General features: G+C 36.1%; 1 protein-coding gene and 2 pseudogenes across 1 annotated transcript; 1 reads left to right on the forward strand and 2 right to left on the reverse strand.

Moving 5' to 3' along the window:
- Positions 1-2,790: 2,790 nt before the first annotated feature.
- LOC110943015 lies at positions 2,791-18,896 on the reverse strand (annotated as a pseudogene).
- A 506-nt stretch (positions 18,897-19,402) lies between these two features.
- On the reverse strand, positions 19,403-38,740 carry LOC110943014 (MATH and LRR domain-containing protein PFE0570w-like). The gene is made up of 3 exons (XM_022184774.1): positions 38,689-38,740; positions 36,870-38,085; positions 19,403-19,634 (listed from the first exon to the last, which is right to left on the reverse strand). The coding sequence occupies exons 1-3, from the start codon at positions 38,738-38,740 to the stop codon at positions 19,403-19,405; spliced, it is 1,500 nt and encodes a 499-aa protein (XP_022040466.1).
- Positions 38,741-69,155: 30,415 nt separating this feature from the next.
- LOC110943013 overlaps positions 69,156-72,089 on the forward strand; it is a 6,661-nt pseudogene continuing 3,727 nt past the window's right edge.

Here is a 72,089-nt window from a genome sequence, read left to right on the forward strand (position 1 = left end):
ATTTTTGTAGTTTTCTGGTGGAATAAATCCAAGACCTTTCTTTTTGAAATTACCATTATGGTTTGGTTTCTTTTAAAATCCGAACCATAATTGTAACCTTTTTTCTTGTTTAACCGTTGTTGAATTCTTGAAGTGTATTTTTTAGGTTTTTCAGTAAGATTTAAATCTTTTATTTCAGAAATATTAATTTATGTCATTTTGAAAACCGTTTTAATCATTTCAAAACGAACACTTCTTATTGAAAACTCTTTATCAAAATATAATTTGTCAGAATCATTCAAAGTATATGCAACTTCAAATGTTTCGTCATTCAAATTAGATTTTGACAACAAAAATTCTTTACTATAAACCCATTTTCCCGACGATTTTGAACTCTTTTCGGACGAACTCGAACTCCCGACTGACAAACACGAACTTTCGGACTCGGACTTTGACTCTGACTCCTCATCCTTATCCAACACCTGATCGACCACTCTTTTTATTAATTCTGACTCGTGATCTATGTAGGACGCTGTGAACGTGATGTCAATATTGTCTGGTAATACGTCGGTTAACTCGGACTCTAACTTTAAATTGACTGCCTTTTTAACTTGTTCCTCATTCGGTTTTCTAGGCGAGTACCCTTCCCAGATCGGAGGCGGACACTTGTTATAACAGACACTCTGTTTCTTACCAGTATCCTTTTTCTTCTTTTGCTTCATTTCTTCATCTTTAAACACGTCAAAACCTGCAACAGTAGGATAAATTCTGTCAATTAAGTAATCAGAACTTGTATAACTTCTTAGTAATCGTCTGATTCTTTCGTTTTCAACTTTTTCACCATCCAACACTTGTTTCCATTTTGCACATTCTTCGATGTAAAAGTTTATTACTTTCTGTTTCGACATCATTGTTGCATTCATCATATTCAAAGCATTTTCTCTTTCAGTGTTTGTTTTCTGTAAACTATTCACAGTTCTGTTTAATACATCATACGATTCTTTCAAATTCTTCACATCAAACAACAACTTTTCTTTTAACTTCTCTGATTCACTAAACCTCTCGTATTTTTCTTCACATTGTTTGCAAGATACTGAACATGTAAGACATGGTTTTGTGACTTCCACAATCTTTTCGACCTCCACAACCTTCTCTACTTCCACTACCTTTTCAACTTCAACTATCTTCTCAACAATCTTAACTTCTTTCATTTCTTTTGCAGTTTTTCTGTCTTTGAGTTTCTTCAGTTTATCTGCAAAATAAAATTCAAAACTGTCAGAAGGTAAGTGAGTTTTTCCAACATTTATCTGTTCAAGCTCTTCATCATCATCACTGCTTTCTGAAAAAACAGATTCTTCATCTTGACTTTTCTCGTCCTCAGACAACACAGCTATCCATTCCTTCATCAGCTCTGGTTTTTGAACAATCTAAGCAATGAATGCTTTAACATTTGGATCAGCTGAAATGTATTTGTCCCAGCTAAAACCTTCAGCCATTTTCTCATCATCTTGATCAATGATGCCATAATAAGCTTTCTTATTAGCATCTTCAATCATTTTTCGATGTGCAGTTTGTGAATCCTTTTGTTGATGTGGTTGATAAGAGACCTGTTGATATATAGCCTTCCGATAGTAATCATGCCCACCAAAAGGATTCTTTGCTCCACTTGCTTCCTGATTTTTGCACTCTCTCTTAAAATGACCTTTCTCCCTGCATTTAAAACAAGTAACCTTAGATTTATCAAAACCTAAAGCTGAAAGATGAGCATCCAAAAAGTCATTTCTTCCTGTAATCATTTTGAACTTTTCGGCTCTTCTCAGAACACTAGCTAAAGCCCATTTTATATCCATATGCTTCAATTCTTCTGCATCAATCTGGTCGTAATCTTCCTTTGTGAGCATCGGATTACCAATTTTTCCGGCAATCAATCCTTCATAAGATTCCAAAGCAGTAATCAGTAATCCCATATGACGTTTTACAACTTCTTCAGAAAAATTTTGTCCATTTTGAAGATGCAATGCCACATTACACTGAATCATATGCCCACTACCAACAGTTGCACTTTGAAAACTTGGAGGATTAACATTTGAAAATCCACTAGTGTTGACTAAACTTTGACTGCCTGTTCCAGATGAGTTTCCTGCACTAAACGCGGTTTGAATCTTTGGACTTGCTTCAACTGTTTGAACATTTCCTTTGTAGTACAGTTTGATATCCTGTTGATGACTCGAGCTGTTCATTCTGGCAATTTTCTGCTGTTCAAGATCCTGTGCCTCCAGCTTTTCAATAAACTGTCCAATCGATAATCTGCTAAACTATCCAGAATTCTTCAGAATCATGAGGTATGTACCCCATTCCTTTTGTGGTAACGCGTCAGCAAGCTTTTCAACCCATTCTGCTGGAGTTTTAGTAATCTTCAACTGAGACATGGTGTGCACAAGATGGCAGTATCTCTCAATGAGAGTCTTTGTAGTCTCACCAGGCATTCTAGTAAACAACTCAAACTCCTTTTTCAGCAACGCTGCTTTAATCTGAAGCATTTCTGTTCTTCCTTCAAATTTCTTCTCAAGTGCTTTTGTTGGTGCAGTTGTATGTCGACTTCATCTTCGTTCGAGTCTTAGATTAGACAGAGTCAATGAATTCCGCCTCTGATTCTGTCTGAGCACTCGTCTGTTCGACTCGTTAGGTCGTTTCACGATCCTACAAGTGGTATCAGAGCAGGTGGTGGTGATGGTGGTTTACTCGGTTCTTGGGACGGTTTCTTCTTTAGAATAATCTTTGTAGGCTTCTTGATCTTGGGAGTAACCTTTTTTATTTTAGGAGAAACAATCCTCTTTCTCGCACCCGCTTTCTTCCTTTGCTTAGCTTTCGAATTACGGTTCCCAGTGTTAGTAGGCTGTGGTTTATGTGCATCCCTCTTTTAACCGTGTACCCGCGGTTAGTGACTGGGATGCGCGTTCACTTCCAACAAGATCAACTAAGTTCACAGTTGAAACAAGCGTACTTGCGCTGTCCCTGCCTAGATAGTTGTTGGGTGAACTTTCGATTGTCAGTCTAATGATTTGATGTGATCTGGAGCTTGTTTCATTTAGTGATGTTTCTCCGATTTGTCTCTGAGCTTCACAGACGGAAAGCAGCTCCATTACATGGTCCCATTCCCTAACACTTTTCTCGGTGAGATTTTCAACAATCGTTCCTCTCTCTGGATCATCTAAAAGTCTGAGCGGATAACCATCGGTGCTAAGAAGATCTCAGACAGATTCATTATATATCTCCATGGCTGAGAATTTCAAATGGAAGTCCCGATCAGGGTGCTTTTGTACATAATCATATATATCTGCTAAAGTGTACTCAGTGATTCCAGTGATTGTAAATGTCATCCCACTGCTCGTTTGCCCATACACAAAAATACTCGCATTGATACCACCGACAACCGATAGCACGACATCTTTCGCGCCATCCTGGTACACCTGTCTTGTAGAGCAATCACAACCAAAAACCCTATCAAATGTATAGCAGATGGATACATGGATCTCTCAAGCACACTAAGGTTCCCATTCTTGTAAACAATAGTATTATTATCAAAACACTCAAAATCAGACACATCATTTGTAACAATCTCCCTCCCATTCAACGGCCGAAGCTGAACCGACACGAAAATCTTCTCACCGCCACCGTCCGTCCTGATTCCGCTCAAGTTAGTTTGTTATGATTCCGCTCAAAGTAAATGTTGAGATTCCGCTTGAGACATGTTCAAGCGGAATTAGAAGGTCTATAAATCGGACAGTCCGAGCGGAATCAAGTTGTAGTTCAGTTGTGATTTCCGACGGCGAAGCTCCGTCGAAGTGTCTCTGCGTCTGTAACGGCTTTCTGATCAATACAAGAGACAATTAATAGTGAAATCAAGCTAAACAAAGAGAGAATCAATGAATTCCGCCTCTGATTCTGTCTGAGCACTCTTCTGATTGACTCATTAGGTCGTTTCACGATCCTACAAGTGGTATCAGAGCTCAGGAGGAAGAGTTCTTACCGTTTAGCTCGTTTTCGCTGGAAAATTCAGATTTCTACACCTTCTTTTCACAATTAATCAAGTTTTCACAGTGAAAATGGTCTGAGTTTTTGATATATTGTGTAAAATAGTATTTTAACAAACCCTTGAAAGTTTGAGATAAAAATTCGGCCTAAAACAGACAAAAATCAACCAAAAACCTTATTCCGCTTGAACGAGTCATTTGTGATTCCGCTTGAAATTTCAAGCGAAATTAGGTATTCTGCTTGAAAAATTCTGATTCCGTTTGAAAACTGAAGTCATTTCAAGCGAAATAGGTGATTCCGCTTGAGTGTAATCTGATTCCGCTTGAGCTGGTGATTCCGCTTGAATCATCATTTTGATTCCGCCTGAAATTCACTGTTTTCGCTTGAAAACATATTTCAGCTGATTTCGCTTGAAATCTAATATATGTGATTCCGCTTCAAAACGATTATCTCGCTTGAAAACTAATCTTGCTTGAAACATTTCAAGCGAAATTAGTTTATTCAGTTTCAAGTTGTTATTTCGGTTGAAGTGTGTTTGTGATCTTTTGTGTAAAAATTTGTTGAGATTGGTATGAAAAATAGCAATCATGTTTGATGAAAAGGAAAATGATTTTATTGAAAGTTTAAATCATGGTTATGGTTGGCATAGAGGGAGTTATATATGAACAAGATGATAAACATATTTGGACGTTGAGACTTAAAAGTTTTACGTGTCATAAGAATGAAACAATTGAAGAAATGAAAAAAAGATTTGATTACTTAATAGACAAATTAAAAACGTATGAGATAAAGTTGACAGATGCTGAAAAGGTAGCAAAGCTTGCAAATGCATTACCTGCTGAATGGGATGATGTATTGAGAAATATAAAACAAAAGTCCAAATTTTCAAAATTACATCCATCTGATTTTATCAATAAACTTCAAAAGCATTGTTATGAAAATTTTGATAAGAAGAAAAAGTTGATAGATAAAATCAAAGGGAATCTAAATGAATTGAATTTGGGGAATCTAGATAAAGTAAATTTGGATGTAATTACTGAAATAGATAGAAGAATTTTTGATATGCTTTGCTGCACAAAGGATCATGAGATATGACTATAAGAGGGGATGTTACATTAATAACAATTTGAATCCTCTTGACTTTGTTAAAACTCTTTGTGCAGGCATATTTTTGACAAGGACAGAGACAAAGCAAGTTCAAAAGAATGAAGAATCTGTGAAGATTGGATCTTCAAGTTCTGAATCAGTGTGCTCTAAATATGATAAACTTGAAGCTGACCATGACAAACTCTTGAAGGATGCGGAAAGTTTGACATTGGAAATCAATAGGTTGAAAGATGAGAAGCAATCTGATGATAAACAGATTCTTGTTTTGCAGGAAATGTGTGAAAAGCTTAAATCTGGAAATGTTAAACTGTTAAGTGATTTGAACAGTTTGACATTAGAAAACAAGGTGTTGAAAGAGAAAGAAAAAGTTTTTGAAAGCAAAAAGAAATCTTCAGAAAATGAAGATTTCTGGATAAAGCTTGAATACAAAAATTTGAAAGCAAATGAAACAAAATTTCAAGAACAGATAAAAGTTTTGGAAAATGAAAAATCTGTTCTTGAAAACATTAAAATAGAAAATGAAAAGACATTCAAGTCTCATCTTGAAAGAGTTATCTCAGCTTGAAAATGAAGCTGAGAATTCAAGAGCTAAAATTGATGAGCTTGAAAAGAAATTGAAAGGTTTTGTGACTTCATCAGAGTTTTTGAATCATCCTTGTCCAAAACCGATCAATTCTGTTCCAATAAGTGACAATGTCACAAACTATGATAAAGTCATAGTTGAAGATTACGATGAAAAATCTGATGATTAAAATGAAAAAATTGAAAAAAAGAAATTATTTTTGAAATTAAAAGAAAAATTTCAGAAAACTGTTTTACAATCGACTGAAAAGGGAGAATGCTCTAAGCAAAAACCTTTGAAGAAGAAAGTGGAACAAAAACAAAAAGAGAAAAATTTGAAAAATGTTCAAAAAGAAAATAAAATTTCATCAGATCAATCATCCAATCGCAATCAAAAACCACAAAAAATGAAAAATCAAAACTCAAAAATAGTTGGTGATGAGTGGTGCAGGTTTGACCACAGTGCTTCAAAGCCAAATCCAGTTTTCAGGAGGAGTGATGACTACCACAAAGCCAGACAATGCTATGATCTGAGCGTTTGGTGTGAAAGTTGTGAACGGTACGATAACAGAGTGTGTTACACTTGTGGTGTAAAAGGACACATTGCTGTTAACTGCCAGAGTTGGAGTTATGAGATGAAAAGATGCTTTGAATGCCATATCAAAGGTCACATTGCCAGAGATTACCCAATGAGATCAAAGAGAATATCGAGGGTTGAATCTCAGAAAATGGCAAAGAAACCCGTCAGTGTTAAGCCCAAAGAACAGAAAGTTCAAGAACCAAAAGTTCAAGAACAGAAAGTTCAAGAACAGAAAGTTCAAGAACAGAAAGTTTAAGAAAAGAAAGTTAAGCTTTCACAAGGGCAGAAAGACAGACTGGGGAAGAAGAGGAAGAAGGCAAGAGAATATCTGGAAAGGATTTTGTCCTCGGGTTTAAAACCGGAAATGATTAATCTTTCATGTGTTTGAGGAAAGCAAAGTGATGAAGTGACCCCGAACCTACTAAGTGGTTGGTAAACAAACTAATTTTCTGGAAAAACTATTTTGATTAAAACAAACTTAAGTGTTTTGAAATCACAATGGGAGAATAGTTTGTTATAAGGGGGAGTTCTGATTGTTTATGCCATATGGATGGAGAATTGAAGTGATTCTCATCAAGTTGTCAAGTTTGTACAGGTTATTTCAAATTTTCCCAGAAAATCAAAATTGAAATATATTTTGATTTTAGGGGGAGTAAAAATTTAAAAAATTTGAAAATTTGAAAAAGTTAAAAACATTGAAAAATTAAAAAATGAGTTTTGTTGATACAAGAGGAAATGATAGAAAATCAGTGGACTATCACAGCATGCTAAATAAATGTAATGCCAAAAGCGATAAATGATCTCACTAAAGATGTGACGATAGGCTCAGCTAGATTAGTAGATTTGCGATAACGATACAAACATAAATGAAAAAGCCTGGTTCTAGTGGAAAACATGATTGAAAGCATAGTACTTAGTTTTGTCCTTCTTGATTGTGTGCCTGCTCAGTAATCGTTGAATGCCAAAAAGCATAAAAACTGGTTAAGTTTGAGAGCTTTCACAACTTTGCTGAAAATGACACTGTGATTGTGTATTTCTTTTGCAAAGACTTAAACTTGTTTTTTTTTCTTTATTTTGTTTAAGCATTGGACATCCTTTGCGTATACGTGAGTATCGACCTGGATGTTAGTGCCTAAACGTTCTGCTTTATTTTCTTTGGTGTTTCGTTTAAGCTTTGGATCACCTCTACATATACGGGGGTATCGAACTGGTGGTTAAAGCCTAAACAACTTCAACTGTTTTGTTTTTCTTGTTTTGTTTAAACATTGGACTTTCTCTGCGTATACGAAAGTATCAACCTGATTGTTAATGTTTAAACATTCTGAGTTGTTTTTGCACAAATCACAGTTGATTAAAGTTTAAAGGCATTACTTGAGTTAGTGTATTACATGATGAGGGGATATGCTAAGATTGTGGGGTCCATAAGAACTTAGTGCATAATTAATATACCTTAATGTATCGGTAAGCATTTCGAAAGTTTTAGATTGAGTTTAGGTGGACAACAATATCGTCAATCTATGTGAATTGTTTAGAATTGAAAATGTTTAAAGCTTAACGGTGCTAGTGATATGTCTCAAAACTGATATGATCCTTTTTCGCAAACTCACAAAAAATAATGTTTGTACATATATCATTTTTGCATTTAAATTTCTGTTCAGTTTACATATTTTGAAAAATCCAAAATGATTTTCGACAGCTGATGATGAAGAGCTGATTTTTAAAATTCAAAGGCTAAACATGATGAACTAATGGTTTAGATAAGAGTGTTTGAATTGAAAATTTTGAAATGTTTAGATGATTCATTAAATTGAATCAGAATTTAGAATGTTTCAAATTTTTAATAAACTTTCAAATGAGAAAATTTGTTTATAAGTGTTTGAGATGTGTGTAGGTGATAGAAAGGTTTCTGATCCTGTTGCTACGGAAAGCCAGAATGTAATTCAGAACCTGTGGAGAGCTTAATCAAGAGATAAAGCCAGGAATTGATCTCGAGGTGATAGCTAATTCCAGACAGCGATCCCAGCATGGTGAAAGGGGGAGTCTGACGAGAGTTAGAGCCAGAGAAAGATCCGGGTACATGATTCCAAGAAAAATTCCTGAAGAAGACCGATCAAGATTGAGATGTCGTAATGTTGAAGACTCTCACTGAAGATTCCGTCAACATTCAAGGGGGAGTCTGTTGGTGCAGTTGTCTGTCGACTTCATCTTCGTTCGAGTCTTAGATTAGATCTGATAAATCAATGAACGAAAATCGAGATAGTGGAAATTAGGAGTGATTTCGCTCGAAATGACATAGTGTCATTTCAAGCGAAATCTCGATTGTCCTGATTCCGCTCGAGTTAGTTTGTTATGATTCCGCTCAAAGTAAATGTTGAGATTCCGCTTGAGACATGTTCAAGCGGAATCAGAAGGTCTATAAATAGGACAGTCCGAGCGGAATCAAGTTGTAGTTCAGTTGTGATTTCCGACGGCGAAGCTCCGTCGAAGTGTCTCCGCGTCTGTAACAGCTTTCTGATCAATACAAGAGACAATTAATAGTGAAATCAAGCTAGACAAAGATAGAATCAATGAATTCCGCCTCTGATTCTGTCTGAGCACTCTTCTGATCGACTCGTTAGGTCGTTTCACGATCCTACAGCTTTCCAAATCGAAAACGCATTTCCATCATGCTGAAGCAAAACAAATATATCCTCTTTGATAGCTTGCTGCAACAGACTTATCATCATTTTCTCTCCTTTATAACTCTCTCTCTCAGTATCTGAAAACTCCGAGATAATTTTATCAACTTTCATAGCAGTCTGTGGTCTGGTGTATTCTGCTTCAATGCTTTCCCAAGCTCTTAGATGGTTTGCCTGAACCCAATTCTCAAAACGATTCTTCCATCCATGATACTCTTCCATTCCCATAAGTTTCGGGGTTTTTGCAAAGTTCCCGTTTCGTTTTCCATGTTCATATTCTTAGCAATGTCCGCAGGAGTAGTCGGGGTTGTAGCAAACGCATTATAGAATTCAGAATCCATGTTTCGGCAACACGTTTTCCAAACACAACACTGTTCAAGCGAAATAAGATTTTTAAAGGGTACACACTTTGGAGCGGAATCATACGCTGCTTTCAAGCGGAATACCAATTGAACAATTTCAAGCGAAATCCCAAACGACTTTTTCAAACGGAATACTCAGCAATCAATTTGGAGCGGAAGCACGATGATTTGGAGCGGAATCGGCACTTACTTTGAAGCGGAACCACTATTTCAAGCGGAATCACAGATTTGGAGCGGAATCACAACACCTTTGAAGCGAAATCACAGGTTTCGCTTGAAAATCTTCAAGCGAAATAAGCTATATTCGAGTGAAATCACCAATGTCCGTCCAAGCGGAATAAGAACGAAGGTCTATTTTAGTACTTTTAAGCTGAATTTTGTTGTGAAACTTTCAAGGGTTTGATAATATGCACTTTTACACAAACTGTGAAAACTTGAACTGATTTTAACCGTGAAATTTAGGTGTAGAAGAGAGAAAACACAAAGATATCCAGCTGAATCGGCAGAACTCCTCCTCTTGAGCTCTGATACCACTTGTAGGATCGTGTACGGACCCGAACGAGTTGTTAAGAGGAGTTTTGATCAGTTTCAGAGGCGGAAACTAAGAAACTGACCTAGAAACAACTAGCAATTCACTTTAAACACACTTCTGATTGATATATAACAGATTACACGCAAAAGGAAAACCAGCAGCACCTCGGTATCCAAATTCCAAATCGATCTAACTGATTTCGCTCGAACTACCTATGTCCTATATATAGTGTTCTGATTCCGCTTGAACATGCTCAAGCGGAATCAGCATTCAAGCGAAATCTCTACATTTGCTCACTCAAGCGGAATTAACATCTTCTGATTTCGCTTGAACACTCTCAAGCGAAATCACATACAATTGCACTTTCAAGCGAAATCATCTATAAATCCTCCTATTTTCTCGATCTACGTGCCCTGATGTAATCACTCTAGAATAAGACTCGATACAAGACGGAGTCGACAGATGCATGCACTAACAAACCTTTTGTAAAAACCCATCAAGCCTTGATCAATCAGTAGCAAAACAACCTACCCATTCAATTAGGGGCCTATAAAAGGTATGTCGATCTTGAACAATCAATGAAGATAAGCCAGAACCACCCGATAAGGTAGGTCTAGCCAAGGACCCTTATAAACGTGGCGCACCACAGAGGCATTCTGCGAAACTATCCGTAGTTTTTAGTTCAGTGTAACTTTTATATATTTTCTAGTTTAGCTTTACTTTTCAGGAATAAAACACACTCGAAAAGGTGCAGGTTACCAAGGGAACGTTAAAACCACACCCCATGCACGAAAACAGAGCTTCCTGACAACTTTTCCAGCCTTATAGCAAGTTCAGCACGGTGCCGTGCTCAGCCCAACACGCCCCGTGCCCAGGCTTTGCAGAAATTTGCCCAGTTCAGGTAACTGGCCACAGGGCCGTGCTCGTTGAACACGCCCCGTGGCCAGCCTTCTGTTAAAATCTGTTACTTGCAATCTGACTAGTTGGCCGTGCCCGGACCAACACGGGGTTATGACCAAACGCCCAGTAACATGAAAATTTGTTTTTCAACACCCTTTTACACATTCAATCAACCTAAAAACTTATTTTTGGGACACATTGAGGACAAAGTGTAATTTAAGTGTGTGTGTGTGGGGGGGGATGCTAAAACCTTGAATTTTGCAAGTCCTAATAATAAGCCTTACACAAAACTCTATTGGAAAGGCTAATCACCCCAAATTTTTTCAAACATTTTCATTTTTTACTTGTCTTGGTTTAATTTAGGAATAACAAATTCTAAAAAGGTTATATTTTTTACAAATTTACAACCGATAGCGTCGTGATAAAAGGAACCAAATAAGAAAATTATGAAAAGGCATGACAAATCTAATTAAAATTTGATTATATATACTTGATCACATTATAAACGCAATCCCACAAAAAGTGAGTTTTGAGCCTTTATTGAGCATACAATCATATATCTTTAAACTAAATGCTCATTTTTTGTTTCTTGTCTGAATAGCCGCTTGGTTCTTACGACTCTAGAACTTGCCACGACGATATATTCCCGGTCCTTACCAACTTAAACCCAAGTAAGTAAATGATGGAGGCATTAGGACTAACCCATTTTCCTTTCAACACCATTATTTTTCATTTTTTTATCACCTACCCAAAATCCCCCTAGTTAACCCCTTTGAGCCTAAACCTTTTCATTTCAAAACCCACAAAACAAACACCCATTACCCACCAAAACCCTTTTTCTTTTCAATCCCTTGTTTTAGTAAAAAGCTCAGTTATTGTCACACCCCGACCGCGTAAAACAACAAATAGTGGTGGAATCGTCGGGGAGTGTTGTAACAGAATCATTGTTTCACAAGCATGGATTCAAAAAGTTTCGTTTTTATTAAATATTAAACATTTACATTGTCTTGAAATTTAAATAAACAAGCTAAACATAGTCTATCATTGTTATTAAGTCGCTAAGGCCTCGTCCAGTCCTATATGAGCATGCATCCTAGCAATCAACATCATGCAACAACACCTGAAACATATGTAAAAACAAAGTCAGCAAAGAAATGCTAGCGGGCACATAGGTTTATGAGAGTGTCGGATTCATGGCTAGTTTACATGTTGTAATACCTAATTAAAAACCTTGTTTTGAAAAGTATAGTATTGAGACATAATTAACCAACTCAAATCAAGTTGGTTATAATTTATAAAATCTCGTAGCCATGATTCTTAACCCAAAACATTTATTTTGTTAAATCAAATTGTAAAACATCTCGTAAAAACTCGTTAATAAAACTCGTATGGTTTGTATTATTCAGAAAACATCATTGTGTGACTTAGTTTCAAAATCGTTTACCCAAGTGAACTAAATAACACCACGGTATGTAATATGATGAAAACACTTATATATAAGAAGTACCAGCGGTGTATCTACCATGTTTTCATCACATTACACCCGTCCCGTTATCTAAACACTAACCAAAAACCAATTGTTTACCCAAATCGTTTAACTCGTTAAAATCGCTTCAGTCGTTTAAATCATTCTCATTTTAATTGTGAAAACTACTTTTGGTCGTCTTGCTGATAACATTCAAACCTTCGCAACTCGTCCCTCGGTCAACTCGAATTAACAAACCACCAATGGGTAAGTTAACAATCACAGATTTAGTCATTACCCACACAACCCCACACATAACCATGGGTGCAGTCTGATAACGGGATTTGTCAGATCCTATGGTACCATAACCTAATACTGGTCGGTTCGGCCAAAACTAATTAATGTTATTCGTTATGTAATTATAACCAACAAGTTTATCCACATTATCGAAATCGTTATTAATTTAATATAAACCATTTTAATCATTTTCGAAACCATCGTTAAAAACATCGAAATCATTTAACACATATGAATCACCCCAAAACAATCGAAAACAGTAAAATAGGGGAACTATGTACTCACATGAGAATGCTTAGAAGTCTTGAACAACAACCAAGCAAAGCTAGAGGGATCATGTAAATCAATCGGCACCATATATAAGTAACTATGTAAATAAACCGGACCTAAATCGGAAGATCGGATAGGATGAGATTTCGTAAAACAAATGAGTATTGGAACTCATATAACATGGTTTAACAAAGCATACATACTAAATCGAAACCTAACCTAAGTGCTTACGACCCATTACGACTCATTTAGGTAGCTTACGCTACTTTAACGCGTCGTTCGTGCAAACGCGCATTCGAGACGTCTAACTAGTCCTATGACAAGTATTATATGCCTATGCATGTTTAAATATGTTGCATAATCAGTTAAGTGACAAAAGTTTTATGTTACATATGCTTAAAATCCAATTATGCATAAAAAGGCATTTTGGTCATTTTTCCTAAGGCATATAAACTACCTATCATACAACTACTTAAACGAAGTGACCATAAGGTATAACCTCGGAAGGTTACTCCCTATACAACTATGGTCACAAAATATGTTTGGTCGGATCCTAATGATCGACCAAATGGGTCTAGTTCGAAAGTCTAAGTGGTTGTTTAGACCGCTTATCTTACGACCTTATATAAGCACTAATCTAAAAGTGACGAGCTAAACATGTTAAAACATGTTTAGTTCAGTTAGAAAACAGGTTTTGATATCAAAACAAAGGGTTTTGATACCCAAGAATAGTTTGGTTGCAAAATACGCATGAACGCGCATTTTGAGCGAAACTATGACTCGTCACTACACCTAATCAACGTGGTAATTAGTAGGTATAGTCACTAAGGACTATAACCATCGTGATTACGCTCAAGTTGCAAAGTTCAAACGAACTTTGTGTTGACCAAAGACTGGTTAAAGCAGAAAGTCAAACACTATTTGACTTTCGTGCTAAAACGCATAAAAGCACGAAAGAATACTTACAAGGGGTCCAAGCAAGGAAATCTTGATTCAAATTGCTCAGGTATGAAGTGCTAGACCCCAACTTAGAGCTATTTGAATCAGATTGTGAGGAAAAATTGAAAATGAGTTGGGTATTTATAGAAAACCCACAACCGTTAGGATTGTTCCTTGCAAAACGTGCTGCGATCTTGACCCTCCATGTGGGCACATGGTATTGTAATACAAGGGGCACACTAAAAACCATCAAAACTAGCCCAAAGTATCCTAAATCAGCTGCTAAAACCATCAAAAACAGGCTGGAAAGCCAGATTCAATGTTTTTGTCTGATGGGCTCTCGCGTTCCGCGTAAGAAATAAGCTTGGCTTACGCGGGCTGCCTAAGCAAGTTTGGCAGATTTACACTTTTAGTCCCTGCAGCCCAGAAACTTGTATTTTGATGCATATTTGATACTTTTAAGCCCCGTTAACCTCATTTCAAAGCTCTAAAATGAAGTTAAAGTATAGGGAACTTAAAATATGCTCAAAAACATCTCAGATGTCGGTTCGTTTGGTCATACGGTTGCGTTGTTCGGGTAATTACGACGGAAGTCTTAACGAACGCAAAAACGATCCAAATTGAGCGACGAATGGAATTTTATCATGACAATCACTAAAATATAATATTTTAATGATTACATAAATTTTTGGATTTACGGATATATTCAGAACGTAAGACATGCGCCAAAATGCAAACTTATGCACTTTTTGACGCTTTTAGTCCCTGTTGATCAAATAAGTTTATTTTTGCCTACCAAGCACCTCAAAATCTATTTATAAGCTATGTGAAGGATATTTAGGGCATGTTTAACTTATAATCATATTCCGGAATGTTCGTTACAGTACAAATCGACATACTTTCGCAGTTTTTCAAAATTAGTCCCTATAAGCGAAAAAACTTGATTTTGACACACCAAACCCTCCAAAAACTTATTTCTAAGTTATGTAAAGGTTATTTATGGTATGTTAAGTCTATGTCACTGTCCCGGAGTGTTTTTTGCATTAAACTGATTACGTTTGCGCATCAGTTTGCTTATAACTTTCCAGAAAGCGATTTAGAGCTCGAAATCGAACAAGAGTTGATATGTGCAAATGATACAGATATTTATACAAATCCCAAGTATGAAATACAATATTTCATTGATTTGGTATTTGTTTGATGGCCGTGGAGGCACAGATGTCACAGTTATCTTGTGACGTCTCCTATCAAAAAAAAATGAAAGTCTTGCAATAAACAAACAAGTTCCTCAAAGAAACATTGTTTGAATATGCTTAGTTTGAGTAAAAGTCACAAAAACAAAAAGTTTTACGACAACCGACGCTTTTTACGCTTTTCGCCATTTTTTTCTAGCCACTAACCAAAGCCACCTACCCTTAGCCCAAGACTAACCCTTTCCCAAAGTCCTCTTGATATTTACGAAGGTTTATAGTTAAACAGGAGGAGGTTTGATTTCTTGGCAAGCATATGGTGGAAGTAAATTCCATGCCGGTCTAGAGTGTTTCACAAAAATACATCTTCAGTCGAGTATTGAGTGATCTTCCGTATGGTATGTGACTTGTATATAAATGGAATTTTAAAAAGACATGTTATGCCCAATTAAGTAATTTTTCTTATAAATTGTTCTAAATAAATCATGACGAATAGGATTGTAAATAAAATGAAAATAAAACCCAATAAAGATCCTGGATTCTCGACACTCAAGACAAGCCCAAAACTTCTCTTCTACCTCTTCCATTTGGGTGTGAAGCCACATATTAAGGAGTTTTACTTGAGGACAAGCAAAGATTCAAGTGTAGGGGTATTTGATGTGTGCAAAATGTAGCATATAAATTACATCGAATGAGGCATAAAACTAACCGTTTTTTAGTACTAATGTTGGAAAAAGTGTGTTTTTGTCTTCCTTTTGAATTTATAGGACCAAATGAGCTTAAACGAATAAAAGGAACAAATATACAGCCAAAACCAACATAAATACAGAAAAAAGGAATAAACGTGACATGCCCGACCCCTCGGCAGCATCCCCAAAGCAAAAACAAGACAACAGAAGACTGACCATGGGGTTGTGCCCAGTCGGACACGGAGGCGTGGTCAGGTGCCTGCAGAAAAGACAAACCTGTAGAAGCTTCTACGCCTACCACGGGGGCGTGCCCATCTCAAAACGGGGCGTGGTCAACGCAAAGATATGCAGAGTCTTGCAAAATTTTGATAGTACAGATACGATGCTGACCATGGGGCCGTGTGGGACCCTTTGCTGACACTTGTAATTAATGATGGAAGAGAAAAGGCTGGCCACGGGGGCGTGCCCACTGGACACGGGGCCGTGGCCAGAGCTCTGTGCAGACTATAAATAGGAGTGTTTGGTTCACTTCGAAGGCATCCCTTGGCAAACCACTACTCTCCCACTTTGCCACCAATCCACCACCACTACAACACCAACACCCACCACCATCATCCATCATCCATCTTTAGAGTGTGTAGTAGTCTCGAGATCCAAGATTGATAGTAATAGTTCTTACCAATCAAAGGTCATGTTTGGTTAAGCCTCTTGCATCACTTGGTGAAGACAAGTCTTTTATGTATTACTTTTGATTTTTAATATTTCGGCACTTTTTATTTGGTTTTGTATTAATAACTTTAATAACTAGTTTCTTATGACAAAGGTGAATTTTCTTTATCATTTGTCCGTGGTGTCTTGGCGTTACTTTACTGTCTATATAAAGTAAAAGATTGCATCATTCATGTCTCTACAGTCTATATAGAGGCATGTTGGCTTCCTGGTCGGGGGTTAAGGGAATGGTTTAGTAAGGTTCTTGCCTTGTTCAGTGTATAGATCCTGCAAGGACCTGGTTCAAGCTTACTAGAACCTCCTTCAATACCCACTGGTATTGGATGGCGGGGGTGCGAATAGCTTGAACCCCCCATATGTAAACTACTATTAATATATTAAACCGGCTACTTGGGATTGTATCCCTGCTGACTCAAACCACTTAGCCGAGGGTAACGTCACCTTTAAAAGAGGGGCCTACCACTTTTCGCAATAATAACTTAATTAATCATCTTTCAATATTCCCACCCTTTGGGATTGTATCCTTGCTGACTCATAACGTCACCTTCAAAAGAGGGGCCTACTACTTTAACTAAGATAATCTCTTAAAAAGTCCGAAAGTGCGAAAATCATCAAAGGATACATTAAAGGCGAGTCGGATCCAAGTGATTCATCTTGCCAATGTGTTTTTATTTTATTTTATTTCTGCATTTTTAGTTTTTATTTTCATATTTCAAATCTTTTCTCAAAAATTTAGATTGATTAGACGTTGAGGATAAACCGGTACTAAAAGCTCTTGTGTCCTTGGACGACCTCGATATCTTACCAACGCTATACTATGCTCACGATCGGTTCACTTGCCTATGTGTGTGTTTAAGTGTTAGTAGAATACAGTGTTTTATAAATTTAAAACTTGATTAATGCGTAAAATCGGCTCAAAATATTAATAAAATCATATCACACCTAACGCACACCAACGGCGGTGGGACTTCTCACTCCGGTAAGCACACGAGTTCTTTTTTTTCTTTTCTTTCCTCAGGATCATTAAAGATCTATGTTTCTTTTTTGGCCGATACTGCTCGTTTCAGGCAGAGGGGGTGTGGTTTCCGATAACGATGATGTTTTCAGATGATGACTGATGAGATAATGAAGATGGTGATGGCACGGCAGTGGTGGTGTCGTTTTGGTTCGAGTTTTAGTTTGGTTCACGACGAGTCATGGTTCCAGTTCGAGTAGTTCGGTTCGGGTCAAGATTCAAGTTTAGTCAACGAAAGTCAACTCAGTGTTCGGGTCAACCCGGGTTAGACCCGGTCAACTCAGTTAGTCAAATGAGTCAAACTCGGTCCACGAAAGTCGACTTGGTCAACAAAAGACCCGGTAACAAATTTAACGTAGTGAGTATTTCACGTTATTTTTTTAGAATATTAGACTTACGTGAACCGAGCTCGAACCATTGAATCGTATTTTATAACTAGTGATTAGTTTATGCTTTGACATTTTGACGAAAACTATATATTGTTGATTATATTGATTGACTTGTAGGATCGATATTCGACCTAAATGAGTCGGTCTGAGTCAAATCTAAGTCACTAGAGAGGCGGAAACAATCTAGTAACTGACAATCGGTGTTAGAATGTGAGCAGAAGCAGAGAAATACACTTTAAACTGGTTTTCCATTGATTTTAGACGTTAATACACGCAGAGAATTTGACAGCACTCCGTGACAATTTTCACCGAACCGTATCAAATGGAAAACCCAACACCCCTATTTATAGGGTTTCCATTTCGCACGAGATGGCATGTTCCATTTCGCATGAAATGGCAAAGTCCATTTCGTGCGATATGGCCATTACACATCCATTTCGTACGAAATGGTACAAACACAAATAAAATTAAACTTTTACATTTTTAACCCCTATTACAAGCTACTGACAAGACCTAGACTGATGACGTAGGCGATAGACATTGTGTACCAACAAACTCCCCCTTGGATATTGCCGTAGTCTTCAGTCAGCCTGTCTTCAAAACTTCCTTTCACAGAGACTTGAACTTTTCCTCTCTCTACTTCGGCTTTCTCTTCAACAAACTCTTCAGTCTTTCATTTTCTTTAGCAGCTTTCAGTTTTTCTTCAACTTGCATCTTCATCCATTTACCTCTAAGCTCTTCACGTTCCTTTCTCTCTTTTTCAGCTTTTAGAGCTTCCTCTTTTTCAATCTTTCTCCACTTAGACGACCATGCATTTTCAGAATTGATTCCTTTCTGAAAACATATTGTTGCCACTTTCTGAAACTGTAAAGCCTGATCTTTGTCTTCAGCTTTATAACCAATCTTGTTTACGAACAAACACTCAATATCTTTTGCTGAGTAGTCGACTATCCACATAGGATCATACAAGTGAATGTATATGAATTCATTCTCCACTTTGTATGTGATCACAGCTTCAGTAGACATACAGCTGTATACCCAACATAAGAATCCTTTGTAAAAACCCTGTTCCATTTTCGGCAACGGAATATTCTTTATCACCCTGGGCTTCTTTATCTGCAAAATTGTCTCTTCAACACCTGTTACTGGATCTATCCTCTTCACTTTCTGAAGGATCATTTTCAGACCTGAACGAGTTGATCAGAAAAGTTTTTCGCAAATACAAGTGGTGGAAACAAGTGTATTGATGTTATTTCAGCTGTATTCACTTTAACTTGTCGATTTGATTGATATAAAAGCCTTTTACAATCACGACGACACTTTGGCAACACTTTGTTGCAAACCGGAAGACAACGCTACTAATTTCACTCCAAGCTGACCTATTTATAGCCAATGTGATTTCGCTTGAACATGTTTCAAGCGAAATCAACATGTTACATCTCGAGCAGAATCAGCCTATTATCATTCGAGCAAAATCAGAAATAATATGGTATTTCGCTTGAAATGACAAGAGGTCATTTCAAGCGGAATCACTTACAATTACCAATTTCTTGATTCCCGAGCCCTAATCTACCTATATCTATACAAGACTCGATACAAGACGAAGTCGACAGACGGATGCACCAACAAACTCCGCCTCGGATGTTGATGGAGTCTTCAGTGTCGAGTCTTCGGTTGTCAAACTTTCAGTCTTTATCAGTCTTTGTGCTATTCTTCGAAGTATTCTTCAATTTAAGCATCCTTAAACAATCTCTATCTTTTTCTTCTAGAAACTCAAACTGAATTTCTGCATCTTCAAAATTCTCTCTTGATGCCTTCAGACTCCCCCTCTCAATGTACTGGGATCGTAGTCTGGAAATCACCATCTGCTCAGATATCGGAATCTGGCTTTGGTCAATCTTCATACCTGCATATTCTCTACCACACACATAAGTTTCTTAAAGATTAAAGATTTAAAATTTAGAAACCATTTGCAAAAAAACATTCAAAATGATTTATTCTCTGAAAATCACTTGTAAAATACAATCATTTTCACACACTCTTTATCCAAACCTGTTCTTCATGTTTAGCACTTGGGATTTTGAAAATAACCTTTTCATCATCAGTTGTCAAATTTTTTTTTATTTTTCAAAAGTTTATGCTAAAATACACTAAAATCTTTTTGAATTTTTTAATGAATATAAATGCAGTAAAGAAATATTTCCATACAATATTTTTGTGAGTTTGTGCATGAGGATCATATCTGTTTTTGAGACAAATCACTAACACCGTTAAGCTTGATTTCATTTTAAGTTCTAAACAATTTACCTAGATTGTCAGTATACTGATCCACTTAAATTTTTACACAGATTTCAATTGTTCCGAGATACGAGATTAATGTCTTAAGAACTTAAACTTATTCGCGTGTCCCACCACTTGAATATACTCCCGTATCCATATCCCAATATTCAGTCTTACAGGTGAGTATACCACAGATGATATCTGTAAAGGGGTTAGATGCGAAACCGTGAGAGCTCAGGTCAGAACTTCCGTTCAGCAGAGAGATGACGACTCGACTTTAGGTGTGTCCCCTTTAGAGGATCTTTTCTTCAACAGCTCATGATTAGCATTTTCCATGTTTCATCATTTTTTAAGCTGGGGGCTATGCTATGTTTCAAGCATTTGTAGAAAGTATTATACAAGGACTAGGTTAGAATTTCCATTCAGCAGAAGTCCCGGGATAATACCCCAGATATCACTGAGTATAAAGACCTAGTATCTCAGAAAAAGGGACCTTTCAAACAAAATTTCGGGGGTTACCCATATATCCAAGAAATGTTACCCACCGATATAAGCAAGTTTTAAATTTAAGTTTATATCTCGTCACAATCTACTAAATGTGCAACAACTTACTGGCACATCCATAGTGAGATTGTTTATCACATTTTTTACTATACATTTCTTTAGCATGTTGTGATAGTCCACTGATGTACTATCATTTCCTCTTTTATGCAACAAAACTCATTTTTCATTTTATCATGTTTTTGGCTTTTCCAAATTTTCTAATGTTTTTGGATTTTCTGAAAATTTTTGCTCCCCCTAAAATTCAAACACATTTAAAGAGATTTGAAAAACAAACTATACAGAAATATGACAACATGATGTCGAATTGCCTCAATTCTCCATCCACTTGGCACAAACAATCAGAACTCCCCCTCACAACAAACTATTTTCCCATTATGATTTCAAAACACTTAAGTTTGTTTTAACCAAAATGGTTTTTCCGAAAAATAAGTTTTGTTGATTTTACCATTTGTAGGAAATGGGGTAATATCATCACATTGTTTGCCAATATTTTGAAGGATAGTTAACTCAAGTTCAAATTAATGACCTTGATTAACCTCTTGTAAGATCAAAAATCAAATACTTGTAACAAAGCTTTTCAACCAATTACCACTTGTTGGTTGAAATCCCAAGATACCGATTCCTACTCCACGCTTACCAACCTGGGAGTTCCGGCAATTCACATTTCTCAATTAAAATTTTCAAAAATATTTTCAAGAATGATGCCGATTCATGCTCCGCGATTACCAACTTGGGAGCTCCGGTAAGTCAGGTTTCTATTCAACAAAGAATATATCCACCCAAGCCTGACCAGCCTTGGGTGTAACTTGTTTAGTCTCACTTGGGGTTCCATCTTTTCTTTTTGATTGATAGAAATCCTTTACCCCTTTAGCCTTCCCCTCAATCATTTTTCCAAAAATATTTTTTACTGCAGGGTTAAAAGCTCTTTCAACATCCAAATCTTTCTTTTTAGAAAAGAATTGATTTGAAATTTCAATTTTCCCAATTTTAGATTTCAAATTTTTAGCTGTCAGTGGTGGAAAATTCACATCATCCACTGGCGGAACTTTCTTCTCTTCTTTGACAACAACATGCGGCTCCTCTGATTTTATGGAATCAGATTCATCACCAGAACTGTCTCTTGATTTCTTAACAACCCATTGTTGGTTGTTAAGTTTTTCCTTCTTTTTGAAAACATTTTTCGAACATTCACCAACCTCAAAAGTTGAATTTTCAAAAACTTTAAGTTTGTTCGTTGGTGGTTCATTTTTCTCAACAATCTATTCCTTTAGTTTCTCAGAAACTTCCTGTTTTGGTTGGAATGTTTTCGAACAATTCCTAGCAATGTGTCCAGCAGTTTTGCACTGAACAACATTCTTCTTCAATTCTTCTTGCTTCTTGGCAAGGAATTCTTGATTTGTCTGCTTCCTGAATGCTTGCTCTTTCTCAGCTTCTGAAGATTTTCCTGAAACAAACATAGTTTTTGGTTTATAAACTTTTTCATTTTTATGATTTTTCGGTTGATTAAATCCAAGACCTTTCTTTTTGAAATTACCATTATGGTTTGGTTTCTTTTGGAAACTATAACCACAATTGTAACCCATTTTCTTGTTAATTCTTTGTCGATCTCTTGAAGTGTATTGTTTAGGTTTTCCAGTGAGATTTAAATCTTTTATTTCAGAAATATTAATTTCTGTGATTTTGAAAACCTTTTGAATCATTTCAATTTTAACACTCCTTATTGGAAAAATCTCATCAGAATATAATTTGTCAGAATCTTTCAAAGTATATGCTACTTTGACCGGTTCGTCATTCAAATTGGATTTTGATAACAAAAATTCTTTATCATAAACATGTTTGTCCTGTTTGATTGTTGATTTTGATATGTCGGACTCAGAATTTGATTTGGATTTGGACTCCGTTTTTGACTCCTTAATGTCATCTTTATCCAACACCTGATCGACTACACTTTTTATCAACTTGGACTCATGATCAATGACGGACGATGTGAACGTAACATCAATATTTTCTGGCAAATTATCCGACGACCCTGACTCCCACTGTAAGTTTGTTGCCTTTTTGACTATTTCGGAATTTGGATTTCGAGGAGAATATCCATTTTCGACCGGGGGCGGACATCTATTGTAGACAACACTTGGTCTCTTACCAGAAATTTCCACTTCATCATCTTCTTTTGTCTCGGACTTCTTTTCTTCCGAAGTCTTCTCTTCTTCAAAAGTCTTCATTCTTTCCACAATAGGATAAATCCTGTCAACAACAAAAGTAGAACATGAGTAACTTTTCAATAAATTGTTAACTCTTTCAGTTTCGATTCTTTGTGTTGCCAGCTTTAATTCAAGCTCAGCACACTTCTCTGTGTAGTAGTTGACATTGTCAAGCTGTCACATGTATGCTCCTTTGAGTGTATTCATTGCTACAGCTTGTTCACTACTTGACTCGTTATACTTGTTCATTTCTCTGTTCAGTGTATCATATGATTCTTTCAGCCTTTTTATGTTGTAGATGTTAGGATCTGAGTTTGGATTGATTGTGATTTGTGTTTGAATTAAGATGAACAATGAAAGAGTAGTGCAGCGGAAATTAAATGGAAGCAAACTTTTCACAATCAAACAGAAGAAATGCTTTCAATCATACATTTTCAACAAAAAACCAAATGCTTAAATTTATTTCAAACTTTGATTACAATTGCATGTATGATTCGCAAACTCCCCCTCAGCCCGAGCTCAGTAATTTGTTCGTGCAGGAAGAAGATGGTGAAGAGCTCAACAGAACAGTACAGAGCACTGTTCTATTTATAGGCACTAGCAAACCACTGAGCATCTAAGCTGATGTCACCATGAAAGTGACATCTAACCTCCTAACAAACTCTTAACAACTGACCTATACAAACACTGCTATGCTAACTACTGATGTTATAATTCATTACATAAAGTAAACATAAACAGCTGCTGCATCCTTCCACTGCTGTGAACCCAGCAGTACTTGTCATGATCAGTAGTGCTTGAAACAAGGCAGTTGATTGAGCAGCAGAGCTTTAGTTCTTCAACAGTCTTTGACTTGATCAGCAGTTGTAAGTCAACAGTTTGCATGATCAGCAGATAGGAGGTCAGCAGATGTTGAAACCATTTTCAAGGGGAGAGATTTGCATGCATAACATCTGCTTATTCTGGATCCACTGCTCTGATCCAGTTTTGGCTTTTATTATCTGTTCCTTTGGCAGGGTTCAATCCCAACAATCTCCCCCTGGAACAGATAATGCCAAAACTCTCCATTATTGTAGATCTTTATTGCCTCATCAGCAGTTCCCTTATTTGCCCTTTGAGTTGTAATTCAAAGGTTAAGGCATCTGTGTCATCATCATCCCTGCTAAGTGGAAGATCAAGGAGATCCTGCAAATCTTCAAGACTCTGGCCAAGAGCTTGTTCCCTTGTTAATTTCTTCACTTCTCAACTAAACTTGAACACTGTTAGTACGTGGGTCTGTTTATCAGTTTTCCACTTTAGTACTTTTGAGCCTGGTGGGTTTCTTGGGAGATTTTTATTGGTAGAGGTATTTGGTGAAGCAGGCCTATTTATGACTGGCTGAGCAGTACTTGCAGATTGTTCCAATTCAGGATCTTCTTTCATCATAATTTAATGCCCTCTTTTACAAGGTCATTTCCAGCAATTAGATCTTGAACTGTTTCAGCACCCAACTGGTTTTGACTCCTTTTGTAGATGGCCGCACCAGCGGGAGCAGTGGTTCTTTTGGCTTGCAGCTTTGGTGGTCTTTTTGAGACCTCTTCTTTGGAGTAGTCAGGCTTTTGTGGAGCTGTTGGATCTTTCTTCCTAAGTTCCTCCAACCTTTTATAGGTGGCCCTGACCCTAGCTTCTCCCCACTTTGACACAGAATTCTTTGACCCATAATCAGCTGATATCAGTTCCTCTTTCATTCTCTTCAACTCTAAGGCCTTGTCAGCTTCAAATTGTTTGAATTTTTCAGGAGGAGTCTGCTTGACCTTATTTTTGATCATTTCATGAATCCTGGCTACTTCTTTTTCAAGCTCAGGAATGGTCCAGCTTTGTACATGTGTTTCTCCCCCTTATATTTCTTGTAGGTCATGATGTTTTCAATGTAGTCTTTTCTCAAGGACTCATCTGCCCTTTTAGAGATTTGCTGACATACATTTTTAGCAAATTGCTCCATAGATCTGACCTGTGTGAGTAGAAACTGATAGTTTTGCTGAAATTCTCTATCAGATTTCCCTTGTTTATTTTGATTGAGATATCCTCTGCTTGCTTGGCCTTGATTTTCAAATATTCTTCAATATTATTTGGCCTGGGATATCCTTCAATCGATGGCAAACTCCTTTTGGCAGGGTCATCCTCATAATAGAAAGATTTTATTTCTTCCCTAACTGCTATGAGTTCCAAAAGAAATACAACACCTGCAGGAGGTAATGGCTTTTGGATTTGAGCTGAAGAGAGAGGAATGGGTTTTGGAATTGTGACAAGTGCTTGGGATTTTGAAGCTGTTGGTGGTGGTGATGGAGAATCATCATCTGATATGATAATCCTTCTCCTTTTTATTTTAGGAGAGGCAGATGATGTTTTGGGTGGAACAGTGGAGGTAGTTTGAGTGGCAGTGGTTTGAGACTGACTAACAGTTGTTGAAACAACTGCTGTCTTCTGCTTTTTGGCAGGAGGTGATGGTGGAGATGTTGTTTTTGGTGGTGATAAGGCAATGATAGTGGTGTGTGTTGAAGTGGTGTGTGTTGAAGTGGGAGCAGATGTTGTAACAACTGAAGTACCAGCAGATGTTGATACAGCAGGAGTTTCAGCAGCTGTTTGGGTGGAGGTTTGACGTTGGTGGCTTTTGGATGGTGGTTTTGAAGTATGCTTAGGAAGACTGGATGGTGTGGACATGGGCTTCCTTACTTTTCTAGTAAGATTTCTTTTTGGTACAGGATTTTGAACATCCTTTACACCAGAACAACCCTGCGCATTCAGTTCCATGAAAGCTCTTTTCTCCTCATTCCACCTTGATAAATCCTTTGCCGCTCTATCCCTTTTTACACTGATTACACCTTTATCAAGTGCATTTTGGGTAACATCAACCTTTTTGTTTCCATCTGGCAAGGGAATGTTTCTGAGCATAGCATGCTTTTCAGGCTCAAGATACAGACCATTATCAAACCCTTTCTTCTTCGACTCCTGAATTTTCTCCCCCTTTTTGGCATTATCTGGGGGTAGTTTATCAATAAAAAGAACTGTTGGAGGAGCAGTGCCAGTGGTTGTCAACAGATGGACCTTGATAGCCTTGATGTCATCTTGTGTGTTCTTGAACCTAGACTCCATTGTGTTTCTCAGCTCTTGGACATGTTTGTCATGTTGCTGATCAGCCACTTGTTGTTGTTGTTGGAGAAAAGGTTGAAAAAGGTTCCAGAGCTCATTTGTAACATCTGCTGGTGGTGGAGCAGGTGCTTGAGGTGGAACAGCAGTGGATTGTACCATTTGAACTGTCAACAACTGATGCAACATTTCTTTGATTTCTGCAACAGAGGTATCCAGTTTTTCAACTATGTCCGTCAATTCCTGGTACTTTAATGTCACACCCCGACCACGTAAAACAACAAAACGTGGCGGAAACGTCGGGGAGTGTTGTAACAGAATCATTGTTTCATAACACATGGAAATTGAAATGTTGTTTTATTGATTAAAAGAAATTACAATGTCTTAACAATAAAGAAACATAACAAAATTAACTAGTCTTGCATCTTTTAATGTCACTAAGGCCTCGTCCATTCCTATATGAGCATACACCAACGTCATCATCATATAACACCAACTACTGTACCTGAAACACATGTGAAAATACGTCAGCATAAAAATGCCGGCGAGTACATAGGTTTTATGAAAAACAGGATTCATGACTTAGGTTTAAGAAAATGTTTAACCAAAAACTTGTCATAAATCCAGTTTAAGTGTTTGCTTTTATAAAACGTTTGAAAATCGATGATAGATAGGTATAGTTAAAAAAATGATGTAAGGTTAAATGAATAACCAAGTGAAAAATGAGTTTGTATAAAACAAACTGTTTTGTAAAACAATGTCTTGTGAAAAATATGTTATTTGTGTAACAATGTATAAATCCAAATGAATGATTTAAATAACGCTACGCCATGTAATATAATACAAGCACTTATATATAGGAAGTACCAGCGGCGTATCCACCATGCTTGTATCACATTACACACGTCTCGTTACTCAAATCACTTACCCACATAAACCATCAATGTAAATTGCCCACGTCTAAACCGTTGTCAAATGTCAATCAAGTAATGTGTAAACAAAATGTCATGTATGGCAAGTGAAATATGTAACAACCAAACCATAGGTAAGAATGCACAAACAATGTACTAAGTATGCGACGGGTTGACATACATAGCATGATACAAAGTATAAAATGTCTTGTAAAATGATGTACTAAATATGCACACAATGGGCATACATAGCATGTGATGTAAAATGTACTAAGTATGATAAACATACATAGCATAAAATGTCATGTAAAACGATGTACTAAATATGCACACAATGGGCATACATAGCAAAAACGTAATAAAATCATGTACTAATAGTGTACTAGTGAACATAGCAAGTATATGATATAAAAGCATGAAATCATGAAAGTAACAAGTAGGCACATGTGTTCCACCCCAAAACATTTGGAAAACAGTAAAAGAGGGGACTATGTACTCACTTGAGATTGTTTAGAAGTCCTAGGATAACCACCAAGCAAGCTAGAAGATCATGGATTCAAACGGCACCTAATATAGGTATCTACATTAATAAACGGACCCATCGGAGGATCGGGTAGTACAAGGGTTCGTAAACCAAATAAGTATGGGAACTTATGTAATATAGTTAAACAAAGCCTACGTACTAAAACGAAACCTATCCTAAGTGCTTTTGATCCATTACGACCCGTTTAGGTAGCTTATGCCACTTTAACGCGTCGTTTGCGTAAAACGCATTCGGACCGCCTAACTAGCCCTATGACAAGTATTATATGCCTTAACATGTCTAATAATGTTGCCAAATCAGCTTAGATGTCAAAAATTATGTTACATATGCTTAAAATGAATTTATGCGCAAAAAGGGCATTTTGGTAATTTACCTAAGGCATAAGAACTACTTATCATACAACTACTTAAACGACGTGACCATAAGGTATAACCTCGGAAGGTTATTCCCTATACAACTATGGTCACCTAAAGTGTTTGGTCGGATCCTAATGATCGACCAAATGGGTCGGGTTCAAAAGTATAAGCGATTGATTAGATCGCTTACCTTTACGACCCTAAACAAGCACAATTCTAAAAGCGACGAGCTAAACATGCTAGAACATGTTTAGTAAAGTTAGAAAACAGGTTTGGTATTAAAACAAACGGTTTTGATATCCTAGAGTAGTTTGGTTACAAAATACGCGAGGAAACGCATTTTGGCCGAAACTACGACTCGTCACTGAGCCTAGATAACGTGGTAATCAGTGGGTATAGTCACTAGGGACTATAACCATCGTGATTACGCTCACGTTATGAAGTTCAAACGAACTTCGCGTTGACCACAAACTGGTCAATGCAGAAAGTCAAACGCAGTTCTTGATCCGATTTACTCTCAGGTATGAAGCATAAACTTCAACTTAGAGAGCCAAAATCAGATCAAGTGTGAGTTGGAGGAATGAATGAGGGTGGGTATTTATAGGAATTCAAGAGCCGTTAAGATCGTTTCTCGAAGATTGAGCTCCGATCTAAGCCGTACAAGTGGGCACATGGTATTTGGATACCATGGGCACTTAAAAACCATCAAAAATAGCCCATAGATTGATGAAAAACCATTAGCAAAGGTGTGGAACAGCTGGAACAAGCTGGAAACCAATTCTGCTGATCTGGGACATGCTTACGGACCGTAAGAAAAGGTCCATACGGACCGTAAGGACCTTGCAGGTCAGCAACTTTCAAAATTGGCAGTTTTGGTCCCTGCAGCCCCAAAACTTGGTATTTGATGCATTTTTGACACGTTTAAGCCCCGTTAACCCCATTTCAAAGCTCTAAAATGAAGTTAAAGTATAGGGAACTTAAAATGTGCTAAAAAATATCTTGGATGTCGGTTCGTTTGGTCGTACGGTTGCGTTGTTCGGTTAATTACGACGGAATGCGCATAAACGCGAAAAACGATCCAAATTGCGCGACGAATGGATTTTTATCATGCCAAACACTAAAATAAAATATTTTAATGATTACATAAAATTTTGGATGTCCGGAAGTATTCAGAACGTAAAATATGCGCGAAAATGCAAACTTATGCACTTTTTGACGCTTTTAGTCCCTGAATGAGCATAAAATTTATTTTTGCGCACCAAACACCTCAAAGCCTATTTCTAAGCTATGTAAAGGATATTTAGGGCATATTTAACTTATGATCAAGTTCCGGAAGGTCTGTTACAGTACAAATTGACATACTTTCGCAGTTTGTCGAATTTAGTCCCTGTAAGCGAATAAATTTGATTTCGGCATACCAAACCATCCAAAACTTATTTCTAAGTTATGTAAGGGTTATTTAAGGTATGTTACCTTGATCACATTGAGAAGTGGGCTCAGCAGCAGATGCCTGAGGAGTAGTGTTTGCTGCTAGAGTCTGCTTAGGCACCTCTGCTTGTGTTTTGCAAGGTGTTGACATTCTTGTAAAAGTTTCAGCAGTTAAGTTGTGCATTTGAATAAAGTCACCTTTGTTTATTACAGAAAGATCATCGTTACTGAATTTCTTTTCAAAATAATAGCTTAGAAATCTTGGAAATAGTAAGAATGATTTTGTTTCAACATTTTTAACCAAATCATTGAAGATTACCTTGGAATAGTTAAAATTTTCTTCTTGTAAAATGGCATATCCCAAGTTTTGAATCTTCGTTGGTATTTCATTAAAAGAAGTGGTTTTATTTGAAACACACATAAGGAGGGTTTGGAATAAAAACCGTGTTGAAGGAGGGAAGAAACCTTTTTGTAAGGTGTCCCTCTTCATCATTGTGTCTGCATACCCTCTCTCAATGAAGTCAATTTTTAACTCATTTTTACGGAAAGAATCTTTACCTTCCTGATCTTATTATTGCTTCAATCTTTTTAACCATTTCTGGTCCAACAATCCTACAACACTCCTTTGTGAAGAATGTCCCATACCCCTTGTCACTCATTTGTGAGACACTCGGGAGATTGAATTTCAGATTGTCTATCAGATTGACATTTTCAAATTTTATATTTCCAGACTGAACTGTACCAGACCCCAGAACTTTCCCTTTACTATTATTCCCAAAGGATATATCACCCCCTCCATGGATTTTGAAATCTTTGAGTAGGGCTTTACATCCTGTCATGTGCCTGGAGCCTCCACTATCTACATACCAAAGACTATCTAAGCATGCAGAAGTTCCCTGCACATGAAGTAAAAGGATTAGTTCATTAAGGTCTCCAAAGCCAATAAGGCTTTGGATGGGGTCTCAACAGTGTCTGGGATGATGACAGATGCATGGACAGTGGTTAGCTCAGGGGTTTGAACATTTTTGGGAATGTTTTTCTCTAACGACTGTTGAGGGTCTTGGCCAATCACCTGTTGATAACCAAAAGGATGCCTGTTCACTCTTGGTTTAGAGGGCTTTTTGTAAGCCTCATAAACATGTGGAATTCTTTGGTATGATGGTTGTCCTTTGCCTCTCCTGAATTGATTGGCAGGGGGTGCATCAGTCACTTGAACATCCCTTTGAACAGATGTTTGGTTCAGCTGTTTTGTGACAGCTGTTTTGACTGGGATAAACAGTGGTTGTTTCTTGGTGAATTTGACAGATGATGCTGATGAACTTAAGAATGTTTTTGCTGTGTACTCCTTCTTTTTCTCATCAAAGTTTTTGAGATACACACATTCCTTAGTTTTATGGTTATCTTTACCATAGATGGTGCAGCTATCAGCAGGTATAATGATACTTGTTTTGTTTAGATCATGTGCTTTTAGATGAAAACAGTCTTTTGTTAGATGATTCCTTTTTTCACAAAAATCACAAAACAAGTTTTTAATCTTTTCTCTTTTCTTCCTTTTCTCAGATTCCTTTGCAACAGAGTTTTGAACCACTGTTGGGATATCTTTGATTGGAATGATCTTTGCTTTTGGAGCTTTTACACCATCAGTGGTTGTGAAATTCATTGGTTTGAAGTTTTCCAGGATATCACACTCATCAGACCATGTGGGTTTAAATTGATATTTCTCAATCTCCTCAAAAGTTGAGGATCCCACAGATCTTTCCAGAGTAATTTTGTTACCACGTTTGTCGGTAACCTCTTGGCAATTTTTGTTGGTTGGAATTATCTCAGTTGAACTAGCTTGTTTTTCAGCAGTGTTTACAAGTTCATCATATTTTCTATGTCCTATTCCAAACTTGACAATGCTTTCAAGCTGTTTTGCAAGCATAACCTCATACCCTTTACAAGACTCCACCCATCTTTCACAGGTGATCTGGGTAGACTCGAACTCCTTTTTGCAAACTTGGTATTTTTCTACCATAGTTTGGAGTTGAGTTTTGGTTATGCTCTGCTCTTCTTTTAAACTGCTGATCTCTTTATCTTTTTCAGCCAATTTGTTTCTAAGTTCTTTTAATGACTTTTCAAATTTGACTTCATCAGACAAGACTTTATCCCTAAGGTTTTCATTTACCTCTTTGATGTTAGCAAATGCAATGATACATTTTTCTGAACACAGTTTTTCAAGAACTTGAGGAGTTACCTTGGCAGTAGCCATCATGGTACAATTACATTGATGATCATCTTCTTCATCAGCTCTCCCTTCTCCCTCACCAGCTTTCTTCAACTCTTCTTTCTCTTTGTCATCTTTGGACCAAGGGTCGGATAGTGGTTCAATCAGGGTTTCTGAATTTTCTCCCAGCAGTAGTTCACCAGCAACTGCAGTAACCACTGCTTCAGCAACTTCATCCATTGTTTCAGCACTTAGCTATTCACCTTCAGTTTCTACCCCTTCTGGTATTGACTCTAATGCCATCAAACAAAATTCATTATCAAAAGTATCATTAGAAGCATAGAGAGCAAAATTTTCATCACCAAGTTCTTCAGGCATGCTACTCCAATCAACAAAGCCTTGTGTGAAGAAGCTTTGCTGATCTGGTTGAGCCACTGTTGGAGCAGCTTGTTGAGGTGCAACAGGTTGCACTTGTGCCTGAGGAACAGGGGCTTGAACATACTGAATTTGTGGAACAGTGGTTTGAACATAATGCACAGGCACATGGGTTGCAGCATAATGAGCAGTGTTAACATGTGCTGCAGGGGCATATTGGGTATAGTGCACAGTGTTTTGCTGTTGTGGTCTAGGGTTTGAACTAGGATGAGTAATTATTGGACCAGTGGTTTGATTCCTACATTCCCTAGCAAAATGACCTAGCCTATTACACTTGTAACACTTGATTTTCGACTTATCCAACCCCACCCTAAAATTCCCATGAAGCCCTGGGAATTTTCTCCCTGTTCTTTTGTAGAATTTGCTTGTTCTAACACTAAGCAAAGCCAATTGATGCAATATGTCCATCTCTTCTAAGTCAGTGGGATCAAAGTGTTGCAAATCATTGAGTTCAAAGCACAAGTTATCTGATATCTGGTTTTCATTATTTGCAGTGAAAACATAATTTGCAGAGTGAGAATCAGAGTTGTTGAAATTAGCACCAGCAGTTATGTCAATAAAATGATCATAACTCTAATCCTTACTGCTGCTACCAGATTCTTCCTGACCAAACAGAGCTGTGCTGCTAAATGAATAGTCATCAGCAACTTTACCAGACTCTTGCAACTTCCTTTACTGGTTTAACTCCCTTTCATAGGTCAGGAGTCGACCATGGAGTTGGGTCAGGGTCAGATCTTTGAACTCAGCTGAATTCCTGGTGACAAAAGCAATTGGGTCCCATTTTTCAGGCAATGATCTAAGGAATCTGCTATTTTTAGTTGCATTTGGAAATGTAACTTTAACAAGCCTTAGTTCACGAGCTGAAACGCTCAAATTGTTGGGTTAGTGATTCCCCTTTGATGTGACAAAATGTTTCATACTGCTGATTCAGAATTTCCCTGTTGTTTTCAATAACCTCTTCCATCCCCCCAAATTGTTCCTTCAATGCATCCCACAACTCTTTGGCACTGTTACAGTGTAACAGCCCAGCATAGATTTCATTGGGTAATGCAGAAGCTATGATGCTAAATGCTTTGGCATCGAGTTCGAACTTTTGAAAATTAGTTTCAGTATAGTTTTCAGTTGGTTTTGGAACGAACTTCTTTGCATCCTCAGCACTTGGCACCATAGGAACATGAGGACCAAAAACAACAGACCTCCAACATCCAGTGTTCTGTTGAGCAAGGATGTGACCCATCCTTCTCTCCCAGATGTTGTACTCATTACATTTAAGCATAGGTGGTTTAAAAAGAGAACCGATGTTATTCTTATCATCTTGTGATTGTGACGTCAACCTGGTTGTTTTATAGGCACTGATTAATCAACTTTAATGGTGATTAAACCTTGCTCTGTTTTTCAACGAAATGAACAAACTATCAGTATCAACGATTGTGAGCTGAACTATTTATGTCAAAATGATTGTTAAATCAAATTTGAATGTCCAGGCTCTGATACCAATTGTTAGGATCTGAGTTTGGATTGATTGTGATTTGTGTTTGAATTAAGATGAACAATGAAAGAGTAGTGCAGCGGAAATTAAATGGAAGCAAACTTTTCACAATCAAACAGAAGAAATGCTTTCAATCATACATTTTCAACAAAGAACCAAATGCTTAAATTTATTTCAAACTTTGATTACAATTGCATGTATGATTCGCAAACTCCCCCTCAGCCCGAGCTCAGTAATTTGTTCGTGCAGGAAGAAGATGGTGAAGAGCTCAACAGAACAGTACAGAGCACTGTTCTATTTATAGGCACTAGCAAACCACTGAGCATATAAGCTGACGTCACCATGAAAGTGACATCTAACCTCCTAACAAACTCTTAACAACTGACCTATACAAACACTACTATGCTAACTACTGATGTTATTACATAAAGTAAACATAAACAACTGCTGCATCCTTCCACTGCTGTGAACCCAGCAGTACTTGTCATGATCAGTAGTGCTTAAAACAAGGCAGTAGATTGAGCAGCAGAGCTTTAGTTCTTCAACAGTCTTTGACTTGATCAGCAGTTGTAGGTCAGCAGTTTGCATGATCAGCAGATAGGAGGTCAGCAGATGTTGAAACCATTTTCAAGGGGAGAGATTTGCATGCATAACATCTGCTTTTTCTGGATCCACTGCTCTAATCTAGTTTTGGCTTTTATTATCTGTTCCTTTGGCAGGGTTCAATCCCAACAGTGGAGGAACTCGTTGTTTTGCTTGATCAAAGAATCACAATTCATGCACTTCTCAGGAACTTTGACTGTCTTAGCATCTATTTTGATTTCAAATTCTGGAACTTCTTTGACTATTCTCACTAGAACTTCTTCTTTTGTCTTTTTCTTTTTCTCAGCTTCAGCTTGTTTCCTTTCTTCTTCTTCTTCTTCTTCTTCTTCTTCTTCTTCAATTCTTCTCCATTTCTCCTCTTCAGCTTCCCTAATTTTCCTGTATTTTTCTGCCCAATATACATCAGAAGCATTAGCAATAAAAGCTTTTGCATTTAACATCTCTTGGGCTATGAATTCTTTGTCTGGGCAATAATTGTCCCAACTAAAACCTTCTGGCAATTTTTCATCTTCTTGATCTGCCAAGCATACTTTACTATCCTTTGGAATGTATTTATCCCAACTGAAATCACTATCCTTGCCCTGATTAACCAGACATGCTCTCTTTGAATCTTCAATTTCTTTTCTACCATGTGCAGTTTGTGCCTGTTGTTGTTGATGCGGCTGATGTGTAACTTGATGATAAATCGCCTTTTTATAGTAGTCGTTGTTTCCGAAAGGATTTTGAGCTCCACTTCTTCACGATTTGTGCACTCCCTTTTGAAATGCCCCTTTTCCCTGCAACGAAAACAAATAACTTTAGACTTATCAAAACCTAAAGTTGAAATATGTGCCTTGCGAAAATCATCTCTGCCTGTAATTTGTTTAAACTTTTCAGCCCGTCTCAACACACTAGCCATGCACCATTTTATATCCATCATTTCCATCTCCTCAGCATCAATTTGATCATAATCCTCCTTCGTGAGCATTGGATTCCTGATCCTCCCTGCAACGAAGCCTCCATAAGATTCAAGCACTGTCACCAACTAAGACATGTGACTTTTAGCAACTTCCTCAGTAGGATTCTGATCATTTTCAAGTTTTAAAGCAATGTTGCATTGAAGAACTTTGCCACTCTTTGTTGTAGAAAACAGTGGATCATATGTTGGAAATGAAGAAAATCCTGTTGTGCTGCTTGATCCCTGAGATGAGCTTTCAGAAGAACCTTTTGCATTAAAAGCAGTTTCAACCTTTGGAGAAAAATTTGTCTTCTCACTAACACCACTTTTGAAATACAAACCAATATCTTGTTCTCCATCATAGTTCTTCATCCTAGCAATCTTTCTCTGCTCCATCTCTTGAGCTTCAAGATGTTTGATGAACTCACCCAATGTTAACTTTTTATATTCCTTTGTATTGTTTCTCAACATCATCAGATAAGTTCCCCAAATATCATGTGGTAACGCATCAGCTAGTTTCTCGATCATCTCATCTGTATCCTTTTTGATACCTAATTTCGTCATAATTCTCACCAAGTTACAATATCTTTCAATAATTTGCTTGGTGTTTTCTGATTTCAAACCACAAAATAGATCAAATTCTTTCTTCATGAGTGACATCTTGTTCTTGAGCATATCATCACTTCCCAGAAATGTTGCTTCCAATTCATTCCAGATCGAATAAGCACTCCCATCATGTTGAAGCAGAATCAATATGTCTTCTTTAATCGCTTGCTGTAACAGACTCACCATCAATTTCTCATCTCTATACTTCTTTTTTTCATCAGCACTCATTTCTCTTATTGGCATTATCTGATTACCGTTCTTTGTTGGCCTTTCATATGGAATTTCAGTATGTTCCCATGCATCCAAGTGATAAGCTTCAACCCAGTTGCCAAAACGTTCAGACCAACCATTATAATCATCAATATCCAAAAGCTTAGGCGGTTTTTGTGAAGTCCGCGTTTCATTTTCAAGCAATGTAGTCTGAGTAATGTTCATTGGACCAGCAAAGGCATTATAAAACTCCTTATCCATGATTCGGTTTTCAAAAGTTCACAATTTTCAAATTTCAAGCAAAACCCTCCTTTCAAGCGAAATCAACAATTACTCACTTTCAAGCGAGACCTACTTTTGAAGCGGAATCAACAACAACCTTTTTCAAGCGGAATAGGCACTTGAAGCGGAATCACAAAGTAAGTTCAAGCGGAATCAACCTTTGAAGCGAAATCAAGTTGATTCAAGCGGAATCAGTCACAATCTCAAGTGGAACCTCTTTTCCAAGCGAAATCACTCAAGCAGAATGATATTTTCGAGCGGAACCAAAACAAAATTCCAAGCGGAATCACAGTGACGTCATCATTTCGAAAAGAATTTCAAGCGGAATAGCTAAAATATCAACTTTTAGATTGATTTTACTTCTGAAACTTTCCAGGATTTGTTAATATATGATTACGAGTGATGTGTGAAAATTTGAGTCAAATGTACCATCAAAAAATTTCACATTTTAAAGAAGAAGGTGTAGAAAACAGAAAACACAGCTGAAATGGCAAGAACTCTTCCTCTTGAGCTCTGATACCACTTGTAGGATCGTTTTCAGACCCGAACGAGTCGATCAGAAGAGTTTTTCACCAATACAGGCGGCAGAAACAAGTGTATTGATGTTATTTCAGCTGTATTCACTTTAACTTGTCGATTTTATTGATATAAAAGCCTTTTACAATCACGACGACACTTCGGCAGCACTTCGTTGCAAACCGGAAGACAACGCTACTGATTTCACTCCAAGTTGACCTATTTATAGCCGATCTGATTTCGCTTGAACATGTTTCAAGAGAAATCAACATGTTACATATCGAGCGGAATCAGCCTATTATCATTCGAGCAGAATCAAAAATAATATGGTATTTCGCTTGAAATGACAAGAGGTCATTTCAAGCGGAATCACTTACAATTACCAACTTCTTGATTCCCGAGCCCTAATCTACCTATATCTATACAAGACTCGATACAAGACGAAGTCGACAGACGGATGCACCAAAACTTTCTTTGGATAGTGCCGCTTCCAGTGTTTGAAATCTTTGATCGCTTCGAACTTCATTAATCCCCAAGTAGGCATATCACGTTCTCTGATAGGAAACATTAATGTTCTGACCTTGGGTAATTCTTCTACGTCCCACCTTGGCAGAGACATTATGTCTTGAATATACGTGAAATATTGAACCCCAAACTCTCTTCGGACCGCATATGCATTCACCTGAGGTAAATACCCCCAACTGATTATATCTCCCAAAGACACTTCTCTGTCTCTCTTGTTAAACTTCAACAGTCTTTTGAATTTTCTCTCAGTATCTTTGTTGAACCATTTCTTGCGTTCTTCGCGCTGCTCTTCTTTCGACATTTCATTAAAACTTTTATTCTTCACACTTTCCGTAACCTTCCTTCTCAACTCATCTTCATTCGCCTGACTGAAAAACTCTGCAAGCGTCAGAAGGTTAGAAGTATCAACATTTATATTCTCAGACTGTTCTTCATCACTACAGTCTTCTACTTCAACTCTGTCATAGATATCAGCATCTTCAACATATTTGTACTGATACTCAGGCTGCTGATTAATATCAAACTGATTCAGCTCCTCTTCAAAATCAAAGTTGAAATTAATTTCATCAACATGCGTCATCTTTACGATATCAGCTAGGTTATAAGTATGCAAGTATTCTCCTTCCTCTACACCATGTTCAAGACGTAGAATCAGTCTTGTAACATGATCTTCACTTTCATCAACATTCTTTGTATCATCAGGCTCCCCCTCACCTTCAGCATTCTCAGGTTCTTCATTAGCATCATCATGAAGATATTCGTCAATCTTTTCTTCATTAGACGCTTCAGTGATTTTAATGCCTGTAGAACCTTGATCATCATCATGATCACTACTTGCAGAATAAACATCGTCTGCATGATCTTTCATTATGTCATCATCATTTTCTTCTTCATCATCCTCTTCATCATCTTCATCATCGTCATCTACATCATCATCTTCTACTTCAACATCAAACACACCAGAGACTGAAGATATAGGACAAGGATCAAGAATATTAGTTTCTGGAGTTTTTGTTGGCTCAGATACAACTATTGCCCTTTCAGTTACTTCAGCATCACCTTCAATTTGAACACATTTGCCTTTGTTTTTAATTTCAACTTCGATCTCAACTTTACGTCTAGCTTGGACTTCTTCAAGCTCGATCTCTTAAAATCTTTGTTCAACAGACTTTCCGATCAAATTCTCTGTTGGTGCATACGTCTGTCGACTTCGTCTTGTATCGAGTCTTGTATGTACATAGATAGATCAGGGCTCGTAAATCAAGAAAACATATAATTTCGCATGAATAGGTAATTTCGCATGAAATCATGAACTTGTAATTCCACACGAAATCACCTTGTAATTTCGCACGAAATTATAATTTCGTCTGAAATGTGATTCCGTTTGAAAGTTCATGCGAAATTAGGAAGCCTATAAATAGCAGCCCTGTAATTTCGTTTGATTCATTCATGTATGTGTGTTTCCGGAGCCGAAGTGTTGCCGAAGTGTCGTTACGCTGTAAAACTTTGTTAGATTAATTAGAAAGACATTTAAAGTGAATATCTAGCTGAACCGAACTTGATATGTCTGTTTCCGCCTTTCATATTGAGTAGAACGCCTCTGAACGACTCATTTTGGTTGGTAAAACGATCCTACAAGTGGTATCAGAGTTTTTCCGGGTGGTCAAAGTTTTTCCTGTAACATTTCGTATTTTCAAACTTTCCATTTTTGGAAAGTCTACTTGTACTTTCTATTTTTGTAAGTTGTACCTTTGTCGTACTTGATTCTAATTCCAAACTTGTACTCGAGACTTGAAGTCATAATGAAATTGCATGATTTTATCCATATTTTGTGTTTGAATACTATGAATCATTGAAACTATGAAACTATGTTAAACACGTTGAAACTATGTTAAACACGTTGAAACTATGTTAAACACGTTGAAACTATGTTAAACACGTAAAAACAGAGGAACTCCATCTTAATTTCGACTCTTTAATTCATCATTGCCAAGAGATTACCCTAAAACGTACAAAAATTGGGAATTTATACGCTAATTCCGTAAAAATATTGAAGTTTGGGTTAAATTTGATTATTCTATTATTTTATTATTATTTTAAATGAATAAAATAACAATTTAAATTAAATAAATAATTATTTTCTAAATTTTTATTGATTTTTAAGCATTTCCGTTAGCGAATCTAACCCCGTTGGTGAAAACCGGTTAAATAAGACTAACCAGGTTAAGTTTACTAAAGGGCAGCACTAACTGAGTCAGAAAACTCAGTTAGTGGCTAACCCAGTTAGTCAGGCTAATTAATAACAAAAAGGTGGTTTAAATGCATCAAACAGGATTCGAACCCGCGACCCTTCACTCAACAAACGCGCACACAACCAGCTGGGCTGGGTCTTGGACTGGTGATAAGTTTGAGATCCAATTACATTTAACATGTAATTAAATGCTGAATTTGAATCAAAATAACCGCTCAAAACCGTATGTCTTCTCCGGCCTTTGGTTGTTTAACCGGAACCGGTGACCATTCATGCTCTGTTTTCCCGTAACCGATCACCTCCACTCACCTATATATATCCGGCTATCTTTTCTTCATTCGATCCCTTTCACTCGTTCATTAAAACCGAAATAAAACAGAACCGAAACACCGACTCGAAACCACTCGACTCGCCAGAACCCGTACACGCCTCACCGGAGCTCACCACCACCGGACCACCGTCATCACCGCCTCCGGCCACCACCTACCCGTCTCCGACCGGTAACCTTCCGATTCAATTATTCTTTTATTTTCGTTTATCTTTTGATTATTCAGTTATATTTTTATTAATATTATTATTATTATTATTATTATTATTATTATTATATAAATCAGAATTATAGTATATAAATACATATAATCAGATATATTTTTTTCTGATTATTAATTAAATCAGAAGTATTTATAAAATCAGAATTTTATAAACCTATATATTATTTTCTGATTTATTAATTAATTTAATAAATCAGTTTTATAATTTCAGAATCTATAATTATTATTCCAGAATTATTATTGTTAAAACAGAATTATTATTTAAAATAATCAGAATTTTTATTTAAATATCAGAATTTGTTTATAATCAGAATTTATATTACTTGTTTCAGAATTTTACTTCTTATTTATTTAAATCAGATTTATAACTATTATTTATTTAAAAACAGTTTTTATTATTTCAGAATTTATATTTAAATCTGAATTATTTTCAGATTTATTACTTCAGAATTTATGTTTATTATTTCAGAATTTCTATTTATTATTTTCAGAATTATATATATATATATATATATTTCAGAATTATTAATAAATAAGTCAGAATTATTATTTGTGTTATTTATTTAATCAGAAATTATTTATAACTAGAATTGTTGTTATTATATACTTATTAAATTAGAATGTTAATTTATTTTTTTCAGATTTATTATCTTATTTCAATATAACTAGAATTTTATAAATAAGTTTATTATTTATAGAATTGTTAACTAAAGTTAGGTATTTATTTTAAATTGTTAATTTAAAATAATTGTATACATATTTAAATTTTTATTTATTTAATCCAACATTTTGGAAATTCTATTTGTGATGTTTTGGTAAGATTAGTATTTATTTTACCTATTTAATTGTCATATTATAATTCCCAAAATTCCCAATATTTAACAAAATCCTTCCAACCTAATAGGGTAATTCTCTTGTGCACGATCTTCTTGGAAAATCCCTGATTCTATTATCTTTTTCCAATATACACAACGCAACCTAAGGTGAGTATACTTGACCCATTTTCTTTTTACACGTTTGGGTGTAGTATGCATTTCCTTATCAAAAACACAATGATAAACACTTTCATTGCACAATCTATCCATACTATTGTGAAACTACTTGATCATTGATTATCTATGTTGTGCTGATGTTAACATCTATGGCTACATGTTCATTAACTTTGCAAGCCTCCCCTATCAATGGCAGCGCTGTAGGTTGTAACGCCCCTCCCGTATATACGGGTATTGTTAGGTTTAATCTATTAACTCTATTACCACCCTTTCGAGGGTTAGGCTATGTTAATTGCGTAACTATGGTTTGGACATGTGGATTTCATCGTTACGAGTATGACAGTTAATTGAATATCAGTTGTTCACATGGATTAGATTTGATAAACTATTAACTCTATTATGCTATATTCAAACCTGTATACTCGCCAGCAATTATTTGTTGATTGTATTTTAAATGCATACTGCAGGCTGAGGATTCAAGAAAACAAGAAAAGGCTAGGATGGCTTAGAAACCCATCAACTATTTAAATTTACAATCTATGTTATGTACTTTTTCATTTCCATGTATTGTATGAAACTTATGAATATCAATGAAATAAACTTTAATTATTGTCACAACTAGTGTTATGATGTCTTTGAACAGTTTGTACGTCTCATCTCGATGTTTCCGCCATCGGTTGGGGTGTGACATATTGGTATCAGAGCCATAACTATAGGGAATTAGGATTGCCTTGCTTTACCTAGTCTATAGTTTAAGAGCTTTCTCATTTACTTGCTGTTAAAGACATTATCCTTTGCTTTCTTCTTTGCTTCTCTCTATTCTTTTGGACTTCTAATATACAAGCCTTTCCTAAGGCTAACACAATACACACTTGGAAGCTTTGAAGACACTCTTATAACACAATCGAAATGATTCATCAAGATAGGGGTGATTCCCACACTTGGTGATGATTTTTACTCAGCTATACTTTGATTTTGCACGAAATCTACCCTCAAGTTAGGAGTGATATCCAAATCTTGATGGGAGTTTTCCATTTCCTAATCTAGTGGACCCTCATCTTTGGATGGGTACTAACCACGTTAGGGTACGATGTTATCAAGTTAGAGGTGAAACTCGCATCTTGTTAACTAGTCCCATTCCTTGATTTTCGATCTCGCCAAAGTTTCGATTTACCCAATCGATTAAGGACGTGTAGTAACTGGAAGGACAAACATCGTTAGTCGCTCCTCGATGAGAATGTTTGTCTATTAGGCCAAAGCACGTTTCCTTAATTCGAAAAGGACTTCGATTCACTTTGGAATAGTCTATGTTACGTTCCGTGACACTCCATATTTATTGATAAAATCTCTTTTTATGCTATCTCAATTATCATGTGATTTATATTTGAGCGTTATCTTCAATTCAAATTTGGGAACACGAAGCACGTTATTATCGCAATCCAAAACAATTAATAACTACTCTCTTTCGTGAACAACCTAAATTTATATTGCTTTCATTATTCTATGTGAAACATCATTCTATGTGTAATACTATGTTAAACTATGTGAAACTATTTGCTGAATCATGTGAAACACTATGTGCTATGTGATGCATTCACGAAATCAAATTTTCTAAATACAAACATTATGATTAAAGTCTCATCCATTTCTTGTTTTGAATTTCTAGATGTCATCATCTCGTCAGTACTCTCACTCTCCCAGAAAATCCAAGTTCCTTTTTATCAGATGTACACTTTATTATCTTCGATCTTTTATGATGAAACTCTTCCTTGTCAATTTTGAACCATTTTTAGGATTTCACTTTTGCGCATACATCATACGATTATACATCATTAGCATGCATAATTTCACTTAATTTTAATTACACTTTCGTAACAACGAGTGAAGACATATCATCGAGATAGGAGTGATTTCCTTACCTTGACGATTAACTTCGCTTCTTTTCTCATCTTGCAACGACCTCACCAACGGATTTGGGGTGATTCCCTTACCTAGGTGATCGTTACCAATACTTTCTTTAATAGATTATATTGCGTAAACACGATCATGTTTATACCTAAACCATTTATCATGTATTTCAAAATGCTTCATTTATTTAGACGTATCTCCTATTCTATAATCTATTTTCACATCGCTCGCATACACAAAAATTTTCAATGTTACCAAAAACGCGTATTCCTCGATTTCAAAAATTTCACAAAATACTACTGTCACCCTAATCAGTTTAATAAATCTATTGCCCACAAAATTTCGTATTCCACGTAATTACTAAAACGCACTCATCTCGCATCACTATACTAAAGAATTCTAAATTTCCAATTGAGAATCAAACCAACTTTTCATACAGAATATTACAAATATTATCCGATCAGTTATCAAAACTCTTTTCAAGATCAACAAAAACATTTATTTAAGGACACCTTTCACGATCACCAGGTTCATATACCAAAATTCCTTTTCCTAAGGTTAAACCTTTTCACTAGAATCTGTAAACTTCGAAGTTAGTAATACAAAAAAAAAAACTTCTTAAAACGATGCAAACTTTTTAATTCGAAGAACTTTTCAAAACCTCGCTTGATACGTTAATTAAATTCAAAACGCGTGGGCAAGGAAACTTTATAAGGACGACAAATTTTCAGCTATGAAAATTTTTTTTTTTTAAAACCATAATAGCACTTCCATTCTTTTACAAAGTATCCTTTCGCATAATCAAAAGATGTTTTCCTTTATATTCTCTTTACAATTCACAAACTAGATTCTACATTCCTGACAACTCAATCTAATTTAACTTCACGTTTTGCACAGACAACTATATATGTATATCATTTTACACGTTTTAGTCAATATCTCACAACAATCTCACGCGTGTCACTCGTTCTCTTTTTCCTTTCATATTCAAAACTTTAAACCTTTTATGCGCATAAACTCATGTATTTTAATTTTATATTATAAACAAAATCATTAATCCCTACGTCCATACTTATACATTTTATGCTTTCACTTATGTTCACACTTACGCATTTATGTTATACTCACGATTCAAAACTCATACGTTTTACGTTTATACACACACTCACAATTATACATTTACGTGATACTTAAACTCATATTCATACACCTTCGTTTTACTTATAATCATATACACATTCATACGTATGCAATTTGCGTATACGCTTATACCGCTATGTTTATACTTGTATTTATATTCAGACACATTCTCACGTCTGTTATGATCCTCGTATTTATATACTCATAACTACCACGATACGTTTCGTGTCTATACTTTGACTCATATTTACACACGTACTCCCCACAATACGTTCGTATGCTTACGCTTGTACTCATATTTATACTCATAGTCGCAACAACATACTTGTACTTGTACTTATACGATCACGTTTACACTCATATATATATATATATATATATATATATATATATATATACACTCATACATCCCATTCGTACTTAAACATTCATGTTTTACACTTAATTTTCACATTTACAACCATACTCATGCATCTTATGTTTATACTCATATTTATACTCGTATTCACACTCGTACTTGTGTTCATACTCTCATTTATACGATTTATGTTATACTCGTACTTTTGTTGTACTCTCATTTATACGAATTTTGTCCATACTCACGTCATTCGTTTGTGCTCAAATTGTGCTCACATTTATGCTCATTTTAATACACGTTATGCTTATACTTTTGCTCACACTCCTGGCATGCGTTTTATGTTTATGCTCACGTGCGTGTTCAAATTTAAACTTATACTATGCTCATGCTTTTTACTCAAAATTTATACATTCGCACATGTACACGGGCGAAACCCGAAGGATTCGTTTACGTTAGTCTTATACTATTTGGAACGCGAACATGCTTACATGTTACATTTTTATACGCACACAATCTTATTTTCAAAATTTATGTATACCTTGATTCATACGCAAATTAGTACAAGCTATGCGGATCATGCGACGATTGGTATAATCGCGGGTGCACACGGGATTATAGTAATAAGCGCATGAGAACCATAGAGTGTACTACTGTGTATGGTAAGACATGGAACGTAACATGACACGAATAACGAAACGGACGTAACATGGTCAAAACATGGTGGATACACCGCTGGTACATCCTATATATAAGTGTTTTCACCACGTTACCAAACTTTCGTGAAACGTGCCATGAGAAATTCAGTGTTTTGCACACCTTTTTGACCTAATGCAAACTTTAAACAACTTACAAACGCATTATGTCCGATTATCCAAGACGAAACTCCATTCTTACTACGCAACTTTTGTATATCCAATACTTATGCCATTCTTATACTTGCATCCACTTAGAGTCAATCGTTCACTTCCATACTCCCACTATTCTCTATTATTCCATGTCTTTGATATGACTCCCATTCACAACCAAGTTTCATCTATTCCCTCTGTGGAATCCTTGGATGCCATCTTTTCAACAGTCTTCCTCTTAGATTTCGAGGACGAAATCTCCTAAAGTAGGGGAGACTGTAACATTTCGTATTTTCAAACTTTCCATTTTTGGAAAGTCTACTTGTACTTTCTATTTTTGTAAGTTGTACCTTTGTCGTACTTGATTCTAATTCCAAACTTGTACTCGAGACTTGAAGTCATAATGAAATTGCATGATTTTATCCATATTTTGTGTTTGAATACTATGAATCATTGAAACTATGAAACTATGTTAAACACGTTGAAACTATGTTAAACACGTTGAAACTATGTTAAACACGTTGAAACTATGTTAAACACGTAAAAACAGAGGAACTCCATCTTAATTTCGACTCTTTAATTCATCGTTGCCAAGAGATTACCCTAAAACGTACAAAAATTGGGAATTTATACGCTAATTCCGTAAAAATATTGAAGTTTGGGTTAAATTTGATTATTCTATTATTTTATTATTATTTTAAATGAATAAAATAACAATTTAAATTAAATAAATAATTATTTTCTAAATTTTTATTGATTTTTAAGCATTTCCGTTAGCGAATCTAACCCCGTTGGTGAAAACCGGTTAAATAAGACTAACCAGGTTAAGTTTACTAAAGGGCAGCACTAACTGAGTCAGAAAACTCAGTTAGTGGCTAACCCAGTTAGTCAGGCTAATTAATAACAAAAAGGTGGTTTAAATGCATCAAACAGGATTCGAACCCGCGACCCTTCACTCAACAAACGCGCACACAACCAGCTGGGCTGGGTCTTGGACTGGTGATAAGTTTGAGATCCAATTACATTTAACATGTAATTAAATGCTGAATTTGAATCAAAATAACCGCTCAAAACCGTATGTCTTCTCCGGCCTTTGGTTGTTTAACCGGAACCGGTGACCATTCATGCTCTGTTTTCCCGTAACCGATCACCTCCACTCACCTATATATATCCGGCTATCTTTTCTTCATTCGATCCCTTTCACTCGTTCATTAAAACCGAAATAAAACAGAACCGAAACACCGACTCGAAACCACTCGACTCGCCAGAACCCGTACACGCCTCACCGGAGCTCACCACCACCGGACCACCGTCATCACCGCCTCCGGCCACCACCTACCCGTCTCCGACCGGTAACCTTCCGATTCAATTATTCTTTTATTTTCGTTTATCTTTTGATTATTCAGTTATATTTTTATTAATATTATTATTATTATTATTATTATTATTATTATTATTATTATATAAATCAGAATTATAGTATATAAATACATATAATCAGATATATTTTTTTCTGATTATTAATTAAATCAGAAGTATTTATAAAATCAGAATTTTATAAACCTATATATTATTTTCTGATTTATTAATTAATTTAATAAATCAGTTTTATAATTTCAGAATCTATAATTATTATTCCAGAATTATTATTGTTAAAACAGAATTATTATTTAAAATAATCAGAATTTTTATTTAAATATCAGAATTTGTTTATAATCAGAATTTATATTACTTGTTTCAGAATTTTACTTCTTATTTATTTAAATCAGATTTATAACTATTATTTATTTAAAAACAGTTTTTATTATTTCAGAATTTATATTTAAATCTGAATTATTTTCAGATTTATTACTTCAGAATTTATGTTTATTATTTCAGAATTTCTATTTATTATTTTCAGAATTATATATATATATATATATATTTCAGAATTATTAATAAATAAGTCAGAATTATTATTTGTGTTATTTATTTAATCAGAAATTATTTATAACTAGAATTGTTGTTATTATATACTTATTAAATTAGAATGTTAATTTATTTTTTTCAGATTTATTATCTTATTTCAATATAACTAGAATTTTATAAATAAGTTTATTATTTATAGAATTGTTAACTAAAGTTAGGTATTTATTTTAAATTGTTAATTTAAAATAATTGTATACATATTTAAATTTTTATTTATTTAATCCAACATTTTGGAAATTCTATTTGTGATGTTTTGGTAAGATTAGTATTTATTTTACCTATTTAATTGTCATATTATAATTCCCAAAATTCCCAATATTTAACAAAATCCTTCCAACCTAATAGGGTAATTCTCTTGTGCACGATCTTCTTGGAAAATCCCTGATTCTATTATCTTTTTCCAATATACGCAACGCAACCTAAGGTGAGTATACTTGACCCATTTTCTTTTTACACGTTTGGGTGTAGTATGCATTTCCTTATCAAAAACACAATGATAAACACTTTCATTGCACAATCTATCCATACTATTGTGAAACTACTTGATCATTGATTATCTATGTTGTGCTGATGTTAACATCTATGGCTACATGTTCATTAACTTTGCAAGCCTCCCCTATCAATGGCAGCGCTGTAGGTTGTAACGCCCCTCCCGTATATACGGGTATTGTTAGGTTTAATCTATTAACTCTATTACCACCCTTTCGAGGGTTAGGCTATGTTAATTGCGTAACTATGGTTTGGACATGTGGATTTCATCGTTACGAGTATGACAGTTAATTGAATATCAGTTGTTCACATGGATTAGATTTGATAAACTATTAACTCTATTATGCTATATTCAAACCTGTATACTCGCCAGCAATTATTTGTTGATTGTATTTTAAATGCATACTGCAGGCTGAGGATTCAAGAAAACAAGAAAAGGCTAGGATGGCTTAGAAACCCATCAACTATTTAAATTTACAATCTATGTTATGTACTTTTTCATTTCCATGTATTGTATGAAACTTATGAATATCAATGAAATAAACTTTAATTATTGTCACAACTAGTGTTATGATGTCTTTGAACAGTTTGTACGTCTCATCTCGATGTTTCCGCCATCGGTTGGGGTGTGACATTTCCGAAGAAGTTGCTAAAGATCACATGAAGCTACTTGCTACTGTGCTGGAATCTTATGAGGGATTGGTTGCAGGAAGAATCAGAAATCCTATGCTGACGAAAGAGGATTACGATCAGATTGATGCTGAAGAGATGCAGCTCATGGATATAAAGTGGTGCTTAGCAAGTGTTTTGAGCAGAGCTGAAAAATTTAAAATGATTACAGGATGAAATGATTTTCTGGATGCAAATGTTTCTACTTTGGGTTTTGATAAATCTAAAGTTACTTGTTTTCGATGCACGAAGAAAGGACATTTTAAGAGAGAATGCAAAAATCAAGAAGCAAGTGGAGCAAAGAATCCGTTTGGAAAAGATGATTACTATCGGAAAGCCATATATCAACAGGTTGCTCATCAACCGCATCAACAAAAGGAACCACAAACTGCTCATGCCAAAATGATCGAAGATGCAAATAAGAAAGCTTATTATGGTATCATTGATCAAGATGATGAAAAAGTGGCAGAAGGGTTCAGCTGGGACAAATATATTCCACCTGATTCAAAAGTTGTAGCTCTCATTGCACAAGTCATTCAAGAGTCTGATTTGCTGACAGAATGGATGAAAGTGTTTGATAGTAATGATACAAGTCAAGAAGAAGAATTTGTTTCATCAGATGAAAGTTCAGAAAGAACAACAGTTTTTGATCAATCACCATCTGATTCTGGTTTTTCAGATGATAGTTCAGAAAAGACAATAATTTTTGATCAATCTCCAACTGATGACAGTAGTGATGATGAGGAAGAAATGCATATTAATATTGCAAAAACTCATTTATCTCCTGAAAGTTTTCAATTTTATTTTGCAGAGCGCTTGGAGAAGCTAAAGGACAGACGAGCAGAAAAAGAAGAAATGTGAGAGTGTTACTCAAAAAGAAAAGACTGAACAAAATGAAGAAATTAGAGTTGCTGAAAAGACGGTTGAAGCTGAGAAGGTGATTGAAGTTGAGAAAGTTGTTGAAGTCTTGTAGGATCGTTTTACCGACCAAAACGAGTCGTTCAGAGGCATTCTACTCAATATGAAAGGCGGAAACAGACATATCAAGTTAGGTTTAGCTAGATATTCACTTTAAATGTCTTTCTGATTAATCTGACAAAGTTTTACAGCGTAACGACACTTCGGCAGCACTTCGTCTCCGGAAACACACATACATGAATGAATCAAACGAAATTACAGGGCTACTGTTTATAGGCTTCCTAATTTCGCATGAACTTTCAAACGGAATCACATTTTAAACGAAATTATAATTTCATGCGAAATTACAAGGTGATTTCGTGTGGAATTACAAGTTCATGATTTCATGCGAAATTACCTATTCATGCGAAATTATATGTTTTCTTGATTTACGAGCCCTGATCTATCTATGTACATACAAGACTCGATACAAGACGAAGTCGACAGACGTATGCACCAACAGACTCCCCCTCGGATGTTGACGAGTCTGAAGTGTCGAGTCTTCAACGTCTTCAGTCTTTATCAGTCTGTTTGTACTCTCTGAAGTATCTGACAGTGTAAAACTTCTTCAATCTTCTCTTTTCTCTTTTCTTCAGCACCAACAAATAATCTCTCCTCGGATGACTTCAGACTCCCCCTTTAGATATGCTGGGATCGCAGTCTGGCTTTTTGAAAACACAGAGTCCTCAGGTATCGGAACCTGGCTCTCTATCACTCAGAATCAGGATTTGAAACCTGGCTATCCTGCACATTCTCTACCTCACAATAAATTTCACAAATCTAAAATTTGACAAATTTATATCAAATGCAGATATTTATCCAGAATGATTTAACATTTTAAAAAAATTCTGATGACCACTTGAGACTGAAAGCTTGAAGCTGAAACATTTGGATTAACATTCAGGTATGAAGAGAATCCACTACTACTGTTTGGACTTTGATTGTTTGATCCGGATGTGTTTTCTGCACTGAAAGCAGTTTGAATTTTGGAACTTGCTTCAACATTCTGAACACTCCCTTTGAAGTACATCTTAACATCTTGTTGTGCACTTGGATTGTTCATTCTTGCAATCTTTTGCTATTCCAGATCTTGTCCTTCAATCTTTTCAATAAACTGAGAAATTGTCAAACCATCATATTCTCCAGTATTCTTTAAAATCATCAAAAATGTACCCCATTCTTTCTGAGGTAAAGCATCAGCCAATTTATCGACCCATTCCTCTCGTTCTTTATTGATACTTAACAAAGACATTGAACGCACTAAGTGGCAATATCTTTCAATCAACTTCTTTGTAGCTTCTCCTGGCAGACTTGTGAAAAGATCAAATTCTTTCTTAAGCAGTGCCTTTTTACTCTTAATCAACTTCTCACTTCCCTCAAACTTTATTCTAAGTGCTTCCCAAATAGATCGTGAAGTTTTATCATGCTAAAGCAATATGAAGATGTCTTCTTTAATAGCTTGCTGAAGTAAACTGATCATCATCTTCTCTGCTTTGTACATATCTCATGTAAACTCAAAAATCTTTTTATCTACTCCCAACTCAGTACGTGGTAGCACATACTTTTTCTCAACACACTCCCAAGATCTCAAATTGTTAGCTTGAACCCAGTTTTCAAACCGATCTTTCCAACCATAATACTCCTTAATGCTCATTAGTTTAGGGGGTTTTTGCATTGTTCCGGTTTCATTTTCCATGTTCATGCTTTGAGCAATGGCAGCCGGAGTAGTCGGGGATGTGGCAAATGCGTTTTAGAATTCTTCTTCCATGACTCGGTAACAAGTTTATCAAGACATACACTTTCAAACGAAATTAAGTCTTTCAAACGGAATTACTTCAAGCGAAATTATCTTCACAAGCGAAATACCTTGTTCAAGCGAAATTACCTGCACAACAACTTCAAACGAAATTACAACACAAACGAAATTAGTATTTCAAACGAATTAGTAATTTTGTGTGTACCGAACAAACGAAACTTAATTTCGTACGAAATTATACACCAGTTCAAACGAAATTAATCTTTTGAAGCGAGATTATAATTTCGTATGGAATCACTCAAACGAAATTACGATTCCACGCGAAATTAGGTGTAATTTCAAACGAAATTAACCCCAAAAAGTAATTTCGTGCGAAATTAGAATGTAATTCCACACGAAATTATGCTGATGTCATCATTTCGGTAAAACTTTTGTCAAATTGATCAGGTTTTAGCTTGATTTTAGGTCCAATTCTTTCAAGGGTTTGTTAAAACACAATTTCGCTTATAAAGTGTGAAATTCAAACCATTTTAACTGTTAAAACTTGTTCAATTCAGAAAAGAAGGTGTAGAAGTTAGAAAATAAGATGAAATCAGGCTGAATTTGCTAAAACTCCTCCTCCTGAGCTCTGATACCACATGTAGGATTGTTTTGACGACCAAACGAGTCGTTCAGAAGAGTTCTTAGACAGAATCAGAGGCGGAATTCATTGATTCGGTCTTTGTTTAGCTTGTATTCACTTATAACTGTCTTGTTTATTGATTTGATAACAATTTACAGCACGAAGACACTTCGGCAGAGCTTCGCTGCCGGAATACACCTTGGTAATTTCGTACCAAATGAAAAGTCAAGACACCTATTTATAGCCTAGGTAATTTTGCATGAACTGTTCGTGCGAAATTACAGTTCAAACGGAATTACACATCCAAGCGAAATTACCAGTAATTTCGTGCGAAATTACCTGTTGGTAATTTCGTGCGAAATTACCTGTTGGTAATTTCGTGCGAAATTACCTGTTGGTAATTTCGTGCAGAATTAGCCACTAGCCTATTTTTGATACTTTTCTCGTATAACGTGCCTTGATCTTTCAAAACTAATCTACGACTCAAACGAAGATGAAGTCGACAGACGTATGCACCAACAAATGGTATCAGAGCACAGGAGGAAGAGTTCTTACCGTTTAGCTCGTTTTCGCTGAAAATTCTGATTTCTACACCTTCTTTTCAAAATTAATCAAGTTCTTACGGTTAAAATGGATTGAATTTCAAACATGTCATGCGAAACAGTGTTTTAACGAATCCTTGAAAGATTTGGACCTTAATTTAATCTAAAATTGATAAAATCAGTAATTTCGCTTGAAACACAGATCGAAAATGATGACATCAGCATAAGTTCGCACGAAATAAGGGTCTAATTTCGCACGAAATTACACTATTTCGTTACAGGTTGTAATTCCGTTTGAAAAAGTTACTTAATTTCATACGAAATTACATATTTCGTTTGAAACCTCGTAATTTCGCTTAAAAGTTCATACGAAATTAGCTGATTTCGCTTGAAACAGTATTTCGTTTGGTTATTTCACACGAAATTACCTATTTCGTATGAAAAACCTAATTTCGTTTGAAACTAATTTCGTGTGAAGCTGTCTTGTTGTGATTTCGTTTGAACCTGATAATTTCGCTTGAGGATATTTCGTTTGTAGAAGAATTTCGTTTGAAAGTTTCAGTTCGTGTGAAACTTGTCAAATTGATTAAATTGTGTTCAAAATGTATGATGAAAAGGAAAATCATGATCTTGAAAGTTATAATAATTGGTATCGAGGGTATTTGGATAATAGTTATAGAGATGTGAAAAAGAGTGTTTGGGTTAAAAAATTTGAATATTTTTTGTGTAAGGAAAATGAAAAGCTGGATGAGTTAGCAAAACGATATGGACTCTTAATTGAATATCTAAAAGAATACGAGATAAAAATATCAGATGCTGAAAAGATCACAAAGTTTGCAGATGCCTTACCTGCAGAATGGGATGAATTTTGGAAAAACCTAAAAAAGGATTCTAGTTTTTCAAAATTATCTCTAAATAGGTTCATCAGTAAACTTGAAAATCATAAGTATGAAAATGAAAAGAAAAAGAAGTTGTTGATAAATGATATAGAAAAGGATTTAGAGAAAATAAGTTTGGATATGATAATTGAAATGAGAAGAAGAGTTAATGTGTGTCTTGCTACAAAATATAACATGAAGTATGACATTAAAAGGGGTTGTTATATGGATGAGAATATGAATCCTCTTGATTTTGTCAAAAATTTTGCCCAGGCACATACAAGACAGAGACAAGGCAAATTTCAAAGAATGAAGAATCTGAAAAACTTTGGATCTTCGAATCCTGAACTAGTGTCAAAGAAAGGTTGCAGAAAAAGCCCCTATCTTCAATCATTCATCAGATAAAGAGAGTGATGATGAAAGTGTTCAAGTTGAGAAGAAACAAGTTGGAAAAATTTCAGCTTTAAAGGATGAGAAGAAAGCTGATGATAAACAGATTCTTGAAATGCGCGTAAATTGTGAAAAATTGGAATTTGAAAATGTCAAACTCTTGAACGAGGTTGAGGGTTTGACATTGGAAAACAAAATTTTGAAAGAAAAAGAAAAAGTTTTTGAAAATAAAATAAAATCTTCAGAAGATGAAGATTTTTGGATAAAACTTGAAAATAAAAATTTGAAAGAAAATAAAACAAAATTTCAAGATCAAATAAAAGTTTTAAAAAATGAAAAATTTGTTCTTGAAAAGAATAAAATTGAAAATGAAAAAGCAATAAATTCTCATCTTGAGAAAATCTCTCAACTTGAAAATGAAGCTGGGAATGCAAGAAATAAAATTGATGAGATTGAAAAGAAATTGAAAGGTTTTGTAACCTCATCAAAATTTCTGAATCATCTTTGTCCATAACCGATCAATTCTGTTCCAATAAGTGACAATGTCACAAATTTTGACAAAGTCAAAAGTGAAGATTGTGATGAGAAAACTGATGATAAAGATGATAAAAGAAAAATATTTTTGAAGTTAAAAGAAAAATTTCAAGAAACTGTTTTGCAATCTACAGAAAAAGGTGAATGTTCATCACAGAAACCTTTGAAGAAGAATGCAGAACAAAAACAAAGTGTTAAAAATTCATAAAAAGTTCAAAACAAGAATAAAAGCTCATCAGTTCGATCATCCAATCGTGATAAAAAACCACAAAATTGGAAAATCAAAACTCACAAAAAGTTGGTAATAAGTGGTGCAGGTTTGACCACAGTGCTCAAAAGAAAAATCCAGCTTACAAGAGGAGTGATGACTACCACAAAGCCAAACAATGTTATGATCTGAGTATTTGGTATGAAAGTGGTGAATGGTACGATAACAGAGTGTGTTACTAGTGTGGCTATCAAGGACACATTGCTGTTAACTGCCAAAGTCAGAATTTTGAGACAAGAAGATGCTTTGAATGCCATATCAAAGGTCATATTGCCAGAGATTGCCCAATGAGATCAAAGGAAAGATCGAGGGCTGAATCTCAGAAAATGACAAAGAAACTAGTCAATGTCAATGAAAAGCCCAAAGAACAGATAGTTCAAGAACAGAAAGTGAAGCTTTCACAAGGGCAGAAAGACATACTGAGGAAGAAGAGGAAGAAAGCACGAGAGTATTTGGAAAGGATTTTGTCCTCGGATACAACCAGAAAAATAGATAACAGTTCTGATAAATCGGTTTGCTCTCCAAAGAATGATGAGCCGAGTAAAACGAACTCATCAGATACAAATCTGAGGACAGAAGAGAGAGTGAAGAAAGAAAAAGTGGTTAATCAAAAGATTAACAAAACAAAGAAAGAGAAATGTTCACTTCCTGGTGATGAATTTGTTTCTCCGGAAACAAAGGAGCCAGTTGTTGGCAATGATTTTGACTCGTCAAAGTCAAAGGAGCCACTTTCAGGCGATGAATCTGGTCCGTCAAACCAGAAGAGCCATATGTTTAGGTAAAAGGTGATAATTCCATTAAGACAATGGATGATGCAAATTTTCCATCATTGTCAAACGGAAATTTAAAACCAAAAATTGAAAAGAAATTGAGTGATGATAACTCAAAAACACCCAAGGTTCGTCAGGCTTGGGTGGATCTCTTCAAATGAAAAACCTGACTTGCCGGAACTCCCAGGTTGGTAATTGGGGAGTAGGAATCGGCATCTTTCTTGAGAAATTCACAGGTTGGTAACTGTGATGTTTCGATTCTCAAGTGGTTAATCAAGGACATTAAGTTGTATTTGATTTTCTACAAGTGATATTTGTTAGTAGATCTTAAAATTGTTAAATTTTGTCAAGTGGTTGAAAGAACAAGTGATGAAACCCCTACCCTACAAGTGGTAACAACAAAACTATTTTTTTTTTGGAAAAACCATTTTGATTAAAACAAACTTAAGTGTTTTGAAATCATAATGGGAAAATAGTTTGTTGTAAGGGGGAGTTCTGCTTGTTTATGCCAAGTGAATGGCGAATTGAAGTGTTTCGAATCAGTTTGTCAAGTTTGTACAGGTTATTTTCAAATTTTCCCAGAAAATCAAAATTGAAATATATTTTGATTTTAGGGGGAGTAAAATTTAAAAAAATAAAAATTCGAAAATTTGAAAAATGTCAAAAGCATTGAAAAATTCAAAATGAGTTTTGTTGTAAAAAGGGAAAATGATAGTACATCAGCTAGACAGTTACAGTATGCTAAAGAAATGTAAAGTTTTAAAGCATTAAGCAGTCTCGCTGATGATGTGCGGATAGGTTTTTACACATTTAGTAAATTTGATCGGGATATAAACATAAATCATAAACTTGCTTATTTCGTGGGGAATATCTCTCGGATATATAGGTAACCCCTGAAATCCTGTTTGAAAGACGCTATTTCTGACATACTAGGTCTTTGTACGTGATGATATCTGGGGTACTATACCAGGACTTCTGATTTTGCGGGAGCAATAGCCTAGTCCTCGTATAATACTTTGCATTTGCTTTAATCTTTAAAGCCAGCCCTCAGTACAAAAAATGATAACACATTGAAAAAATGTTAATCATGTGCTGTTGAAAAAAGATCTCCTAAAGGGGACCCACCTAAAAGTCGAGCCGTCATCTCTTTGCACGAATGGAAGTTCTGAGCTGAGCTCTCACGGTTTCGCATTTACCCCTTAACAGATATCATTAGTGTGCACTCACCTGTAAGACTGAATATAGTGATCTGGATACGGGAGTATATTCTGAGATGGTACACACGTATATGTTAAGATCTTAAAACATTAAAAGCGTATCCTGAACAGATTGAAATGTGTGTGAAAATTTAAGAGAATCAGTATATCGGCAATCTAAGAGAATTGTTTAATTCTGAATATGAAATCAAAAGCTTAACGGTACTTGTAACTTGTCAATAGCTGATATAATTCCCTAACACAAACTCTAAAAAATATTGTTTGTATATATTTCTTTTAGTTCATTCCATGAAAAATCCAAAAAGATTTTCAGAGTGTTTTAGCATAAATTTTGAAAAATACAAAAAGATTTTCGACAACTGATGTTGGAGAGCTAGTTTTCAAAATTCCAAGTGCTAAACATAATGAACAAAATGGTTTGGGAGAAATTGATTGAAATAAAATTTGATCTTAAGAAGCTCAAATGGTTCATTAATTTGAATCAAAATTTGAATGTTATGAATTTAAGAGGTTGAGTAGAGCCTATTAGCGATAAATTTGTTTATCTTAAGTGTGGTTGAGATTTATGCAGGTAAAAACCAGGTTTCTGATCTTGATGCTATGGAGAGCCAGGATACAATCCAGAACCTAAGAACAGCTGAGCAGAGTTTGGGTCAGGATTTGATTTCAAGGCGATAGCTAATTCCAGACAGCGATCCCAGCTTGATGAGAGGGGGAGTCTGACGAGGTTAGAGCCAGAGAAAGATCCTGAATCATTATTCAAGGGGAAGTGTTGATATTGAGAAAGAGAAGATAGAGATTGAAGTAGATTATAAAGTGTCAAATCCAAGCAGACCGATCAAGACTGAAGAGTCGTCATGTTGAAGACTCGCACTGAAGACTCGTCAACATCTGAGGGGGAGTCTGTTGGTGCATACGTTTGTCGACTTCGTCTTCGTTCGAGTCTTAGATTAGTTTTGAAAGATCAAGGCACGTTATACGAGAAAAGTATCAAAAATAGGCTAGTGGCTAATTCCGCACGAAATTACTAACATGTAATTTCGCACGAAATTACTGGTAATTTTGCACGAAATTACTGGTAATTTTGGATGTGTAATTCCGTTTGAACTGTAATTTCGCATGAACAGTTCATGCGAAATTACCAAGGCTATAAATAGGTGTCTTGACTTTTCATTTGGTACAAAATTACCAAGGTGTATTCCGGCAGCGAAGCTCTGCCGAAGTGTCTCTGTGCTATAAATTGTTATCAGATCAATAAACAAGATAGTTATAAGTGAATACAAGCTAAACGAAGACTGAATCAATGAATTTTTCCTGTGATTCTGTCTAAGAACTCTTCTAAACGACTCGTTTGGTCGTCAAAACGATCCTACATTCTCCAATACTTTATTCATCATATACATTTCATGCTCTTTCTTTGCATTGTTGGCTTCCAATTCTTTGTTCTTTAGCTTGAAGTATTCATTCTATTTATCTCTCCGAGCTTTTTCTTCTTCTAACTCAGCTATTCGAACCTTTAGTATATCAATATCAGCTTGATCAGCTTCAACTCTTTTCAACAAAGATGAGTTTTCAGATTCAACAGACTTCACACGATCTTCTAGCTTCTTTTTATCAACCAACACCTCTTCCACCTTCTTTTGTAACTTCTTTACAACATCATCAGTTACAAAGTTAAAATCTCCAATGTCTTCAAGAGCTATATTTCTGGAACATGTGGAAAATATTTAAATCCAGACGATCAAGGAGTCGTTTGAATTGGTGGTTGTGAAGTTGGAGGTGTTTGTACGATATGTGGTGAGGTGATAACAGGTTATTCATGTGTAGGTGTATAAATATGAAGTTGTGGTGGTGATTGAGGTGGTGATGGTTGATGTGGTGAAGATGGTTGTTGTGGTGGTGATGATGATGGATGTTATGGTGGTGGTGATGGTTTTTGTTCAGCTTGTGGTTTTGGTGGTGGTTGTTATGGTTCGGATGCAGGTTTAGGTTTCAGCTTAATTTTTAATTTTCGCACTGCAGGAGATACAACACGTTTCCTTGCATTAGATTTCTTTCTTCCTTCAGAAGGTGGTGTTTGAACCTCCTGAACATGCTCTAGTGATGGAACATATAAATCATCATCGTCATCTCCACTCCTCTTTCTCTTTTTCATTATCAGAAAGTACTTTTTTCCAACGTTCAGTTTCATCAACCTCTGAATCGGATGAACTCTTTTCTTCAATGTCACCTTCCTCACCAGCTGCCTTCAATAGCTGATGTCTCAGCTTCAAAGTTTTCATTAAGAGACTTCAATAACTGTTCAGATTCAGGAGATAAACGACCTAGATCTCTTTCAGCATCAGCTTCAGTTTCATCTTCCTCTGGTTCATCGACCAGCATTGTCTCGACACCTTTCTTTTGACGTTTCTTTTTCGGTTGTGAAGATGATCCTTCTTCTGCTTGTACTTTCGGCGTTCTCTTACCTCCTCTTTTCTTCTTTTCTTTTACTTTTTTCGTAAACCACTCATTTCGTGTTTCCTTGAATTCTGCTAACTCTTTTCTTTCATCTCTTCATCATTTCTCCACTTCAGATGATTAACTGGATCTGGATCTTCATAATTAGCACTCTTTATGAATCCAAAGAAATATGCCTTTGTTTTTGGTTCTGGCCAATTTTTGTGATACCTGGATAATATGATTAACGTCTCATTATCCATGTGATACAACGCCAATAAATCATAATCTTCATCTTACACTAGATCCGGATAAGCATGATCAAGCATCATTTGTATAAATCTCGGATATATCCAGGTTTTACTGCCTGATGTAATGTTTTCTTTCATGTAATGGAAAATGAATTTTGAAAAATTGTACTTTTTGTTCAACACTAACGCAGTCACCATATTCATCTGGTAATCTCTCATCACATCATATCCTCCTTTTCTATGACTAAGAGCGTGAACCACTAAATGGATGAAAAATTTGTAAGGTTTTGAGAAACATGCTTTCAAATAGTTTCCACTGTTCAACGGACCATTGTATCCCATCCTCAACATACATCCCTTAACCATTCTCTCTGGAAACTTAGTTGGTGAATCTTCATCATCCGGAAAATCTAATACTTCACGAACAAGTTGTTCTGTGATGACGATCTCTTTATCTTCACCATTTAAGCTAACAATTGAAGTTATCACTTTACTTTCTTCATCATATTTAGCATTCTTCCAGAAACGCTCAATATGAGATCTGAAAACACTATGCTGATTTGTCAATGCCTTTTGGATAGGTAACCGCTTCATAAATTCCAGAATATCCTTGAATACCGCCATCTTTAGAAGCTTTTCATCATAAACGCAACAAATGTTATGGGATGGATCAAATTCAACAATCGAAGCCTAAAATATCCAACAGAAACATAAGTTAAACACTTTGAACAATTTTCAAAACAAACATACTTCACACTAAATGGCATTTCAAGGGAAATGGGTTTCAAACGAGATGGACAATTTCAAACAACTTGGGGTTTCAAACGAAATGGTCAGTTTCAAAAGGTTTGACTTTCAAACGAAATGGTTTTCAAACGGTTTGACACTCACTCAAACGAAATGGCTATTTCAAGCAAAATGGTGTTTCAAGCGATATGGCCATTTCGCATGATTTGGTAATATTAACCAATGTGCCATTTCTTACGAAATGACTTGTCATTTCGTTTGAAATCTGGTTCATGAACAGTATTTTTTCAGATGATTAAAACATGATCTGATGATGAAATTGAAACCCAAGACTTGTTCTTTATCAGATTCCTAGTACATGGATGTGTTTATTGTTCATTTTAGACCACACAATCATCCTAGATCTATGTTCAAAGTTCCTGTTCTACCGAGTTCATGCGAATCCAGACTTCTGGTTCAAATTGAAACCCTAAAAATCAGATCTACAACATATTCCGAACATCCTGAATTGTTTCTTCTCCATTTTTGTCCACAAAGAAACCCTAAATCTAAATTAAAGTTTTGTTCGTCAAAGTTCAACCGATTTCAGCAGATCTGGTTCAAATTAACCATCAATCCTCACCTTTCCCATGATATTAGTTGAGCTAACCAACTTATACAAGGATTACGAGCAAAGAAAACAACAGATTTCGGCTTGAAATCGATGATATCAGTAAATCACCTCAAATCACTTGAAAGTGTACGTGTTTGGTGCGGAATGGAGAAACTGAGGTTTTCAAGCGATATGGAACCCTTTATATAGACATGTCCATTTGTACGAAATGGACAATTAAGGTAGTGTATCGATTTCACACGAAATGGTCAGTTGAAACGATATGGCCATTGCGTGCGAAATGGTCATTTCGTATGAAATTCCATTTGTTCAAAAAATTTCAAATTTTTTATCTTTTTGATTATTTTTAACTATTTACCACACACACAGTTAACCAAGTCCAAGTTAATGACCTTGGTCAACTATTTAGCCTGCCAAGTCCAAGTTAATGACCTTGACTGACCAATTTATGAACTTGCTGACTTTTTGAAATAGATTTAAGTTCAAATTAATGAACTTTTAAACATTTCGAGCAATTACCAACACTTATCACAAACTTTTTCTTATCCAACTCAAGTGTTCCAACTTGTTTAGCATTGTAAGACTTTGATCATCAGATCCCCAACGTCCGTTGTCGAAAATAAGATGAAAAATCAAATCTTTTTGGATTTTGTAATATTTTGCTAAACAAACAAGAAATCTTTTTGGATTTTGATAAACAATAAACTGTATACACATATTTTTGATGAGCGTGTTAGGGGATCATATCAGCTGCTGATAAGATACAAGTACCGTTAAGCTTTGATTTCATACTAAGCATTAAACAATTCACAGTGATTGCCGTTATACTGATCCAATTTAAATTCTCACACAAATTTCAATCTGTTTAGGATACAAATTACTGTTTTAAAGGCTTAACTTATACGTGTGTACCACCCCAGAATATACTCCCGTATCCAGACCACTATATTCAGTCTTACAGGTGAGTGCACACTAATGATATCTGTAATGGGTGAATGCGAGGCCATGAGAGCTCAGGCTAGAACTTCCGTTCAATCAGAGAGATGATGGCTTGACTTTAGGTGGGTCCCCTTTGGGGATCTTCTTTTCAACAGCACATGATTAGCATTTTTCAATGTTTTATCATTTTTATGCTGAGGGGAGGCTTTATGAATAAAGCAGCGTAGAGTATTATACGAGGACTAGGCTACTGCTTCCGCAAAATCAGAAGTCCTGGTATAATACCCCAGATATCATCACGTACAAAGACCTAGTATGTCAGAAATAGAGTCTTTCAAACAGGATTTCAGGGGTTACCTATATATCCAAGAGATGTTCCCCCACGTAATAAGCAAGAAATGATTTAGGTTTATATCCCAAACAAACTTACTAAATGTGTAAAAAACTATCGGCATATCATCAGCGAGACTGCTTAACACAATTAAACGATACATTTCTTTAACGTACTGCATCTGTCTAGCTAATGTACTATCATTTCCCCTTTTTACACAAACTCTTTTTCAGTTTTCTATTGTTTTTGGATTTTGAAATTTTATCATGTTTTTGTATTTTCTGTAAACTTTCTCCCCCTAAAATCAAAAACATATTTTTGTGTTTTTGGTTTTATCAAAAGCAGAAAATAAAACTGTACAGAAACTTGACAACAAGACACAGATCACTTCGGATCGCCGTCCTCCTCGGCTTCACACTTTATTACCCTCCCAGAAAACAAATTTTTCAACCTGCTCAATTTTAAAAGATAGTTAAATCTTGTTCTATCAAAGGGTTTTGTGTAAAAATCAGCTCTCTGATCATCGGTGTGTATATGTTCAATTCAAATCAATTTCTTCTCGTAGCAATCACGGATAAAATGATGTCGAATTTCAATATGTTTTGTTTTAGAATGATGCACCGGATTTTTAGTTATATTTATTGCTACCTCATTGTCCACATAGATTGGCGTGTCCAAGAACTGCAAACCAAAGTCCCTGATTTGCTGTTGGATCCAAAGGATCTGAGAGCAACAGCTGGAGGCTGAAACGTATTCAGCCTCACACGTTGAGAGAGCGACTGTGGTTTGTTTCTTGCACTGCCAAGTGACTAGTCGAGTTCCGAAGAACTGACAGCCTGCAGTTGTGGATTTTGCATTAAGCTTACAGCCCCCGAAGTCAGAGTCTGCATAACCTGTAAGAGAAAGTCACCAGATTTAGGATACCACAAGCTGGTGCTTGGGCAACCTTTAAGATACCGCAAAATTCTCTTCACAATCGTCATGTGTGACTGTCTCGGGCTAGACTGATATCGGGCGCATAGGCAAGTTGGATACATGATGTCCGGTCTTGACGCAGTTAGCTACATTAAGGATCCAATGATCGACTGATAGTGCGTCTCATCCACTTTCTCTCCACCTTCATCCGGACATATCCCATGATTTTGAGCCAGGGGGTTGATGTTGGAGTTGATTCGGACATGTTGAATTTTTCCAACACATTATTCACGTATTTCGTCTGGTGAATGAAGATTCCTTCGGGCATTTGCTCAACCTGTAGCCCTAGGAAGAACTTCATCTCCCCCATTGAACTCTTTCAAACTTTTTCTTCATAACCTTCTCGAACTCTTTGCACAATTCGTCATTAGTCGATCCAAAGATTATGTCATCCACGTAAATCTGTACGATGAGTAGATGTCCTGCAACCTCTTTTGTAAATAAAGTGCTATCGACAGTCCCTCTGATGAACCCATTGGCCAGCAGATGCTGGGAAAGCGTCTCGTACCAGGCTCTCAGGGGCTGGTGTAATCCGTAAAGCGCTTTGTCGAGTAGATAGACCTTGTTTTTGTGCACTGGATCGGTAAACCCCGGTGGTCGTCCGACGTACACTTCTTCTTTAATCTTTCCGTAAAGGAATGCAGATTTGACATCTAATTGGTAGACCTTGAATCCTTTCCAAGACGCGAATGCCAGGAAGATTCTAATTGCCTCGAGTCGAGCAACAGGCGCATACACTTCGGTAAAGTCGATGCCTTCTTGCTGACTAAAACCTTGGACTACCAAACGTGCTTTGTTTCTCACAATGACCCCTCTATCATCCCGTTTACACTTGAAGACCCACTTGGTCTTGATCAGCTTTTGATCTTCCGGGAGATCCACCAATTTCCATACTCCAAGTTTTTCAAACTGTAATTGCTCCTCCTGCATTGCATTTACCCAGCTTTCCTCGGTCAATAATTCTTTATATGTTCTCGGCTCTACCTGCGAGATGAAACATTTCAATGAGAATTCTTCCTGTAAAGGAGCTATAGAAGAAAAAAAAACATGTAAGGGCTTTGTTGATTTGATCACGCGTTTTCACGCCACTGTGAAGATCACCAATAATTTGTTCTGATGGATGATAAGACAAAGTTCTCGGCATGACTGTGTCAGGTACGCTCACTTCCGATTGTAAATTTGTAATATCCTGATCACCCGTGTGATCAACAGCTTCTGACGTTGCAATATTTGGTTCCTCGTTAAAAATCGGATCGGCTTCCGTTTCTGAGTCGTCAGAATGATCAAATATTAGAGCTGGTTCTTCTGGGGTTTCGTGTGCAGTTCCACTTGGACCGGCCTCGTGATCATTTGCACCCACGGTAGGCTGAGAAACTACCAGCGGTCTTGGCACTTGTTCTTGTGACATAGATTGATGATGTTGGTATAATAATGCTAGTTCCTCCTCACTTGGCTCAACCGGCAATTGGAATGACTCCCAGAGTTTGTCGTAGTCAAACAGCAATCTGTTTCTGGGAAGTTGTTCCGGAGCAGTAAACTTCTAACAATCAACATGCTGAACATGTATAATCTTTCCCAAACATGGAACAAATACTCTCTTCAGTGGACTTGCATAACCTACAAAAAAACCTTCGTTAAATTTTGCACCAAATTTACCATCTGGATCAATAAATGTGCATGGTGATCCAAAAGGTTCCAAGAATTTCAGATTTGGTTTAGAGATATGAAGTAATTCGAAACAGGTTTTTTTGTACTTCTTTACTGTAAGAACACGATTTAACGTATAACATGCTGCAGCAACTGCTTCACTCCAAAAGAATATCGGCAATTTGGAATCAGCAAGCATAGTACGAGCTGTTTCGATCAGTGTGCGATTCTTTCGTTCTGCTACACCGTTTTGTTGTGGAGTATACGGTGCGTTGAATTCATGAAGAATGCCTTTGTCATTGCAAAATTCGAGCATACGGTTGTTTTTGAACTCCGTTCCATTGTCGCTTTGAATTCTTCTGATTGGCAATTTGTACAATGTCTCCATCTTTTTAAACAAAATCATCAACGAATCAAACGTTTCATCTTTTATTTCGAGACACATCATCCATGAAAATCTTATAAAGTCGTCAGTTACCACTAGACAATACAGATCTCCACTTACGCTCTTCACATTTACCGGTCCGAAAAGATCCATGTGGAGTCTCTCGAGCGGTAGTCTGATGGAGTTCAGGAGCTTCTTTGGGTGTGTCTTCTTCATTTGCTTACCCTTTTTGCATTCTACACAATCATCATCCAGATGGAAATTTTTTAGATTAACACCTTCAACAAGATCATTGTGAACTAAGAAATTCATTTTTCTCACATGAATGTGACCCATCTTACGATGCCACATTCTTGATTCTTTTTCAGTTGTGAAGGGGTATGGTCCCAGCTCTCGCGTCAGCATCGACCGTGAGTGACCATTACCCTTATCAAAACCCCCACCAGCCAACAACCTACTTGTGCCCATGCGAGAACGCGTCGACACAAGGGTTGAATCCAATCTGACTAGTGATGAAGGAGGACTTACCTGGAACATGAGAACGGTAGAGTAATGCGACATAGCATCACATCTGGTGTATGAAAACGAAAGTATTCACAGCGATGCGGCCTCGCACCGCGTCCAGTGAACACTTCTATCAATACATGGAAGCTGGATAACAGCAACAGTCACCACGGGCGACGATGCGGCCAGCACCGCATCTCGCGTATTTCTTGATCACAAGCAAGAGTCGCGATAACATCAGATGTTACCGCAGGCAGCGATGCGGCTCGCACCGCATCCTATACGCTCATCAAGTGGGACTGACACCACAGTTCAAGTGGCACCAATGGCAGTCACCTGTCAGGGCTACGTAAGCAACGGACTGACGTGGCGTAACATCCATAACCGACAAGCCTGACACACCTGCAAAGGTGCAGCACGTCGTTAGTCCGTCCATCATCCTCCTCCTTCACTCCTCGGCTATAAATACCAACCCCAAACCAGGTTTGAGGTATCTCTTCACAACTCTCTCACTACTACTACTATCATACTTTGCTTCCCAAGCAGATTACTGATTCTTACGCCGGAGAGTGGTAACAAGGAGCACCCCCCACCCCATCCTCTTTGTTACGAGTCACAGTTTGTTTCCTTGTGCAGGAGATCAACCCACAGGTGATCCAGCCAGCGATCCTCGAGAGGAAGGGATTAACCCTTCTTGGCGAGACCAGTGAGTTAACCCTGCCCGGTTAACCATTGTTTCATCAAGTTGCTTTTGTTTTAGTTACAAAACATTGAGCCTTTTTGTCTGATGTTTTTGCGACGCTCATGCCTAGGACATACAAATCGTTTTCATGAGGAGCTCGCATCAACACCCTATCTTCTGGAATTTTGAAACCTGGTTTAATGATTAAACACTCATTTTTTTGTACAATGAACTGTGAACAACTTGTCATAATCTGTGATATGCTCAACAGATTGTTTTCAAGTTCAACGATGTAGTTCACTTTATCAAACGTTACAACTCCATTGGTAAGAATTCCTTCACCAACGATTCTTCCTCTCTGCGTTCCCGCAAAGCCAACATATCCTCCATTAATTGATTTGACATCATAGAGTAATGCTAACATCCCAGTCATATGCCTCGAGGTGCCGCTATCCATGATCCACTTGGAGATGATCGACCTCGGAAGCCCCTGCACACATTAAAGACAATCACTCAAACAACGATGCCCAAGATTTCTTCACATTTGGAACACTACCAAATAGAAGATCGTAAGCTACATCAATTTTTGGAATGTTGAAGACAACGTTTGGAACAACAAGTTTTGACTTTGATTTTAGATCTCCCTCCTTGATTGGTGGGAATTCCTCAATCAATTTGTCCAATTCAAATTCAAGTTCTTCAACATCGATTGCAAAGACTCTTGATTCAGATTTTAAATCCTTTTCCATTTTCTTTTCTTCAAACGAACGTTTAGGTTTCTCCACCCATGATTGATTTTGAAAAATCTTTGTTTTGGGATAAACCTTTGAAGTCTTTTGAATTTTTGAAAATTCACCAATCTCAAAGGTTGATTTTGGCTTGTTCTCGAACTTCAAAGATTCACCGCGTTTCATAATACGCACGGGGGAAATCATCGGTGTTTTACCCTTAACATCATTTGAAGTTTTAGGTTTGGGTTTCTGGAAAACAGGTTTTTCAATCCTTTTACCACACTGTTTGGCCATGTGCCCAATTTCATATGGCCAAACCGTCCGGCCACACTTTTGATTAAATGTGTGGCCAAAGGTCATTTTTAACATTTGAAAAACTTTCATCCCACTTACCGCCACACATTTTACGTATTCATGTGGCCATTATATAACAACACAAAACTTTTAGCCACACTTTAAGAAAAAGCTGTGATGTTTACTAGTCACACTAAAAAAGTGTGGCCAAATGTGATCTACGATCTACGGCCACATTTTAAGAAAAAACTGTGACATTTATTAGTCACACTGGAAATGTGCGGCCACACATGATCGACGGCCATGGTATTTTTTAATGATGTGGCTAAAAGCATATATTTGGGAAAAACTAAGACATTAAGTAGCCACACTAAAACATGTGTGGCCAAATATGATCTACGGCCACAATATATGTGTGATGGTGTGGCTAAAAGATAATACATATGCCACTTATACTATTTTGTGTAACCGAAGGTTAGCCAATAGTCACACTTAAAATTACAATATTTATGTGGCTTTACATAAACATTCGTCACATCATTGTTACTTAGTATATTTATGCGTAACAAAATGATAGCAAATGTCATGAAGAATATATGTGACCAAATATTAGTCAATAGTCACACTTACGGTTGCAAAATCTTAATAAAGCTTTACATAACAATTAGCCTCGACATTGACACTTTATTTTTGTTTTGTGTGACTGAATGATAGCAAAAGCCATAAATAAAAAAATGTGTGACCAAATACCATACAATAGCCACACTTATCATCTCGTGTCAAGTTCCAATTCGAGAAGATGGATTATGTGAATCCCTTTTATCTATGTGATTAGCGTTAGTTTCTCAAACATGTATGGTGTTATTTTTTGTTCCCTCCGTACAAGAGATGAGCTAGGTTTACGAATTGTTCGATTATAAGAGATTTAGATCTGCAAAGTTGAGTTCGAGTGAAGCAGATTTGAGATTTGGTTCTAATTGCAGGCTACGGGGATTGGAATTTCCGGTGATCCCGCCTCATATTGTGACCGGAAAAGGTAAACCCTGCTTTCTTATTCATCTTTCGGTTCATATCATATGCTTTGATTGAACTCCGGTCTAGGGTTTCGTATTGGAGGAATTCAAACATATTGAATTATCAGGTGGTTGAATATGGGTTCTCTTACACTTTGTTCCCGAGTTAAGTTAAGGAGAGAAAAGAAAAGATTCTCTTTTTTTCTTTTCTATTCTCTCCGTTTCTTTCCAAATTGGAAAGATTAATTTTAGACAAAAAATCTCTATTTTTCTCTTCTTTTCTCTCCTTTAATGAAACTCTGGAACACAACTAAAAATTATTTCCTTCAAAATCTTTTCTTTTCTCTCATTTAATGAAACTCATGAACATAGCGTTAATGAAAGCAAATAAATTCTTAGTTTTCAGAATTAAACTCCGATCTAGGGTTTTGTATTGGGGGAATTCAAACATATTGAAATCTTCAGCCAAATCAATGTATACGGTTTTTGGATCCTTTGTGCTTAATCTTTGTATTTTATTCACAATTATGTTAGCGGTATCTGGTTTTGTTAATTGCTTACTGGACAATGGCCATTATACTTACCAAGGAGACTGTAAATGATTTTTTAGTGGTTGAATCGTTTCAACAGACTCTTCTTTTTTTGTTATTTTATCCAAAAATAATGATTCATGAACTTGCTTAGTTTCATGAATGCTCCTTGATGTGAACCATAGCCTACATGTTGTAAGACTACTTTGTGTTTGTACTATTTTACTACTAGTGGGAATGTCCGAGCGTTGCCGCGGGTGACCCGACTCATATCTGATTCAATTATGCATTGGAGCGCGTTAACGCATTACATGTTCAAATTGTCTAATGTGTACTATTAGGTGGCAGCTATCAAGAACTTCGGGAGGTGTTGCTTCCCACCGTGAAAAAATGTTTATAATGCCCTTGACCGGCTCCGGTTATCTAGCTGATAAAGTTCATGTCTCGAGCCCACACTCGGCTGCAGTATTTGCAACTTCTTACCCGTCGTCTGCGGGCGCGTTTAAGGAATCGCTTATGCCCAGTTGCTCGAATTTTTATCCCAATTTTTTTAAAGCAATTTTTTTTATTTTTTGATTTAACTGCTATTCTCATTCCAATCATCAGGGCAAACTACATAAATCACCATTTTATATAAATGTTACCCTTTTCTTGCTTATGTTAGTGATCCTCATCAAATTCATCTTAAATATGCTCTTTTTAAAAAGAATCTTGGATCTATGATCAAAAAACTAATCTACACCATGACAACATGGAGGCCCGAACGAAGCAGCTGCAACGGTTTTACAACATTGTTTGACTTTTTAAAGTCAAATAAGACATTTATATAATACTAACTTGCAACACTTATACGCATTAAGTGTTTGTACACCCTGCATAATCTGTTGTTTTCCTGGCATATTCTCTAAGTATCCGACGTTTTCCGTGATGGTCATGTGGATTTTTCATGGCAGCCGGTAATGCTTTTTAAAGGTTTTCATGATTGGGTAACACATTTAACTCTTTTATTATGACTGGGCCCTCTTTTGCGATAATGAATTACACTGGTGACATGCCTGCCTTTGGTTCTCAGTTTTTCTACAATGGTCATGTGGCGTATTTTCGCAAAGTAACTGGCATTTGACATGATGGTCATGTGACATTTAGATGGCAACTGTTAAAGCTTTCAAAGATCTGGAGTATTGGGTGTCTCAGTTGACCCGTTTATTGCGAGAGATGGGCCTTTTGTATTGTATGACTCATTTTCAGGGGTCGTGATGTTTGCTTGGGTCCTCTATACTATGAAATTCACAATTTATGAACTGGCTTTCAACCCTTCAGCCTACTGCTAGAACCAGCGGTCATGCATTATTGGTGTTTGCCGAAAGTCATAAACTGAACTTTCAACCAGGTAATGCTGTAAGACATTGCATACCATGGAATGTTGGTCAATTATTTAGTGTGTTTGAAGATATTAACTCTTCTGACATGCAAAATGAAGTTGTTCATAGACTAATTCATACATGTGACTCGTGTATCGTAATGTTTTTTATGGTTTGTGTAAAAATTTTAGGTTCGTGTTAGGTTCAACCCGTCATCTCTCAGTTAGAACATTTCTGGGTTAATGCATGATGTTTTTAGGATTAAAAAAATTATTGATGTTCGGCTTTAAAATTAATAGGAATTCTTGAAACTGATAATGGTGATGTGGGGAATGGTAGCAGCTGGTTATGTGCAATTGTAACAAATGAAGGCCTACGAAAGTTTCAGTTTTGGATAACAAATGATGTTCATTACATTTGCACTATAAATGATGGCATTTTACTCTTAATAGGATAACTATCCTTATTTTATTTGGTTTCGGAAACGGGTCAAATAGTGCCAAAACATAACTTTTTAAGTTGTAGTATAACTAGGTAGGCAGGTTTATCATAGCTTAAAATTTTTACATATGATCAAAACCAAAGGTGGACCTACATTGATTGGTACGGGTTCATGTAAACCCACGGCGTTTTAAAATTTTAAGAGATTATGTATATGTATATAAGAGCTTGTTTGACTCAAAGACTCAACCTGTGATGTTGACTTCTTTGAATTATTAAGTAACACTTGTTCAATTATTATGAACTTAATATGGTGATAAAAGGTTATTGGACATTTGATAAAATTTGTCACATATAAAACTAATAATGTCGTCCGACTTGTTAAACAATTTTTCTAAGGGGCACAATATTGTTAGAACTTAGAACCAAGCGCATGTTATGAAGCTTTGAGTCAACTAAAATAATGAAATACATAACAAAAATTAGGATTATGTTAATAATCCCAATTACTAACACTGGCTCACATAAGTAGTTAGTTTACGAAATCTGATGCTAAAAGTGTCTAGCCCAGTTGATAAGTACACACTCTTCTAAATAGTAGATTAGACTTCGATCCTTATTCCCCATGCCATTTTTTAGATTATTTAATAGAAAGCCCATATATTAATATTAATTATTTTTTTAATTGAAATAAGGGTCAGTTAAAAAAATATATTAAAAGATGGGAAGGGAGAGGGCTTGGATTCGAGTCTCACAAACAATAGGAGATTAAAAGAAATTAGCCATTAAAAAAAAAGAGGACCATTATAAATAGTGTTGACGCAACCTAGGTTGCAACTAAGATTTAGGATAGTGGTTATTTTTTTTTATTTTCTATTTCTTTCGTTTTCAAACGATTAACTATAGATTTTGTCTAATAACTTATAACTTAAAAAATTTTTACTAAAAATTGTTTTTTAATCTTCTAATACAACTCTTCAATCATACATTTATGCATTTTATTAAATATGTTTGACAAATGTAAATAATATAAATATAAATTTTTAATAACTTATATATTGTAAAGTAATTTAAAATCAAATAAAATTTTTCATTATTTATAGAAAAACTCAATAAACTAAAACCAAAAATCATATTTATTTGGTAAAAAAATAATTTAGATTGGTTGATGGCCAACTAGGCTTAATGAATGTCAATTTTGGTTGATGAGGCTTAATGATGGTCAATTGGGCCTAATGATGGTCAACTAGGCCCAGTGAAGGCCAATTGGGGTTAATAAGGCTTAATGATGGTCAACTAGGTTTAATAAGGCTCAAGTCTATTAGGTCCAACGATGGTCAATTAGAACCAATGATAGAGATTTAGGCCCAATGATGGTTAATTGGGTTCAAAAAGGTCAATTAGGCCCAATGAAGGTCAGTTAGGTTTGTTGAGTTCAATGATTGTCAATTTGGCCCAATGACGGTCAATAAGAACCCACGATGGTCAACTAGGTTCAATGAAGGTCAATCAGGGTTGTTGAGGCTCAGTGATGGCCAATTAAGCCCAATGGTTGTCAAATAGACCCAATGATGATCATGTAGGCCCAATGATGGTCAATTAGGGTTTTTGAGCTCAATGATGATCAATTAGGGCTCGATAAGGCTCGGCTCGTTTTGAGATTTTTCTTGAGCTGATCTCAAGCATATCTCAAAATACACTATTTAAAAAAATATACAAAAAATCGTACTATAAAATTCATATATGTCTTAATCGGCCATATTGGGCCTTAATGTATCACAATGGGCAATAGTATGTCATATATGTCCTAATGAACAATATTGGGCCTTAATAGATCACAAATGCATTAATGGACCATATTGGGCCTTAATGGATCACAATGGGCAATAGTAGGTACTATATGTCTTAGTGGACCATATTGGGCCTTAATTGATCATAACGCACAATAGTAGGTGAATAAGATGTCTTAATGGAACATACTGAACCTTAATGGATCACAACGGGCAATAGTAGGTTATATATGTCTTAATAGACCATATTGGTCCTTAATGGACCATATTGGGGCTTAATGGATCACAACGGGCAATAGCAGGTGAATTATATGTTTTAATGGATCACAATGGCCAATAGTAGATCACATATGTCTTAATGGACCATATTGGGTC

This window comes from Helianthus annuus, chromosome 5 (assembly GCF_002127325.2).
Source record: "Helianthus annuus cultivar XRQ/B chromosome 5, HanXRQr2.0-SUNRISE, whole genome shotgun sequence".
Lineage (NCBI taxonomy): Eukaryota > Viridiplantae > Streptophyta > Magnoliopsida > Asterales > Asteraceae > Helianthus > Helianthus annuus.

Bases quoted from the DNA above. Each gene is read 5' to 3' on its own strand.
- LOC110943014 (XM_022184774.1), bottom strand. From the start codon at position 38,740: ATGACTTCAAGTCTCGAGTACAAGTTTGGAATTAGAATCAAGTACGAC. The intron at 38,086-38,688 runs GTACAACTTACA...AAAGATTTTAAG, and splicing joins TAGAATCAAGTACGACAAAG to AGATCGAGCTTGAAGAAGTC. The intron at 19,635-36,869 runs GTCTGTCGACTT...TGTGTGTGGTAG, and splicing joins AAGAAAGTTTTGGTGCATCC to AGAATATGCAGGTATGAAGA.